Consider the following 65,139-nt stretch of genomic DNA (forward strand, 5'->3'; position numbering starts at 1 on the left):
AAAGATGATTGTGAAAAGAAATATTAGCAAAGACAAAACAAATCTTGAAATATGAAGATTAATAAGGAAATATATTTCAGAGGATTGAAACTTGAGATGGTTTTTCTAGCAGGGGCAAATATCTGATAAAATGCTTATTTAGTAGATAGAAATTGTGTGATAGCAGATGACTCCATGAAATAAATCTAAGACAATAGTGTTCAGCAATGTGATGATTTCTAGGATGGGAAAATTTGTTTTCAAGCCTCAAAATTAAGCAACCAATATACTGAGACTTTGACAATGAAAATCGAGTAAGACTTTTTAGGAAAATAGTATGCTATAATTTAAGGACCACATTGAAGGAAAGGCTTTTTTACCACCATTTTCCCACTGTTCTAAGGACATTCCCTTTAATTTGAGACGAAGAATCATGAACAGGAGAGAAGGAATAAAAATATGGTTCATATCTGTCATGCAAATTACTTCTAACAAGGTACTGTTTGGAATCAAAGTGACAAAAGGCCCACTGGGTCTTTGAAGATTTTGTTTAATAAACCATGAGCCTTAATTTACTTGCCATTACCAAAAACCTTGATGAGGCTGGAGCCATGGCAGAATTTGTATAAGGTGGTATCAAGATCACTATTTCACAGTGGTTTCTCAATGTCAGGAAATACCTCCTCAAAATGACTAAATAACTACAGTGCCAATACACATAACCACAAAAATATATTTTTAAAAAAGTGAGAAATATTCCAGGTCCAAAATCCCTAACAAAAGTGAAGTATTCACAGCAGACTCGTAGAATGGCACATGTCCTAAACAGCACTATGGCCTCAGATGCAGCCCTTAAGGCATTCGGATCTGGCTAAAAAGTCCTTGAGAGATTCTCAGGCATGGAAAGCTAAGACACTGTGGCAAAAAAAAAAGACCTAAATGAAAGATCTCTGTTAGTGAAATCCCAGTGGAAAGAATGGGCCATCAAAGAAGGAGGTACCTTTCTCTGAAGGGAGGAGGTAACTTCCACTTTGACTATGGCCATATCTAAATAAGATCAGAGTTGGTGAACTCAAGAGGTTTCCATAGCCTTGGCAGCTCATGACAAGAGGCCTCAGGTGATTACTGACATCATAAATAAGAGTGTCAATTGTTAAACCAACAACAGGTGTCACTGTGCACTTACTCCCCATGTAGGATCTCCATCCTTAATGTGTTGTGCTATGTGAATTAATGGTGAAACTAATACTAAAACAATTCTCTATACTTTGTGTGTCTGTGTGGGTACAAACTGTTGAAATCTTAGTAAATACTAAGCAGATCTTCTGTATATAAAGATAATTGAAATAAATTGTGATGAAGAATGGGATGGGAGAGGGAGTGGGAGATGGGATGGTTGAGGGTGGGAGGGAGGTTATGGAGAGAAAAAGCCACTATAATCCAAAAGTTGTACTTTGGAAATTTATATTTATTAAATAAAAGTTAAAAAAGAAAGTGAAGTATTCATCCAGCGGAGAAATTTGGTGGGATGCCTTTAGGAGAAAAGCTGAAATCAGGGGGATGTGGTAAAGGATTGTTGGTTTTCTGGAAGGTACATTGATGCTGGTGGGGCCTAGGAAGTAACTCACACAAGTTACCAGCTCATGCACTTATTTAATAGCCAAGAAATACGATGAGGAAGATCCACTGGGAAGAGAATCCAGTGTGAATGCTAGCAAAACTAAAAGCAAAGTAAAGAAAGTTCAAATATATGATGAAAAGAATAAGAGAAAGGAAGCTTCCAGAAAACAGACAGGATCCATCTTTTAGTACAATTTGTAAACAAAATACAACACCATAGAATCATGATGCTAGAAGATTCTTCCTTGCCTGTCCACTAACAACCTACATAAAGCATAAAAGCCACTGTGCTCCAACATGAACGTGGTACAGGCACAGTAGCAATGCACCCACAGAGCAACAGAATAAAAAAGCAACATGAAGAAACAAGAAAGACATTATCACAAAACATGAAAAAAAATCTAGCATTGCAAGGTGATCTGACATAGTAAAACATTAGATTGTGAAAAGACAAAATGGTCAGAACAACTCAAGTAATAGACAAAAATGTAAATACCAAAAAGGAAAATAATTAGAATTCAGTAAAAAAAGAATTAGAGAAGAAAAAAATGACTATAGAAAGGAAAATTAAACTGAAGGTAATACAAGAGTGAAGATAAAGAAAACATATTTGAGGGATCGGTGCTGTGGTGTAGTGGGCAAAGCTGCTGCCTGCAGTGTCAGCATCCCATATGGGCACCAGTTTGAGTCCAGCTGCTCCACTTCTGATCAAGTTCTCTGAGATGGCCTGAGAAAGCAGGAAAACATCGAAAGTCCTTGGGTCCTGCACCCACATGGGAGACCAGGAAGAAGCTCCAGGCTTCTGGCTTTGGATCAGCACAGCTCCAGCCATTGTGGCCATTTGGGGAGTGAACCAGTGGATTGGAGACCTCTCTCTACCTCTCTCACTATCACTCTGCCTTTCAAATAAATAAATCTTTTTTTAAAAAAGAAAACAGATTTGAGAGGATACCAAGGTTGTACATAGAGAAGATAATTTAGCAATGGTGACAACACAGATGCAAGTTGAAACAATGGAACAGAACACATACTGAAAATCTAGAGTTAAAACACTTTAAGTGCAAAATATACTTGATCACCTATGTTTATGCAGTGCAAATGTGTTTAAGATTCAAACATTCAAAACTTAGACATGTTCTTATAAAACATAACATTGAAAACTTAGACATGTTCTTATAAAAGTATTGAATGTGTAAAGCAAAGGAAGATATTATGGTTATCTAGAAAGCTAGGCACTGATGAGGAAAATGAATGGTAATGAGGGGTTTCAAATTATCTGAAATTACAGAAAGAAAATGTAAAACCATAAAACACCTCTTAAACAGATGTGCTTAATGAGAATCTTTTTTAAAATTACACTTCACAAAGACATTTATAATTTTTTAACCAAAACTTTAATCCCAAGGATTCTCACAAAAACATATTACAAATGACAGCATGAAAAAAAAATCTTGCACAGTAACTCAAAGTTCAGCAGCTCTACAATGTACCCTTAAACTGGCAGGACATTGGTATTTTCTGAAATCTCAAATTTCCCAATAAATACTGTTATATAAACAGCTATGTATTCTATATTGCAATTACATAAGGAACTTATCACCTAGGCAAAGGTAAACTTCCTCGAAACTTACTAGATTCTAGACCAACTAAGACAACCTCTGCCCAGAGTTAAGACTAGCTGGGTTTTTCCAAAAACCTCTAATCTATTTTAACGGTGCAGCTTTTTATTTTTACCTGCTGGCTTGCGTCACAGCAGCTCCTAAAGACTGCTTGCTCATCTACAGCTTCATACTATATACCAGCCGAGGGAAAAAGGACATTTTAGTTCAGTTTTTGACAGTGCTGTTTCTACAATATTAAAACGTCACACTTTGTTTAGCTGGGCAGGATTCAGAGGTCATCAGTCTTTGCAAGACTAAAGCTCAAAAGTAAATTCAACCTTGCTTAAGGGAACATTGTAAAGTAACAATTCTTGGTATCACATGCCTCATATGATCCATTTCAAACCATAGAGAATGACAGCTTTTTGTGTGTCACTGTTCCAAGAGACAAATTTGAACAGCTAAAACATCTTAAAAATGCACCAAGCTTATGAAGTCTCAAACAAAACTTGAATTTTCTGTACAAACTCCTGTCAAATGAAGTTATTTCCTGTACACCACTTCTCTTGCAAACGGATCTTCTATTTTCTTTCATTTGACCTAGATCGGCTACGAGACCTAGAGAAGGATCGGGACGGCTTGTGATTTCTCTCCCGAGACAGTGATCTTTCTCTTCTCCTATCTCTAGAAAGGGACCTGCTACGGCTGCGAGAGAAGCTTCTCCTTCTTGGAGATCTGTGGCGAGGTGGAGGACTCCTCCTATGATAATCATCTCGAGGGCAACAACCCCAAGAGGGAGGTGGGCCACGATTTCGACTTCCCTTTTCACCATTCGACAGTTCCACTCTTACACGGCAGGCACACAGCGTTCGTCCATCTAGCTCTCGGGCGGCATCAGCAGCATCCAGGGGGTCTTCAAACTCAACAAAAGTGAAGCCAGGAGGGTTTCTTGCAACCCACACACTTCGGAGTGGTCCATAATAGCCAAAGGCCCGTTCAAATTCGGTCTAGTTGCCATTGTTTCCAAGATTACCTACATACACCTTACAGTCCAATGGACAGGAATCACGATGCATTTCTAAATCTTAGGTTAGAAGCGCGGAGGCTCAACTCCACAAGCTCCCAAGGATCTTCCCGCTCTGCACTACTCCGCTCCGGCCCGGCTCCCGCAGATACTCCCTCTCCTTCGGCGTCCACGAATGGCCGACATTTATAATTTTATTACTTTTTTCTGTACGATAAAAGCCATGTCTTTAACATGGTTTCAAGGACACAATTATACTAATACCCTTATGGATTAGGATTAATTTAAATTTTATTTATTGAAAGAGAGAGAGAGAGAGAGATTGATTTATCTTCCATCTGCTGGTTGACTTACCCAAAATGGCCAGCATTGCTCCAGGTCAAATCCAGGCATGTGGAACTCCACCCAGGGTTCCCACATGTGTGGCAGGAGATCAACCACATGGGCCATCTACTACCTTCCCAGGTACATTGGAATCAGAGAACCTTATTGGCCCTTAGATATGGAGTGCCTGCATTTCCTGCGGTGGTTAACCCAATGTACCACAACAGCAACTCCAGATTATTTTAATTTTACATATGGGTCTTTCATTGATCTTCCAGCTATGGAATTCTACAATAGAAAAGCATTTATCTTTCAGATTATCCAGATCCAAACATGTGTAGCATACTATTAGGGAATTGGATGTCATATTTGTTAAAATTCCAATGCCCTGAAAGCCACTCTAGAAATAATGGTATTTAGGAAAAAGGCCTCATTATTTTAATTTAGGCATAATTTTTATTAAAAGGCATCTGTTTAAAAGATGACTATAGCTGAAGAAAGAACCTAGGCTAAACAACTTTAAGTCTGGAAAAATATTTTTAATTGTATTTAAAGTATGCAGTTTTCATATAATTCATATATACAGATTTTGGAACATATTTTAACTTGATTAATACAGGCAGGCTGTCAGTTATTTATGATGCCATTTCCATGGCTTAAATCCCCAAACACAAGCCACCTCTCTCCTATTCACAACCTTTTCTGCTTTTAGTAGTAACTGTTATCCATAGTTTTCATTTTAAAATAAATGACAAAAGCAGTAGGAATACTCCTTGAAAACATAAACAGGCAATCAGGAAAAGTGGCTTATAAAGCAAAAGCTCAACATGATAGGATAATGAATTTGTGTTCTGTGAAAACTGTTAATTGTAGGATAACAGGTTGTCAGTAAAACAGGATGCTTCGAATGTAAATAGCCACAAAATATTGCTTGTAAATGTTAGATTTGTCTCTATGAAGCTGGTTTTAATGATTATAATGATGATTATAACGGAGATATAAAAAACTGGTTTTTAAGACTTTAAAATAATAATTTCTGTATTAATACAATATTTTTCTATTCAATGAAACATAAACATAGAAAAAATTATGGATATCAATAAAGAAAATGATACAAAATGATTCCAGTTAAGAATACACAACGTCAAGCACTTGCATTGCAGTACTGTTGGTTAAGCTACCACCTGTGATGTTGGCATCCTCTGTGAGAGCTGGTTTGGGTGCCTAATGCCTCACTCCTAATCCAGCTTTCTGATAATGTTATTTCTAGTGCCTCCAGCAGCAGAGGATGGCCCAAGTACATGGGAGACTCAGATGGTGTTCCAGCCCCAGCCATTGTGGTCATTTGGGGCAATAAACCAGAAGTAGAAGATCTGTTAATCTCTAACATTGCTTTTCAAATAAAATATGTTGGCAACAACAACAAAAAAGCAACAACAAACACTGTGAAAAATCATTTGTGGTCTTTTAAAAATACTTATTTATTTCTTTGAAAGTCAGAGTAAGAGAGAGAAAAAGTCTTCTATGCACTAGTTCACTCCCCAGATGGCTACAACTCTCACAGTGGCTCTAATTTGGGTGCAGCGATTGGTTGGGGATCAGCATCCCACACAGGGTCAGGCAGTGGTTTTAATGGTGGCTTTGGCTCAAGCATGGATTCAAAATCTTCTGGCTGGGAAATGTAGACCATGGGCTGTGGTTGATTGGTTAGAATGGTGAGAATTCAATTTTTTCTAAATTCATGGTAAGTCTATTGTAAAATACATACGTACTAAGAATTTTCAAAATTAGTTTGTTCGGTGTGGAGTATATTCAGCAATATTTTTGACATTTTTCTTTAGAAAAAAAGGAAGAGCTAAAGGAATTTTATAAGTTTTGTTACATAAAGGGTTGAAATAGTGAGTGGTTGAAAGTTGAACAGCTGTTTGCCTGATTGGTAAACCAACAAACTATAATTGATATCGAAAGGTTTCTCCTGTAATCTCTTATCCCTGGACTTGTCAAGTGAATTCTTTGCATGTTCAAAGTGGAAACCATTGATTTAGAACTACATTTTTTTCTCCTTGTTTTAATTTGATCCCCACCCTATGGATTTTTTCCTTAGGAAAGTCTTCCTCTCGGGAGATCATGGTGTCACGCAGTGTTTGGTTCTTTTGGTTTTGTTTTTAACTCTTGTCTCCCCTCATATAAAAGTACGATATGAAGCCTTCATTTAATCTCTGCAGTTCATCTCATTTCAAACGTTTATGAAAGAAGCACTTCACTGAAAGTAGTGCTGTAAACATTCTGCCATAGGAATACTTCTGTCTACATGCTTTCTCTTTCAAGAATTGGTCGTCATGCTGTGTGAGCTGTGTCTCTGACGGTGGGTGTCCCATTTTTATCCAGTACTCTTTATTTCATGAAGGAGTCATATCAACGTTCTGAACGCAAGGCTGTGATATGGATCCAGAAGGCTGTTTGAACTTTTGAAACCTTGTGTGGGATTGATGGTGGTGCCAAGGCATGAAAGGCTAGTATGAACGAGGGAAGAAGAGAGCGTGTGCAGAGACTTGGTGGTGCATAATGGATATTTTTTATCTTGGCGAGATGTGTCTCTCAAAACTGTGGCTTTGGTGCAAGAGTGTACAGAGAGCAATGATAGCAAATAATGTATGAATGTTTTTTTTATTTTTTATTTTTTTAAAATTTTTTTAACTTTTATTTAATGAATATAAATTTCCAGTGTACAGCTTATGGATTACAATGGCTTCCCCCTCCCATAACTTCCCTCCCACCCGCAACCCTCTCCTCTCCCGCTCCCTCTCCCCTTCCATTTGCATCAAGATTCATTTTCAATTCTCTTTATATACAGAAGATCAATTTAGTATAAAGATTTCAACAGTTTGCACCCACATAGAAACACAAAGTGAAACATACTGTTGGAGTACTAGTTATAGCATTAAATCACAATGTACAGCACATTAAGGACAGAGATCCCACATGAGGAGCAAGTGCACAGTGGCTCCTGTTGTTGACCCAACAAATTGACACTCTAGTTTATGGTGCCAGTAACCACCCTAGGCTGTCGTCATGAGTTGCCAAGGCTATGGAAGCCTTCCAAGTTTGCCGACTCTGATCATATTTAGACAAGGTCATAAAAGACAGAGTGAGGATAGTAACCAATGATCCTAAGAGTGGCATTTACCAGGTTTGAACAATTATACAGCATTAAGTGGGGAAGAGGACCATCAGTACACACAGGTTGGGAGTAGAGCCCTTGGTGGTAGAGGTTATGATTACAAAGGAATGAGGCCCAAGTGTGCTAGACAGGGTCTAGTACAAAGGACAGAGTCATTATTAGAGGAGCTAAGAAAGGTGCTGTCTAAGCTACAATTAAGTTTTCTGATTGAGAGGCAAATAGAACCTGACAGAAGGGGCTTGATAATAATCTGGTGGGCTTTAGGCCTTGTAAATTAAGAGGCCCAGACCTATCTCTTCACATGGGGGTACATCCTAAGGGAGGTGTGAACCTCCTAGGGGAAGGCACTCTGTTGACTTTCATTACTTGGCTGGCCTGGGAGGAGAGCTGGCCAGATAAAGGCAGGGGGCATCTCTAACAAGAAATTTACAGTTCTGCCTTCAATGTTGCTGACACTACTTGGCCATACCCTCAGCTGCAGTGGTCATTTTGGAAGTTGGGCTGAGTGAAGGGCTTTTCAGCTTAGAGCCAATAAGATCTGTGGCTCTGACCTGGGCATCCTTCGACTCCAGGGCAGGTCCATTTCCAGTGATCCAACTCTTGGCAGAGCTGCCAGGGCTCTTCACAAGCTGACTTCTGCTGAAGCCCAGGCTTATCACATTGAAAGCCACTGCAGTAGACTGGCCTGTTGGGTCTCCTTGAGGGCAGATCACTGTACAGATCAGCCATTACAGGCCTGCCACCCATTGCTTCTGATGCCTAGCTTTCTTTTCCTCCTGGTTTGTGTTAAAGCAGACCAGAGGATGCAAGTCAAGGGAGTGCCCGTGTCCCATCTCTAATCTTCAGTGGCCTGAACTACAAGTCTATAGTCACAGGCATGTTCTGTAGTAGTTTTTCTAAGGTAGACAATGCCCATGAGGAAAATTATATTCTCACTTTAAAACTTTCTTTCCCTTTGGTCTGAAAGGGAGGTTTTTTCTACTTACTGCTTATTTCACTGATGGCGAAGTGAATCTAGCTATGAGATTATTATTTAAGTTCTTATTTTGGCTATGCTATTACAGAAAAATGTTAGCCATCTCTTTTATAAGGTCTAAAGATTAAATTGTGCGTCCTACAGATTCCCTCATAATAGAATTGGTTTCCTACCTTGAAGAGAATAGAGAAATGAAAGAACAAGTTGGGCTTAGAATAGAGAAATGAGGGAGCAAGTCCTAGATCGCTTGCTGACAATAGCAATATCACATGAATACTTAGCAAACAGTTTCAACCATTAGATAACAACTTAAGAAACCATTTACAAGAAGGTCCAATGCCTTCTATAAATTTTAAGAATCATGTATTTGGAAACACCTCTTAAATATCTAACATGGTGTACTTTGTTTAACCAGTAAACTTAAGCACAACCATATAAAATGTTTTTAGTTTCTTTCTACCAACAAGTTTAAAACATATGATACACAGATTCAGGTCACACAAATTAAAATGTATCTTTGATTGATTTTAGCAGCTTAAATTTATGGACAATCTTATCTATAAGCCATTTAAAATAAAACTCTTAATAAAATTTCCTATGTGGACATACAATATGTACACACATATAACATAGCATAGTAGACCAATATAGCAATTTTAATAATAGCTTTTAAAATCTTTAACTCTTTTTGTAGATTGCCAATTGATTTGAATTGCTTTTTGTTTTTAGTAACCTCAGTTAACCATACTTTCTCTCAGTTGGTACTGTTAATACATTATTGGCTTCATCTGTTTACAGAGCCATCCCAAAGTATTGAATACAATAGAAGTGGCTAGAAAAAGTCCATAGGAACCTATAGGAGGACAGCTAAACACAGAACCAACAACGCTTTAGTTTTATAAGCAGCAAATCATATATAACTGTGGATGACAAAAGACTTTAAGTCGCCATGTTTAAAATTATAAACTCATCAGCCAATAAGAGGCACTTGCTTACTTCACAGTATTTTTGAAAGCACCTGTAGGATTTTACTAGTATTTAACCCTTTAGGCCTCTGGGGCTTTCTCATTAAGATAACCATCATGTCTAGTAACACAAGATCATTAGACTTTTTAATTCTCAAACATTTGTATTAATAGCATTTTCCATTATAGAAACTTAAAGTTTGGTACCACATCACATCTTGACAGTACTTCTAATATAATCCAAATAGCCTGATTAGTTGGTGTCTCTATAAGATGAGAGACATAGGTCCTTCGATTTTTTCAATTGGGCCCAAACTGGAAAAACCAAAGTCCAAGATTTACTGGAAATTTTAGAGTCCAGATTGTTTGAAACTTTGATTTTTTGAATGCCTGTCAAGAATGCCTTGAAGGCTCAAAATCAAAATATCTGGTTGAAATAAGATTCCTTAAAATCATGACATAACATAGACCAAATTTGATCATTGTTACAAGGTGATTATTCAAATCTTTGAAAATAAGCACACATTTAAATAACCCATAGATCTTAATAAAAATTCAGCTGTTTTTGAACAATTAGAATTTAACAGACATCAAGAGAACATAATAGATTACTTTAACACATTGCTTTAACAGAGCATCAGAGTTTAATTCTATGTCAAAGAGAAATTGAGCTTCCTGGGATCTTTTGCTGTGAGGTTTCCTTCCTTTACCTTCTTTCATATTGGTGACCATGTTTCTGTATTTCTGTGTGTAAGACATCTTTAAGCATCTTTTGCAGGGCAGGATGAGTGGCAACAAATTCTTTCAGTTTCTGTTTGCTATAAAAAGTCTTAATTTCACCTTCATATTGCATTCAAAAGACATCCATATCTGTTGGAAGACTTTAAGTGAGTTTTGTTCCTAGATAACCCATGTTGGCTGAATGTGTTACGTGAAATGATACTTTTATCCCCTGCCCCTTTGTCAACCGCTGTGAATGCTGTATGGTGTGTGTTTCTCCTGTTACTGATCTGCAAGTGTGGTCATGTGAACTGAAGCTGCTGGGGTGAGAACATGGACTGAGCTTGTGCTGTGCTTTGCAGGAGTACTTGGAAGCAGAGTTCCCCAGTGAGCTCAGGTGTCTCCAAGAAGGGTGGAAGTTCAAATGTCTGTTAGCTACCCATAAGAATGCTGTTTGCTGCAGTTCTGTGTCCTGTGCTTGGACGCTTTTTATAAGAGTTGTCAATGTTGTAAATTCTTAAATAAAACTGATTTAAATAATAAAAAAGAAGTATCCCTTTCATAAACTTAGCTAAAAGTGTCCTAAATCAAATATTAATAAAGGAAATCACATATAAAACATAAAAAATCAGTAGCAAGCAATGCATAATAAAAAAATGCAAGAGTGGTTAAGATTCCTTACAAGTCACCCAGGCAGGTAAAAAACTACAAGAAGAAAATCACATGCTCCCTTTGGTTACTTGTTTAAAAGCATTTAATAAAGTTCAACATGCAATTAAAAAAAAACTGAGAAAAGAGTAACAAACAAAACACAACCACAATGCAGAGAGTTTTGTAACCTAATCAACAGAGAAAGGAACCTACAACAAACACAGCTAATACAGAGTCGTTTAAATCTTTTTCCCTGAGAGTAAACCTAGAAGTCGGCCCAAGCGGTGGGAGAGGGCACTATGACTGGTTGGCGCTGGAGCGGCGGGCCTTGGAGGGCCCTGGCGAGTCTGGGTTTCAATCCAGGGCTGGACTTCCTCCTTCCATGTTTCAAGGCCATGAAGGGCTGTGAAGGGCAGGGAGTTGGCCCAGCAGGAAACCTCGACTTGGTTCTAAGAGCCCTGAGGTTGAAAAGGAGTGACCGGAAGTGATCTTGGGCTGACCAGAGCGAGGCCTGAAGGGGAACAAGCAGGTCCCCGGAGGGAGGGGACTTTCCAGCAGACGGAGCAGGGAAAAGGTGGAAGACGATGTGGGAGCGCCGGGCTTGCTGGGGTGGCTGCTGCTGGGAGCTCTGGATAGCCCAGGGGAGGGAGCGGGGAGTTCGGTGTGGGATAGTTGAGCTGGGAGGACTCGGGCTCCAGAGAGCTGGCCAGGGGGTATTCTTGGCAGTCGGGGCAGCAGAGAGCCAGGAGCCAAGGGTGTGAGCGATTAGTTGTGCAGACAGTGCCAGTGGGGGGTGGGCTCTGCGCTGGGAGCTCTGGGTTTGGAGTTTCCTCGCTGTCTTGGCGCATTGAGTAGAACCACACTCCATGCCTTTGTACAAGAACCGGTGTCTCCTGAGGCGCGGAGGGAGCCAGCATGGCCTGGGCTCTGAAACTGCCTCTGGCCGATGCGGTGATGGAATCCGGACTGGTGCAGGACTTCGATGCTAGCCTGTCCGGGATGGGCCAGGAACTGGGTGCTGGAGCCTATAGCATGGGTGATGTCCTTGCATTGCCCGTTTTGAAGAAAGAAGAGTCAAGTTTGCCTGCTGATAATGAGAATAAAATCCTACCTTTCCAGTATGTGCTTTGTGCTGCCACCTCACCTGCTGTGAAACTCCATGATGAAACCCTGACATATCTCAGTCAAGGACGGTCTTGTAAAATTCGAATGGTAGACAATAGAAAACTTGGAGAACTTCCAGAAATTAATGGAAAATTGGTTAGAGTAAATTCCGCGCAGTGGTCCATGAAAGAAGGCTACAGTACACTGAACATCAGCAGCTGGAGGGCTGGAGTTGGAACCGACCTGGAGACAGATTTGTTGACATAGATATCCCAGTGTCTGTAGGTATAATCGAACTCGGGCTAATCCAAACCAGCTAAACACAGTAGAGTTCCTGCGGGACCCTGCGAAGAGGACATCCGTGTTTATTCAGGTGCACTGTGTCAGCACAGAGTTCACTAAGAGGAAGCATGGTGGAGAAAAGGGTGTGCTTTTCCGAGTACAAATCGACACCTTCAAGGAGAATGAGAATGGGGAATATATGGAGCACTTGCACTCAGCCAGCTGCCAGATCAAAGTCTTCAAGCCCAAAGGTGCAGACAGAAAGCAAAAATCAGATAGGGAAAAAATGGAGAAACGAACACCCCATGAAAATAGAAATACCAGCCTTCCTATGACACGACCATCCTCACAGAGTGTTCTCCATGGCCTGAAATAACATACGTCAATAATTCCCCATCACCTAGCTTCAACAGCTCCCACAGCAGTTTTTCTCTTGGGGAAGGAATTGGTTCACCAAACCACCAGCCAGAGCCACCCCCTCCAGTAGCAGATAACCTCTTGCCAACAACCACACCTCAGGAAGCTCAGCAGTGGTGGCATTGAAACTGGTTTTCTACATTCTCAAGGCTTTTCACAGACTTCCCAGGGGCAGATTTATTGAAACCAGAGGTAATGGGATTCAAATTTGTGGCCCTGCAGATGGAATCAGGGTTTTCAATTCATTAGAAGGCTGGATGGTGGCTGGCACCACAGCTCACTTGGCAAATCCTCCACCTGCGGTGCTGGCACCCCAGGTTCTAATCCCTGTTGGGGCACCGGGTTCTGTTTCCAGTTGCTCCTCTTCCAGTCCAGCTCTCTGCTATGGCCCAGAGAAGGCAGTGGAGGGTGGCCCAAGTGCTTGGGCCCTGCACCCACATGGGAGACCAGGAGGAAGCATCTGGCTCCTGGCTTTGGATCGGCGCTGCGCGCCAGCCGTAACAGCCATTTGGGGGATGAACCATGGAAGGAAGACCTTTCTCTCTGTCTCTCTCTGTCTAACTCCGCCTGTCAAAAAAAAAAAGAAAAAGGCTGGATGGTGCATCCAAGGTTAACCATTTATGTTTGTCAGGAATCACTGCACTTGAGAGAGCAGCAGAAGCATGAGGATGGAGACTCAAATGGTACTTTCTTCATGTACCATGCCGTCTACCTGGAAGAACGACAGCTGTGAATTGACAGAGAAGATTGCTCAACTTTTCAGCATTCCCCCGCACCAGATTAGCCATATTTAGAAGAAGGGCTGATAGGGATCCATGTGCTCATTAGTGAGATGATCAGGAAGAAGCCTGTTTTATTCTGGACACAATGAAAGCAGAAACCAATGATAGTTACCATATCATACTGAGGTGGGGGCATTCTGTGCTCAGAGGCTACCGCTTCCTTCACCTCTTGCAATCTGACTTCTTCGAGATGGGCATGAACTGTGATCTGCAGGCACCTCACCCATCTGTGTATGGAGGAGTCTGGGCCATGGAGGCAGAATCCCAGCCGTCTGTGTTGGCTCAAGCTTTCGTGGTACACACAGACCACTGCCCAGCATGCAGCTCTGCAGCTGTTTCCTAGATACAGTTTCTGGATCCTGTGGCTGAATGTCAGTAGAAACTCCTCATCATTTAGGGTGTTTGTAGGGCATGATGATGAGGAGTACTGTGTGCTGTTGTGTGGAAAGATGTTATATGTAATATGGAGCCATGTAATTTTTACCTAATATCAAAATGTACACCTATATTCCTAAGACTAGGCTCTCAGTCTCCTTTGCATTGAACATGTGAGCATCTCTGCTTTTTGCCACAGTTGGTCTTTGAAAACTTCACTAGTGAGGAGAAATATGGAGATAATTTTTCTTTTGGTTCCCCTGTAGTGTTACGACTAGTAATAATTTTAGCTAACACTCAATGGGCCAGGAAGTGAGAGAAATTCTTCATGGATTGTCTTGGTCAATCCTCTTAATAACCATGTATGTATGTAACTGCAGGTGAGGCCAGGGAGACACGTAGTGGTGCCCTTGTAGGATGTGACAGAACAGGCAGCTAGTATGTAGTGATGCTGAAATCCAAGCCCAAGCACCGTGGCACTCGTTCTTCACCATCCAGCACCGACAATGCCTCCCTTCACAGCTGTGCTCACCTGGGTTTCCTACTGTGGCTCTTCTGATGAATAGGACATAACCTGCATGTGAACCGAGGGGTAGCCACTGGGAGAGGCACACCACACCTACATGATGATGCACAAATTGAGTCTTGCAATACACAGATGCTTTTTTAAGTGTCATCAGTTATCACAATCAGAGAATTTTAGGTTTTGAAAATTTGGGATTATCTATAACCAAAACTCACTGTGCTTGAATGACATTCTCAAAATGATTTCTAATGAGTTAGGTTAATCCCTGCTTTCATGTTCTCTTCTTTGCATCTGCTCTTGGTTTAGAATGTTCTTTTAGGGGCTGGCATTGTGGCACAGTGGGTTAATGCCTTGGCCTGACATGCCGGCATCCCATATGGGTGCCGGTACTAGTCCTGGCTGCTCCTTTTCCAATCCAGCTCTCTGCTGTGGCCTGGGAAAGCAGCAGAAGATGGCCCAAGTCCTTGGGCCCCTGAACCCACATGGGAGACCCAGAAGAAGCTCCTGGATCCTGGATTTGGATCGATGAAGCTCCAGCCATTGCAGTCAATTGGGGAGTGAAACATTGGATGGAAGACCTCTCTCTCTCTCTCTCTCTCTCTCTCTCTGCCTCTCCTCTCTCTGTGTGTAGCACTTTTATTCATGTAGTGTTCTTTTATTCATGTAGTATTCTTTTATTTAAGCTTTATAAGAAATTTATTGCAATCCCATTGACATTTTCATCATATGTTTTCTTCTTCTTAAGAATGATTGTGTGGTGTCTGGGTGTGTTTGCATGTGTATAACTGTATAGCCATTGGTCTTCTGTTTTCACATGAAAAGTATATCCAGAAATCTCTTCACAGAATATGTGGAAGTGAACAAAGTTCAAAGATTCTGTATTAGATTTGGATTTGTGTGTGTGTGATGCATTTGATATTTTTTAAAAGATTTTATTTATTTATTTGACAGGTAGAGTTACAGACAGTGAAAGAGACAGAAAGGTGTTCCCTCCATTGGTTATTCCCCAAATGGCTGCAACAGCCAGAGCTGCACCAATCCAAAGCCAGGAGCCAGGACATTCCTCCTGGTCTCCCATGTGGATGCAGGGGCCCAAGCACTTGAGCCATCCTCCACTGCCTTCCCGGGCCACAGCAGAGAGCTGGACTGGAAGAGGAGCAACTGGACTAAAACTGGCGCCCATAAGAGATGCCAGTGCCACAAGCAAAGGATTAACCCATGTGCCACAGTGCTGGCCCCTTTGACAACATTTAAATGTTTTTTATACAGAAATTTTTGTTCATTAAAATCAACCTGAAACATGAAAAAAAAAAAAAGAGTAAACCTACACCCCAATGCCTGCACTTATCTCTCTTCATCTTTCTACTGCAGGAATAGTCAGTGAAGTTTAACAGCAAAAAAGAAATTCTAAGGTGTTGAAGTCAATTTCTGAGCAGTCACATATGAATATATTGGATGATTATATACAGGGCTAATCCATGAAATATAAAAACAAATACAACTGATAAATGAGATTCATGGAAAGATAGATACACACACACACACACACATACAAGCAATAACAAACAGAAAATAATATTTAAGGACAGTAGGCAAATGAAAAAAATGGCAAAAGAAAGGGAAATGATGAAATTATATGATGTCGTTAAACATTCTTTAAAGCAATATTTAAAAATCACAAATGTCTCAACAGAAAAACATGTCACATATACAATGGAAAAGGAAGGCTCAGATGCCAGTACACAGCCAGTAGACTGTAACTGACCTGAAGCAGGGTCCTGCAACCTCCAGGTAGGATCCTCTGAGTGACAGGGACCAGGGAGCAGGAGGGCGCCCAGCAGGAGGCAGGACCAGGGGTGAAAAGCCCTCCCACTGCAGGCAGGGCGGAGCCCTGGAGAATGAAGTTTCTGTACTGAACCCAGGTCTCCCCCTTATTTTTTCCCATCTTGCACGTCAGCGCTGTGGAGGATGGTGATTGGTTGCATCCTTTGTGACGTAGTACGTGCTCATGGTTATCTGATCTGTCCAATCAGGAGCGGTAGAATAAATGCTACGTAATCGCGCAGGATCTTGACGCCATAATCGTCGTCCAGTTCTGCAGCAGAGAGAGGTCTGAGGAGGAGGCCGAGCTTCTGGGAGGTTCGTCCCCCGTCCTCCGAGGGTCTTTCCCCACAGGATTCCGCACCCCTCAGAAGCCATGAGAAGGTGAGTGCAGGGCGGGCGTGCAGAGATGGGGAAGGCGGGGAGGGCTCTGGAGTCTGTGGCCCCGTCTCGCTGCCGGCCCAGCACTGCCCTCAGCCCCTCTGTCCACAGGGTCGGGGCTGGGCTGGCACCGGACCCCAGGAGTCCTGTCCCTTCCTGGCAGGGACTTGTGGGCCCAGGAGCCCGGGAGTCGTCTCTGGGCAGCTGCGTGGCGGCAGCCTCGCGTCTTCCCGATAGTGAGTGGGGACCAGGTAGTCGCTAGGGAGAAAGCGGGCTGTGTGATGGGGTCTATGCAGGCGAGGGGCTGTTGTTCATGGGGTGCTCAGTTCTTCCCAGGGTGACCTGACTCCCCCAGTTTCCCAAAGATGTCGGAATCAGTGACTCAGTCCTGGACCTTGGCCTCTCAGCATAGCTCTTTCTGGGGTTCTGACCTCACTTTATGTTGCTGACATAAGTGTCATAGACCTGGGAAATTAAAAACAAAACAGGGTATTCGGCTCAAGGTTTTTGTCAAAGTGTTAGAGGGGCAGGAGGCCACTGTAATTTGGTACTTGGAAGTCATCTTAGACCTTACACATTATCTTGACAGGTGATCATCTGCCTTTGAACTCTCAAAATAGACATTTTAGCTAGTCACATTTATGAGTGCCTTAAAAATTGTTTCTGTTCCCTGATAACCTTCCCAATCCCAAAGATACAAGTCTAGATTCCTAAATTATTTATAATTTATAATTTAATATAGGGTACTTTTTCAAGAATATTTGAGTATAATTGAGATATAAAATTTGTATATACTTAGATTCTGTGACCTGATATTTTGATATGTGAGAGGACTTTTAAAATATTATGGAAAATTCATGATATCTTGTAATCCCATTTTTCACAAACTTCTTTGTGAGGGGACTTCAGGTTTGTGGAAAATTCACATTTTTATCATATTTTTAACCTTTTTGTGTCTCCTTGTACATATACGTTATTTAATGATAGGACAATCAACCAATCTTTCAGATTATTTGTTTTTAGAAGAGTACTTAAGATCTTAACAAATTGTGACCATCTAATACTGTATTTATATTCAATATACTGCACTGTGTGTTAGGTCTCAAGGAGTTAATTTATCTCCTAACTGCAAATATGTGTCCTTAAACTACCATCTTATTTCCTTCATTCTCAGCCCCTGGTAACCACTATTCTGTTTTATGCTTCAGTTTGATGTTCTTAGATTCCTCATGTAAGTGACAACATGTGGTATTTATCTTTCTATGCCTTACTTCAAGCATTCTGATATCCACATCCATACATTTGGATCCATGTTGTGACAAAAGAACATATTTTTTAGTATTGAATGTGATTCATGGTGTGTGTGTGTATCATGTTTTCTGTATTCATCTGTTGACTGTGTGGCTATTTTCATATCCTGTTCTTGTCTTCTGAATAATGCTCACATGAACAAATGTACCTTTTTATTTTTTTAAGATTTTATTTATTTAGTTGAGAGGTAGAGTTACAATGAGAGAGAGAAAGAGAGTAAGAGAGAAAGAAAACTCTTCCCTTTATTGATTCACCCCCCCCCAAATGGCCTCTATGGCCAGAGCTGTGTGGATACAAAGCCAGGAGCCAGGTGCTTCCTCCCAGTCTCCCATGCAGGTGCAGGGGCCCAAGCACTTGGGCCATCCTCCTATGGTTTCCCAGACCATAGTAGAGAGCTGGATTGGAAGAGGAGCAGCCGGGACCAGACCGGGACCTATATGGGATGCTGACACAACAGGCAGAGGATTAACCCACTGAGCCAGGGTGCCAACCCCCAGGTTATCTTTTAGATAGTGATTCTAGTTCCTTTGGATGTATTTCCAGTAGTGGGAAAGCTTTGTCTTTTGCTAGTTCCATTTTTAATTTTGTTTGAGACACCACCATAGTGTTTTCCATTTTACATTCCCACAAACAATTCTATATATTTCCTTTCCCCCACATCTGGTTCAATACTAGTTATCATGTTTATTTTTGTATAATAGCCATTTTTACATCTCTGAGGTCATAACCCTTGTGCCCCCCCCTTTTTTTTGGACAGGCAGAGTGGATAGTGAGAGAGAGACAGAGAGAAAGGTCTTCCTTTTTGCCGTTGGTTCACCCTCCAATGGCCGCTGCGGCCGGCGCATCACGCTGATCTGAAGCCAGGAGCCAGGTGCTTCTCCTGGTCTCCCATGCGGGTGCAGGGCCCAAGGACTTGGGCCATCCTCCACTGCCTTCCCGGGCCATAGCAGAGAGCTGGCCTGGAAGAGGGGCAACTGGGATAGAATCTGGCGCCCCAACCAGGACTAGAACCCGGTGTACTGGCGCCACAAGGTGGAGGATTAGCCTGTGAAGCCACGGCGCCGGCCCTTAGTTACTTCCTTTACAAGATGCCTAATATGTTACCTACCTCACAGAACTGTGAGGATTAACAATGGTTTAACACAGGAGCAATGCTTAATACAACACTTTGTAATTGTGTAATATGCACTGAAAAATCTACTGTCATCAATACGAAAGCTTTCTCTCATAGTGACACCTTCCAAAATACATTTTAGTGACACAGAATCTTGGAAATAGCAATGATGATCAAACCTGGTTTATTTATTCCTGCATGTGATAAAAGCAACACTTTCTTTTCTCTTTTGCTTTGTTAGAAAGTTTGACATAAAGTTATTTCTTATTAGTAGTGTATTTTCCTTGTTCATACATGTTGCTCCTGAAGTTGACCCCATTTGGAGAGTATTACTGTACATTAAATCCCTAAGTGGAGCACTTAGGAGGTAACACTTTATCTTAAATTGATGCTAAATACATTTTTAAATTTTTTCATGTAAGAAAAATGAAGTATTTCTTTAAGTGTACATGGAATTACAATATATGGAATTATTATGTAATGTTGCCTCTTTTGCAGAAACTCTCTGGCCTCAAACTCCATGGAGTCTTTTCTGAAGGTGGCGGGGTGCGGTATCTGCACGCCGTGCTGGGCCCCATCCTTGACAGGGTGTTTGAAAAGAAGAAGTACGCGGAGCTGGACCCCAGCAAGGTGGAAGTTAAGGACATAAGGCGCTCCGGAGTGCACCGCCCTCAGATGCTGAGGTGCTGGAGCAGGGTGCACAGACGCTGCGCGCCCACCTGAGGGCGCTGCTGAGCGCACGCTGTCGCTCGGTTCGCGCATGCCCCGCCGTGGCCGCGCCACCTTCCTCCCGCACTTCCTGCGCATGCTGGTGTGTGAGCGCTTCCCCAGCGCCCAGCAGGAGAACCTGCCGCTCCTCGCCGCCACCAGCTTCCTGTGTGTGCGCTTCTTCTCTCCGGCCATCATGTCGCCGAAGCTCTTCCCGCTGCGGGAGCGGCACGCGGACGCCGGTACCGGTCGCACCCTGCTCCTCTGGCCCAGGCCGTTCAGAAAGCGGTCAGCATGGACACGCTGGCGCCCAGGGCCGAGGAGGCGTGGATGGAGCCTCTGCAGCCCGCAGTGCGCCGGGCGTGGGCCGCTGAGGGACCTCATCACCAAGCTCGGGACATGGAGGAGCAGGAGGAGCTGCACCTGCAGCCGGCTCTGAGCTCGCAGGCGCTGCCGCTGAAGGAGGGGCCGCTCTTCCTCCACAGGACCAAGGCCGAGGGCCCCCTGGCCGCCTCCTTCAAGAAGCTCCGCGTCTCCCTCCCCACCGAGGCCCTCAGCCGCGCCCAGACGCCCGGCTACAGGAACAGCGCCCTCGTCAAGCTGGCCCACGTCCAGGCGGCCGAGAAGGGGGAGGAGAAGAGCTTGGGCAGCTCCCGCGTCCTGCGGGTCATCTACACGGAGGACGCGGGCGGCCCCACACCGCCCACCTGCAGTGCAAGTGTGTGAATGAGCTGAGCCATGGCTGTGGGCGCTGCGGAAGTGAGCGCCAACAACCCGGCCTGCTGGGCTCCTGCTACCCCTGCGTCTTCCACGGGTACAGGCGGAGCTGTGGCCACCAGAGGGACAAGTCAGGTTGGGGCTGCGACAGGACGCGGGTGCAGGGGACCCTGCGGCAGTGGAGTGACCCTCTGGACCACGATCTGGAGGCCTAGCTCCTCTCCAGGCGCCTGTGGGAGTGGGTCCTGCGCCACTGGAGAAGTGTCTGGAGCTGTCTGCAATATCCAATAAGAAATATGGAATTAAATGTTAAGTTAATTTTGGTGCAAAAATTTCTTAAATGATAGTTCTTTCATACTAAACATTGTCCATTGAATGGTAAGGTGTTTATGGCCTTAAATATTTTTGAACCAAAATGAGCAGAGTATGTAAAACCTTGTCATGTTTGTTTGTCTTCAGTTTCTTCTATGAAGTCCAAAGTCAGGAATCTCTCTGCCCAGCCATGATGTTTCAAGTGAGTATTCCATGCTTTGTCAGATTTTGGGAGTTCTATGATCATAAGCACAGTCTAATATAAATGCATTTTCATTAATTACCAAATTCTTCATATTGTTTATAATAACTCCTCGTCCATCAGTAGCCCCAGACAGGCATTAATCTAAAGGCCATTCTTTTGGATATGCTAATGTGTGTGCAGTTTGCTTCTGATTTCCTCTCTTTCTTAAAATATTTTGACTTTCATTATTATTGTGGTCTTTTGTTTCTTAATTGATGTGTATTGCCAAATAGTATGCCATTATAAAAGATATACTGCACATTATTTTTCTTACACATTAGTATTTGGGTTGCTTTCATATTTGGCTTTCATAAGTATTGCTCCAGTGAGCCTTTATTGGAATGTGGATTTTGTATCTTTTAGTGGCATACCTGGGAGATAAACTACTGAGGCGATAAACAGTCCCATGTAGGACACGCTGATAAACTGCTGAATTATTGTCCATAGTGGCTGCACTAGAAGTGTATGAGGGTTCCATGCTCTCCATGTCCCTGGCAACATTTATCTATGGCTGAATCAGTCACTTTACTGTATATGAATTGATCTATTTCCCAAGATTTGTTTGCATTCCCAATGACTTATTGTAATCATATTTTTGCTGTATTAAAATTTAAATGTCTTACTGAAATCACTGTTTTGTTTTAAAAATTGTGTGTTCTTATATCTTTTTCTAGTATAAAATGCAGTTTTTTAAATTTCTTAGAAATATTTTCACTTTGACGCTACATTGAATGCTAATGCTAATTGTATTTTCATGATGTTCATTGCTACTGTACAGAAATATGATTGATGCTTATATCTTTATTTCATATTCTGAACATCACTGAGTTTTACTTAGGGATTTTAGTCTTTTGCTTGCAAATGTCTTTTGCTTGCAAATGTGTCTTAGATGTTACAAGTCATGTTTGCTCTTTTGTATGCCATCTGGAGTTTTTTTCTTTTGTGTGTGTGATTTCTTTAGCACAATGTTCCATTACATTGTTGAATAGAAGTGTTAAAATATCTATCCCTTATTCATATTTTGTAGGAATTTAGTATAGATTTTCCATAGGTGCCCTAATGTTTTCCATTTTACATTCCCACAAACAGTTTTATATATTTTCTTTCCTCCACATCTGGTTCAGTACTTGTTACCATTTTTATTTTTCTATAATAGCCACTTTTACATATGTGAAGTCATAACTGTTATGGTCTTGATTAGCAATGCTGAGACTCCCTGAAGTAAAACAGCAGATGGGGTGTGTTAGTATATGATCTTGCTAAAGTAAATAGAATTAAAGTTATTTTAAAATATTTTTAAATATTTCTTTCATTTGAAAGGCAGTTACACAGAGAGGAAAGAGAGACAGAGGTCTTCCATCCACTGCTTCACTCCCCAAGTAGCTCAATGGCCAAGGCATGGCCAAGCCAATGCCAGCAGCCAGGAGTCAATCTGGGTCTCCCATGTTGGTTTCAGTGGCTCAAGTACTTGGGCCTCTTCCACTGCTTTCCCATGCCATGAACAGGGAGATTGACTGGAAGTGGAGCAGCCAGAACTTAAACCAGGGCCTATATGGGATTCTGGTTCTGTTAGCTAGTGTATACATATCAGAACCCTTCTGTAATTAATTTAATTTAAACTATGTTTTGAAATTTTGCAGATTTAAATATTAATTTCATATATATTATGCATAAATAGCCCTCTAAAATTTAAAGATTTTATACTATTTAAATATATTTAATATTTAAATTATACTTTAAAACATATTGTACATGAATAACACTGAACAATTATATGTGGTGGCTAGAAAAGTAAAGATACCTTTTTCTTTTGATGATAAAATAAAATATAGCAAGAATGTTTTCTGAGGCTTAGAAATACTATAAAAATGGACATTTTAGAAATTGAATATATTCATCAATCTTAACCTACTGCAGACTAATACAGCATGTCATTGTCCTGATCACTGTTGACAAGTGTGACACAATGATAAATATGTTTGTATTTTAAGATAGAAAAATTGCAGTGTGAAAACCATAGTTTGAATGATGAAAAATGCTTCATTTTCTTTGATAGTTAGCATGAATTGAACTTGCATGATTGGACCCAGCACTCTTCAGCATGCAGTGGGAGCTGGGCACCCTGCTGCCCATGCCTCAGGGACCCCGCAGGGCTGGGGCTGTGCCATGCCTGGTCGCATGAGCACAGATCCAACCTGGAGCCCTTGCTCTGGCCCCACCCATCCAGGCCAAGGAAGCCATGGCCCCTGCTGAGACGGAGGAGGGGAGTCTGGACAACTTCGTTGCCAAAAGGGACAAGAAGAAAGAGGAGGAGCAGAGCAGCCTGCGGGGAGCACCACCGGTGTGGAGGGCAGCCCTGGCAGGAGCAGCAGAGCAGTGGAATCAGCAGCGGGGTGGGTGAGGGTGCTGGGCTGGGAGACAGCAGCACCTTGGGTGCAGGGGCTGCCACCAAGGCCGTGACAAAAGATGAAGACAAATGGAAAGAGTTTGAGCAAAAAGAGGTGGATTATAGTGGCCTCCGAGTTCAGGCAATGCAGATAAGTGAAAAGGAAGATGATGATAATGAGAGAAGATCCAGGTGATAACTGGGAAGAAGGTGGAGGTGGCGGTGGTGGTATAGAAGAATCTTCAGGTCCATGGAATAAAACCGCTCCAGCACAAGCATGTCCTGCTCCAGTAATTGTTACAGAAACTCCAGAACCAGCGATGATAGTGATGTCTGTATAGGCCGCCTGGAGCCGGGCTAACCACAACCAGGAAGACGCCACAAGGGCCACCAGAGATACACAGTAACACACAGTTCCCGTCCCTGCAGTCCACTGCCAACCATGTAGATAGCCGGAAGGATAAAGAGCTAATGAGCAGTTAGAATTTCTCTCTCGCTCACTCACTCTCTCACTGCCTTTCAAATAAATAAAGCTTTTAAAAAAGAAATTGATGAGGCCAGAGCCATGGCTTAACAGGCTAATCCTCCACCTTGCGGTGCTGGCACACCAGGTTCTAGTCCCAGTCGGGGCACTGGATTCTATCCCAGTTGCCCCTCTTCTGGGCCAGCTCTCTGCTATGGCCTGGGAAGGCAGTGGAGGATGGCCCAAGTGCTTGGGCCCTGCACCCGCATGGGAGACCAGGAGAAGCACCTGGCTCCTGGCTTCAGATCAGCAAGATGCGCTGGCAGCGGTGGCCATTGGAGGGTGAACCAACGGCAAAAAGGAAGACCTTTCTCTCTGTCTGTCTCTCTCTCACTATCCACTCTGCCTGTCAAAAAAAAAATTGATGAGATTTTGTTGGGTGTTGCTTAGAATCTATAGATCACTTTATTTTTTAAAAAACATTTATTTCTTTATTTGAAAGAGTTACACAGAAAGAAGGTGAGGCAGAGAGAGATCTTCCATCTGCTTGTTCACTCTCCAGTTGGCAGCAAAAGCCAGGAGTTTCTTCCAGGTTTCCTATGTGGGTGCAAGGGCCCAAAGGTTTGGGCCATCTTCCATTGCTTTCCCAGGCCACAGCAGAGAGCTAGATCAGAAGTGCAGCAGCTGGGACTCAAACCAGCACCCACATGGGATGCCGGCTCTGCAGGCAGTGGTTTTACCACTATGCCACACCTTTGGCCCCTCTATAGATTATTTTAAAAAGAATTTGCAATCCTTAAATATCAAGGCTCTAAACTGTGAGCATGATAAAATCTCTTAATTTTCCTGAACTATCTTTCAGCAACATCTTAGTTTTCAGTATACAGATGATTCCCATATTAAATTTATCCATAAGTACATATAATTCTGATATATCTATTGGTCTGGTCATAGGCTTTTAGTATACAATTTCCCTTGTTCACTCTGTTAATGTGTTGAATTACATTGTGCATTTTCTTAATCCTAAACCAATGTTGGATTCCTGAGATAAGCCCCACTTGGTCATTGGTTCTTACTTTTCTTTATAAAATATTGGAGATCACCACTATCCCAGGGTGTTCTCTTTGGATTATTCGCTTTCATCCTTACCTTTGCTCACCTCATGCCAATAACTGCTATGACTTTACTTTTATGAGCAGGGATTAGTTTTATGTATAGTTTCATATAAATGGAGTAATATATTACATAGCTTTTTCTGTCTGATTTCCTTATTTTTCAGATTTTTCCATGTTCATTTACAAATACTTTATTGTTACTCCTTAGTATATTCCCAGAACTTAGACTCTTTCCAGTTTTTGGTTATTATCAACAAAACTGCTATGCACTTGTGTTAAGACTTTCTGTAATTTTTTAACTTTCTCTGGAATACATACTAGGGAATATAATTGGTAGATGGATTTTACAGGTTTGGATTTACATTTTTAGAAACTACCAGATCCTTTTCCAAAAAGTGTGAACTGTTTTAACCTCTCACCAACATTGTGAGATAGTTTGGGCTGTCTCATACCTTTGACAACCTTTTACATTGTTAGTTTACCCATTTTGTTTTGTTTAATGTTCTTGTGTGTTTTTTTTCATATTTAACAATCTTTCATTCAAATGTAAAATCCAATACAAGCCATTTGTAGGGTTTGGGATCTGTTGTTCCTTAAAAACAAGAATGGGGAAATGCAGCAAAATGACCTTTCCACTTTTTAAAAACACTCAAAGAATAGATCATGGGGCGGTGAAAGAGCCACTTAATCAAATCCAGTTTCTCCCTCTGCCGATAGCCCTACACTCATTCCAGTCTTAATTACATGTCCCTGCATGAAAAGACTCTCCATTCAGTGTTGCTTTCATAGCCATTTAAAAACACTCAGCACCAAAGCCTGCTTCCTGTAACACCAGACAACGCAGGAAGCTCCTCCAGTGTCCCTGTCTTCTCTGTAAACAAGGAGCAGGGATGTGTAGAAAGCAGAGCTGAGCCTGCACTGACAGTCCCCAGACACCGCGGGTGCCATTCCAAGGCCTAGATGCTCTCAGGCTTGCAGTGAACCATTTGAGCCTCAGCTTCCGGCCCCGCGAGCTCGGGGGCCGTTCTTTGCAGGGAGGCCCTGGGGGCCCTCGGGGACCCCAAGGTCCTGGAGCTCCTGAAGCAGTATTCCACGGACCCGTGACCGAGGTGGCCGAGACAGGCCAGCTGGCCGTGGGCGTCTGCAGTGGCCCCAGCGCGGCGCGGAGCCTGTGGCCGGGCCCTACCTCTTGGTGGACCCCGCGCTGCCCGCCGAGGAGCGCGACTTGGGGGCTGCGAGAGGCGCTGCTGCACGAGGCCTGGCCATTCTTGGACCCCTGCCGCGCCCGGTTTGCCCTGCGCAGCGCCGGCGGCGAGGAGGCCGCGCCCTGTCCACCACGAGGTGGGCTACGTGCCGGGCCAGCTGCAGCATGAGCGGCCACCCTGGCGCGCCGGGCCGAGAGCCCCACGGTGCGGCAGGAGTGCACCGCGGCCCTGGGCGCCATCGCCCAGCCCGCCCGCCTGGCGGCGCTGCGGGCCCAAACGGAGCGCGCGGTGCGGGAGAGCTGCGGGGCGGCCCTGGACATGTTCCAGAGGAGCGCTGGCTGGAGCGGCTGCGGGCGGGCGTGTCCTAGGCCAGCCCTGCCCCCGGGGTCGGGCTCGGAATCTGGAGAACACTGTGCTGGGGTCACAGCGCCTGGGAGCAGTTCCAGGAGCCCGGCATTACCCGCAGGATCACTCCAGCCATGCCAGAGAATGAGCTCCACACCTGTTCGCCGGAGATTGGACTTGATCTGGGGCTGTGAACCCCATTTCCTGGCTCCTAGGTTGTCTCGGGACCCCGGCATCAGGTATTCCAGGACGCGTGCATTTCTGAGTCCCTCCCCTGGGGGAAGCAGCAGCCGGGCTCCGTGTGAGGGGTGGTTAACGGGGGGTGGTTAACGGGGGCTCCCGCGCGTGTGCGTGGGGAGCCTGCGGGCAGACTCCACACATTTCTGAGTCTGCGCCCTCGGTTGCGCATGGCTGGGCCCGACTTGGAAGCGCGTGGGGCGGCCCCTGGTTCTGCTGTAGCCGCGCGTAGTCCCATATATAGAGTTGGCCTCCACTGTCCCTGAGTCTCTCTCCGTGCACCCCAGGGGCAGGGCAGGCGGCCACGATGTGGACACACGAGTGTCGTCGGCCGCCCGCAAGGGGTAAGCGGGGCCTCACCCTGGGCCCCTCCCAAAGTCCGCACGTGGCCTGGCCCAGTGGTGCGGGGGTCCCGGCGGTGGACAAATGCCCTCTGCCCACCTGGGAGAGGGGCTGCGAGACGCGCGAAGCCTCGGTGAGATCTCCCCAGTCGCAGCAGGTGCATGGACCTGGAGCCGAATGCACGCGGGGCAGCTGGCGTGGGGTGTGCGTGTGTGTGCACGAGTGCTAACAATGGAAATAATAATTATATGTTAATGAAAATCCTGATCCATAGTTACGTTTAAGCGAGTTATTCCAGTGTCTATGAATACTGTGGAGTGCAGAGGTTCCAGACACGGATCTGCGCTGGGCACACAGGTAACCCGGTCGGCATCCTTGTTGGTCTCTGTCACTGCTGCTGAATCTGCTGTGATGGACACGCGGACACCTGTCCTCCCCACGAAGGCGGCCACATATGGCCGATGGCGGCACAGGGATTCTGGCCACAGGGATTTCCCGATCCGCAGGAGCCTGGGCAGCAGGGGTGCGCACGGAGTGGCCGGGGTGCGACTGCTGCGGGAGGCATCACAGTGCCTGCTGCTCCAGGCGGCGTGGGAGCGAGGCTGTGCCCAGAGCTTCTGAGACCCCTTCGGCTGCCCGTGGGACCGCCGCCCTGCCCGTGGCTGCCAGGTAGCACGGGTGGAAAGGAGCCGGCAGGACCCCGACAAGGCCAAGGCCGGGCTTCTAACCCGCAGGAGGTGTGATCCTCACCTCCCCTCCCCCCCCCCCCCCGCTGCGAGCCACAGTGGCCAGATGACTTCCACCTGGGTGCAGGGCGCCCCCTGGCGACCGCTTTTATATCCTGCAGGGCAACCTGGAGGCCGGGCCTGAAGGTTCGAGAAGGGACGGGACATGGCTGGGGGCGGCTAGGGCTGGGCACCTGTCGGAGGGTTAGAGCTGACATTCATTTGTTGGGTGCAGGATAGGGTGTCGGGTGAGTGATAGAGTCCTGAGGTTAAAGTAGTAAAAGGAACCTTGAGTGTCCTGATGGTGACCATTCAGGAATTTCCTTCTTTGTTCTCTGTGCTTGTCCCCTCCCCCTTCCAGGATCACAAGTGTGAAATGACCCATTTGCCCTCTGCCTGAGCTGGGTCATCTCCTTCTCCAGAATTACAGAGAAGCTCAGAAGTCGCTCAGCTTGGGGCTGAGCTCAGTGTGGACATCCCGTGTCTGTGCAGCTAGCATCACCTCTCCCCCCAAAAAACCCACCCTCCACCTGGGCCAGAACCCTCCCCTTCCCACCCTTGGCTGCCTGCCCTTCCTCCCCTGCATCACCAGTGCCCCCCTCACACGGGGTCAGTCCTGGTCTCCAGTATCCTACACCTTATCTACAACACCCCCCCCCCCCAGAGCAACCCCTAGAGCCCTTAGGCTGATACCTGTGCCTGCTTCCCTCTAGTGAGGGGCAGAGGCACAGGTGAGCCGCTTTGTGTCCTCTGAATGCCCCCAGGGCCCCTGGGGTTCCCTGCACAAATATCCGGACGGTTGATGAGGAACAGAAAGGCTCTCCTAACCCACCCACCCCAGCGCACCCTCCTCTCTGCACTCCACCCCCAGCGCTGCGTCTGATTGGTGGTCGGTTCTTAGCGCCTCCTCCACTCCACCCAGCTCAGCCCCGCCAGGGGAGTCCCCACCACCTCTGTCCTTGCACGGGGTTATCCTGTGTCAGATCCTGGCCCCGAGAACCTGGGTCCTTATGGAACCCCTGACAGTCACTCGGCCAAAGGACAAATTCTGATTTCCCCTCTGCGCCATCTTTCCCGCTGTAGTTTCATCCTCCAGAGCCACGGAAGACAGAGCCTGCGGGTAACGCTCGCCGCCCTCCCCCATCCCTCCTCACGTTCCATCCAGGTCAAGACCTTCAAGGATCACGACATTGTGTCCCACACTGCATTAAACCGTCGCCGGCCTGGCCTGAGCACCGCCAAACGCTTCCTGGTTCCTGGCTGTCTTTTTTATAGTATTCGTTTTATGATTGGTTGGTGCCCTTGCTCGCTGTCCAATCAGAGTCTGCCTCCCAGGAGTCCCCACCCCACTACTAGGGCTATAAAAGGGGCTCTGCTCTCTCCGCCATTTTCTCCGCGAAGCCCGGCTTTCTGCTCTTCTGTCCGGGGTTGCGCGGTTGCCTGACGGGCGTCCAGGGCTCCAGCCCTGATCCCCGGACAAGTGGCCAGCGGCAGCGGGGGACGCAGGCAGGAAGGGCGGGCCCGCGGGTCGTGCGCCAGGTGAGGGCGCAGGTTCGGCCCGGGCCGGAGAACTTTCCCGCGTCCGCGCGGCGCCGTCCTCGCCGGCTCCTCAGGCCTGGCGAGTCTTGGTGTCCGCGGCCGGAGCGGCGCCGTCGGGGCCCTGAGGCCGTCCCGGAGCGGGCAGCCGGGAAGGGAGAGCGAGGACCCCGGGCGTGCGTGCGTCGTGACGGCGTCTGCGTGGCTCCTCTGGGAACAGCCCCAGCCGGGCAGGGCTCCTGTGGAGACGCCGCCTGGCGGCCTTGGTCTCTGAGGAGGGAGCGGAGCAGCCGCGCAGACCCTCGTGGCCCGGGGTTTGGGCAGTCCCCCAGGGCGTGCGCACTGAGGGTGCCTGGTGTGGTCAGGTGGACCCCGGAGGAAGCACCTATATGGCGGTGGGGGGGGTCTCGCTCTTCTGTTGAGTTGGGGTCACGATGCCCGCCCCGTGCTGGGAATCCTCCTGCTGTCCTGGGCTCTCCTTGCGGTGTGCAGTAGGTTAATCCTCTGCCTGAAGCACCAGCATCACATATGGGCGCTGGTTCTAGTCCTGGCTGCTCCTCTTCCAATCCAGCTCTGTGCTGTGGCCTGGGAAAGCAGTAGACAATGGCCCAAGTCTTTGGGCCCCTGCACCCATATGGGAGACCAGGAAGAAGCACCTGGCTCCTGGCTTTGGATCGGCAGCTCTGTTCGTTGCAGCCATTAGGGGAGTGAACCATGGATGGAAGACCTTTCTCTCTGTTCCTCTCACTGTCTGTAACTCTACCTCTCAAAAATAAATAAATAAATAAAATATTTTAAAAAAATATGCATCCTAAAATGATTTGAAAATTGGCTGATAGTAGGGAAGGTGATGGAGAATGAGTTATTTATTCGTATGAATCAAAGAGGGATATTATTGATATGATATATAAATTTTCCTTGAGGTGTTGTGATTAATAGGCCGAGTTCAGTGTTAATTCACCGGTTAGTCTCTGTTAGGATGGTAGTAAGTTTGGACCATGAGAATGATGACAATGTATACAGCCACCTGATTAAATTAATGATTGGCCCTGAGGTTGAGTGAGTTAGGTTTGCTGGGGTTCATCATGCTGCTGCTAGAGGTGAAATTGTTTTGTAGTCCTTGGGCAAAGAGTGAAGTTTGCCTGTGATAGTTTGCAAGACAAAATAATATTGATGTTATTAGGCCATGGGCCAGTGTTAGAGCTGTAGATCTTGTAAATTTTCATGATGTTTCAATAAGAACTCTCACAATTACCAATGTTAATGTGGCTCACTAATGAAAAAGTGATTAGTGAATCTAGATGTGTTTGACAGAGCGAGATGGAGCTTGTTATGATTTTCCTCATAGGGATCTTCAAAAGTGAATAGGCTCTGTAGTCATTATAAGTGATCTAAGATTGTAGTGACTCATATTATGCCATAGCCTCCTAGAATATTGACCTGGCAATAGAGGCCTCTACATGGGCTTCTGGTAATCATAGTTGAAGATCATATAGGGACACTTTTGCTTCTTACCATCAATGTTAATTGGGTGGCTAGGGCTAATGCTTAATAAATAGGTAAATACTTTCAAAAACTGTCAAAGGAATAAATGAGACAGATGCATCTTGAGGGAGGAAATGGCTAATGATGCTTTTATTTTAGGGCAGAGGCCAGTAATTACTGCTTCTGCTTGAGGCGTGAAAGCTAGTGCTAATAAGTAATTGAGTTGTGTGTGAGCATGTACAAGGTAACTGTCCTAGTCAATTTTTTGAATCACAGAATATGAGATTAATTCTAGAGACCTGGCTTGTCTTTCAGTGTTGTGGATAGTTATTTAAGAATGAGTTGTACCCATCACTGTTGAAGGTAGATGAATTGATTGTTGGCTGGGCAGATGGGAGATGGGAATAAAATGTTAGGGGATAAGATGATAATTACAGTGTGTAATCTTGTTATTGTAGGGATAACAAAAAAGGTGAATAATCTTTTATTCATTTTGTTTCTTATGGAATTTAATCTTTGGTGATTCAATATATTTTGATGTAGGTTTGTGGGTAAAGTGTATCTAGAGAATTTTAGTTGGATAAATAAATACTGTTAATTTGAGATCATACTAATTCATTACATTGGTGTGTCTAACTGTGGCATTTCATTACAGAAATATTTTGCATTCAATATTAAATTGATGTTACTTAGATTCATAAAGATGTAACACAGATATTTGTCAGTTTTTGAAGTGTTTTCGTGGTCCTGGTTTGCAGACATGGAGATATGGACCCACACATGTCAGAGCATTGTCATAGTATAGACCAAGTGGAGTAGATGTGAAGGTTGCTTCATGCAAGCATCTTGGGATGGAATTTGTTTTTAGATCAAATGGTGTGTCAGCTTATGGGTGTAAGCCATCTTCAGATGAAAGTAATATATGGATTGGTATTTATATAGGTATGACAGTTCTATTATCTACTGTATGAAATAATTATTCTCCTGGTTTCAAATCTTTTATGCATTATATAAAGAGCCCATGGTTAAGTCCTCGCATCTGTATATTCAGAGCTTCAGTATTGTTGGTGTCTTGTATCTTTATGGTTAAGAGGGGTTGTTAATTTCATCTATTCTATGTATATAATTTGTAATATGAATGGGCAATTAATATTTGAATAATAAAATATAAATAACAAAACACAATTAAATCTGCTTCTTGGGCATCTGTAGTTCTTTTTATGGGTTAATTTGGTTGTTAACATAGGTGGAATAATGTAAGGAATTCAAGAGCTAGTTAAGAATAAAATTATTAGGGTGTAGTTGTTTTTCTATAATGGATGATGTAGCATCTTAGAATGGTAGTTGAAATGGATATGCCATAGGATATAAAAGATTTAAATCTATAAATAAGCCATGACAATGTTATGTAATATTTTTATTTATATTTTCACAAGGAAGGGTTATAAGATACTCTGGTTGTTCCTTTGTGGTTTTTTTTTTTTGAATTTTGTTTTTAAAATATTTTATTTATTTGAGGGCAGAGTTATAGATAGAGGGAGAGACAGAGAAAAAATGTCTTCCATCTGCTTGTTCACTCTCCAAATGGCCAAGTTGGAGTTGCACTAGTCCAAAGCGAGGTGCCAGGAACCTCTTCTGGGTGTTCAGTGCAGGTGAAAGATTCCAAGACCCGGGTCATCTTTCACTGCCTTCCCAGGCCATAGCTTAGAGCTGGATCAGAAGTGGAACAGCTGGGACTCAAAATGGTGCCCATATGGGATGCTGGAACTGCAGGCGGTGACTTTTCCCACTTGCCACAGTGCCAGTCCTTTCTTTTTTTTAAAGATTTATTTTATTTATTTGAAACACAGAGTTACAGAGAGAAGTAGAGACTGAGGGAACGAGAAGTCTCCCATCCTTTGGTTCACTCATCAAATGGCCACAATGACTGGAGCTGAGCTGATCCAAATTCCAGAGCCAGGAGCTTCTTCTGGGTCTCCCATGTGGGTACAGGGGCCTAAGGACTTGAGTCATCCTCTTTTGCCTTCCCAGATGCATTAAAGAGAGTTGGATTGGAAGTAGAGAAACTGGGACTCAAACCAGTGCCCATATGGTATGCCAGTTCTTCAGGCCAGGGCTTTAAGCTGCTGTGCCACAATGCCAGTCCCAGGAGGATTATAACTATAAATAATAGTGATCATACCAATAGTGGTGCTTGGTATTTGGATATAGTAAGTGATTTAATGTTAACTGTTATGATGAAATTAGTGGCTCCAAAAGTTGATAAGGCACTTCCAGGTGAAGTGCAAAAATAGTAAATCTGCCAAAGGTCTGACATGTGCTAGATTATTGGCTTCAGGTAGCTAAACTGTCTATCCTGTTCCCACACAAGCTTCTACTAAAAAAAAACATGTAGTAATGAAAATGATGGGAGTAATGAAACAAAGCAGATTATTTACTTGAGGAAATGTTATATCTGGGGCTCTGGGCATTGTAAATTTGGACAGTGTGGGTGTATTTGATTGAGTCAAGTGTGAAGACATGACATAGATGGCATTTAGTGTTTATCTTTTCATATGCTTTGTAGTGAAATAAGGTGTATTTTGCCACATGTATATGTTCTTTGAAAGTAGTTTTGGCTTGTGGTGGTCTTGTACATCCTATGTGACTTTGGAGATATGCAATCCTCAGTACTGGTTTGTGGTTATGTGTGTAGATTATAAGTGGAAATGCATGGTCATACTTATTGAGTGTCTGTTCTGCATTGACCAATGTGTCTATCCTTTTGAGAATACTATGTGGGCTTTATTAGTCAATCAAAAGTGTTAACATGAAAGGCACTTAATTCCTATTTCTTGAAATTGCTTCAGTTACTTCAGTGTCTTTGCTTGTCCACATGTGACTTTTTAAAAAATAAATGTGCATACCATTTTTAAATCTGAGGAAATTATGTAACTTGCTTTTTCCATTTAATAGTTCATCACCCATGATTTCCTCATTAAAACACAAATGAACTAAAGATCCAGAGTATTGTGTTTATGGACATACTGGAATTTATTTAAGGTGCCTTCTCTCACTGAATACCTGAAGTCCTCACCTCTCAGATTTTATTATAGTAGGTTTATGCTGAAACTAGTATTTTTTAAACATTTCTCTAAAGAAACACAGAAATCGCGTTTGTTTCTAGGGCACCACATAATGGGCAGACAGCATCCTTTGCTTACATGCATTCACAAGATGATCCTCATAGCATTGGCTATTTTAATGCTGCTTGTGTATTATGTTTAAACTTCATGTGGTCATGGTAATCTGCCATTTCCTTTTTGTCCTCTAGGCTTTGTTTTACTCCTGAATACCCTTCTCCAGTCCAGAATGCCACGATCCTGCTGGTGCTGGGGGTCCTAGGGTTTCAATGTGGGAGGCCTAAGATACATGATTTCTAGTTGTTTCTCAGTGAGTCAGTGAGCCAGTCCTCCAGGTAGCTACATTGGCCTCTCTAGGACAAAGGAATTCTAGGCAGAGCCAGCTCTGTAATCAGGCATTTTGTTCAGAATCTGAGGCTTTCCTTGGCTTTTGTAATTCCCTATATATCCTCCTTGAAGTCCCATACTGGAAGGGTTGTCCATCCTGGTGCCATGTTGTATAATTTCTATGTGTACTGTCTCCATGGTGAAGTGAGAACACAATGTGAGGGAATGTTCTTAGGGCAGAGGTCCCTCCCTGCCAGACCCATTGGCACTTGAGATTCTAAACTCTTTGGTTTAACCAAAAGATGACTTTCCTCCTAGTGGACATTTTTGGGATGAGCAGTCAGCTCCCCAGTGAGCTACATTTGCCATATGTTGTTCAATGACATGTCCCTGGGCTTGGTGTTGCCAGGCTCCCATGGACATGTCAGTGAAGGGATTTCCTGGGTTTATATGCCCTCAAGATTTCCTATACTGGAGTGGACAGCCAAATGGGCACTAGACCAAGGAAGTAATGTGTGTATGTGTGTGTTTGTGTGTGTCAGTTTGTGTGTGCTTTACTGTGTTGTATATCTAAGTTATTTGTATATATTCACGTTCTTGTTCTATTCATGCATGTGGAATCCGATATTTTCCTATTTTACTTATTCCTGTGGTATACATGTTTGTATGCATTTGTGTTTATATACATTTAAAGAAATAATAGTGCTAATGTATTCTTTTCTCCTAGGGAGTTGAAGCACCCTAGATGCAAGAATACAACTATACAGGTAAAGGAACCATTTCCTATGTTTATAGTGTGGTACAAATAGAGAGTTAGGTATGTATCTTTAGGAGTTTGTTCCATGTTTATGTACATTTTAAAGTGTATATTTCTCCAAGAACACTATTTTAGCTATGAATAGCATACAGAACAGAAGCTGCCAATCATGGGCCAGAAGTGTGGAACCCTGGCTAGGTTGAGGTCATAGGATCCCTTGGCTGACCATCTCCTGTCCTGTAATGGAAGCTATGGGGGCCATAAACATCCAAGGAGACCCTTGGAAATCCTAAGGTTTTGTCAGGGCTCTATGACATGGCAGACCTGTGCCACCAGCCATATGTCACCAGAGTTCAGGCCTACAAGGGCTAGCTCCAAGTCAGAACATAGCTCTCTGTGTGGGGGAATTCTCCACAGAGAGGCCTAACTTTAGTTCTGTTGGACTCTGAGTCACTCAGGCTCACAGCTGAATCAAAGGATATGTTCTTCTTTGGTGGAAAGAGTGGCCATCTCCCCAATAAGATTCAGATTCCTGTTGTCAAGGCTATTTTGGTGGAAAGGCCCTGGTGATTGGTATGCACTAAGGGCCCCTGGAATTGGCAGTGAAGGGTCTCCAGGTGTCTTATGCTCCAAGCTTGCCAGTGAGGTTTAGAGGACCCAATGCCTCCTGGACAAATAGTCTATATACATTATACATGTGTCTATGTTTGTCAGATTGTGTTCCCCAGTGTTTTGTGTGTAGTTATTTGTATTTGTACATTGTCTTGTTATGTGGATTTAAGATTCTTGGATTCCTTTTTCTGTTTCTCATTTTGGAGACATATATGTTTGCATGTATTTTTGAATGTCTACAGTTCTAGAAATATTGGCAGTAGTAAATTTTTCCCATCTGCAATGCCATATCATCCCATACAGCTCCACAATTAAAGGAACAATTGACTGTTTTGTAGACAAATATGAATATATACGCAATTATGTATGCTTCCACAGAGGTTTGTTCAATACGTATACACATTTACAGGTGTGTCTATAATGTGGATTTGTATAGTTTTAACTTTTGTTGTGGACATGATGTGAGTTTCCACCTGTCAATGTTGAAGTAAGGAAAGGGTAATGAACAGGGGACTAAGGTTGACCCATGGCCTTGGTCCTGACTCCTGTCTTTGTCCATGGGCAATTTATATGTGCACACACCTCCAACAGTTTTGCCAAGTGTCTTGGACTAGGATTGGTGGACCCTAAATTAGACACTCTCCTTATGCTTTCCACCAGGGCTTTCAGGCCAGACATCCAGCCTCTGACCTGGTGAAGAGTATATTTCATGTGAAGTATTGTCAGAAAGGGGCGGTAAGCAGCCGTGGATCCTGAGTGCCTTTTCAAAGGTGGGAGAGGCATACAGCATGTGGACTCCAGGTGTTTCCAAGACAGTCAGTGAGTTGGCCCTATAGTTCTTCTGGGCAGTCTTTCTAGGACATGCTGCTTTGACTAGAGCTGGCTTTCCCAGAGTGTGTAGCCCTCAGGCCTGTGCTGAGCTCTGAGAAGTCCTCAAGGAACCCCATTTTGGTTGCCCTGTGTTAGGACCATCCCTCCAGCCTTGTGCCCTCTTACCTGGTGCCTAGGTATACTACATACAAGATAATCTCACCAGAAGCACTGAATGAGTGGGCAAATTGGGAACAGAGGCAAGCCTTCACCTACCCTTGTTGACCCCAAAGCATTTGAGTACCATGAGTTTTTCAAACTGGGGTATTCCTTCTAAAAAAGAGTGGCCGTGGTTTCTTAGGAAAGAGAAGCCAATTCTCCACTGATGTTGATGCACCGACATGCCCATGGTGATTGGTGACATCCCTGGTGAATGGAAATATCAGCAAAGGGTCTTTCTGGGTGTTTCTGACCCCCATGCTTTCCAGAACAGAACAGGAGGGCTCAATGGCCCCTATGGGAAGAGCTTGAGTGTGTCTGTGTCTGATTTTGAATGAACTCCTTGAGGGCTGTGTATATTAGTTGTGTATGTCCACCGTATTGTGAAAATCATGTACCTGGGTATTATGGATTGGTTTCTATCGGGATTTATTTCTAGGATACATATGTTTTTATGTATTTGTGGTGTACACATTTGTAAATTAAAGGTAGTCCTGACTTCCTCCTTCCTTTGAGAGGGAAACATCCTGGAAGGAAAGATAGTGCTTTACAAGTAAGAAACAACTTTATCTTTTTTCTCTTTTAAAAAAGGTTTATGTATTTGAAAGGCAGTGCTACAGAGAAGGAGAGGTAGAGGTAGAGGGTATAGGGTAGAGGGTAGAGGTAGATCTTTATCTGCTGTTTTACTCCCCAGGTGGCTGCAACAGCCAGGGCTGGGTCAGGTAGAATCCAGGAGCCAGAAGTTTCATCCAGGTCTCCTATGAGGGTGCAGGGGCCCACCCACTTGGGAGCAGGCAAAGTAACAGGGAGCTGCATTAGAAGTGGAGCAGGCAGGACTTGAACCAGCGCCCATATGGGATGCCAGCCCTATAGGTGGCAACAGTACCCACTACACCAGAGCGCAGCCCCACAACATTATTTATCAAAGCATAGAGGTATTTATGAAGTTATATACATGCTTTAAATATTCATTCAGTATTTTCACACATTTCCTTAAATACATCAAGGGAGGAATGTGTCCAGGAGGATTACTTTTGCTATATATCCCTTGCAGGACTGAAATTCCCATTGATGAACCAGTAGTCATCCAGAAATCTTGTTGAAATGAGGTCCAGGGGCTCATGGCTGATCTAGATGCTCAATCTGTCCCTATCTCCTGATCTTAGATTATGCATAGATAGTTCACATCCTTGTGCCCTCCAACAAGGGAGATAACCCACTCACCAACAGAAGATCCTCTATTAGACCCATTCTTGTGCTTCTACCTTTTTTTCATGCTTTAACCTCAGCCTCTGATGTGGGGATTTGTTGTCTCCCACGTGTCCCTTTAGAATAGCCAATAAACCAGCCAAAGGTCCATAATACCCCTCCAAGCATATGTGAGGCTTAACATGAGTGGTTTTCAGCTATTTTCCAAGGAAGTTACTTCTCTGGACTGCTGCTCACTGTGTCTAAGACTGTAGGTCCTGTTCCATCCAGTTTTATCATCACTTCTGGACCTGATGCCTCAGAACTATCTGTATCACACACAAGTGCATCAGGAGGCCAGCCCAGTGCCTCCACTGCATGCCATGCCTGTGTTTCTGAAGTCACAGTTATACACCATGTCATCCATGAATCTTGCCAACTGGTGCCTGGAATGTTTGGGGTCAGTTCACCCCTACATGCTTGCAGGGTAACAGAAGCTTGCAAGCCTGTATGGTATCAATCTTGTCTTTTGCTAACAAGGGATGCCATGTGTGTGTATATGTGTAGGGAGTCAGGGTTAAGATGCAGCTCTGAGGGTCAATGTTGTGGCATCATAGGATATGTTGCCACCACCAACACTGGTATCTCATATGGCCACCAGTTTATGACCTGCTGCTCCACCTCTGATCCAGCACCTTGCTAATGCACCTGGGAAACCAGTGGAAGATGGCTCAAGTGCCTGGGCCCCTACACCCATCTGGGAGATCCAGATGAAGCTCCTGGCTTCTATCTTTCCCAGTCCCAGTCCCAGTCCCAGCTATTGTGGCCATTTGGAGAGTGAACCAGCAGTGGATGGCCTCTCTCTCTCTCTCTCTCTCTCTCTCTCTCTCTCTCTCTCTCTCTCTGCCTTTCCAGTAAATAAATAAATCTTGAAAATAATTATGCAACTGTGGACCTGGCTCAACCATTCCACCATGGAATATACATAGATAGTGAGCAGTAGAATATCCCCAGGCTACAGGAAGCCAGAAGATCATTCATGAACTCCTGGTATGTGAGTATAAGATCAATATTGTATTGCCCAAGTCACCCAGTCTGTAGTTTCTCTCTCTCTCTCTCTCTCTCTCTCTCTCTCTCTCTCTCTGTGTGTGTGTGTGTGTGTGTGTGTGTTTGTACATCTTTAATTGCTCAAGAACTGGATTCATGATATTTTATGCATGCCAGGTTTTTATTCCGGCACATGAAATTTTTTACATCAGCACAGAAATTTCAAAGAATATTTTTGTTTTGAGAGTTTATTTCCAAGATAATACATTTAAAGACAACAAAGGAAAAATCAATAAGGGTGATCCTGGGCAATTCTGTTTCAAACACATGAGTTCATGGTAAGCCTGATGTATATGCTTGAATTTGGCGAAAGTTATTTATGCTGGAGTTGTGGGCCTAGGTGAACCTGAACTTACATGTACCTGTTTAATAGTCTAAGGGATTCAGATGCATATCAATCACTAATTAACTAAAAAAATTGGTGTCTGAAATCAAATTTTTCTGAAATCAGATTGATGTTAAAGAAAAGTGGAAATTTTTGGTTCTAAACTCAAATGACACAAATTTAAATAAGGAAAAAAACTCCTAAATTTTATGATTCAAAGAAATCAAAAGAATCTAAAACTTAATAATCCCATGAATGAAATGGTGACCCATAAAAAAAGCTAACCAGTCACACTGAGAAAATAATTCTATAGACATGATTGAAAATAACTTCACAATCTCAGAGATTCCAATACTGACCCTCCATATAATGGGAATAAAGGGACATTTTCCCTTATATATCAGGCCTGTCTATAAAGTACAAATAATGAGCTTATATTGAAAGAGGGGTTTTCAGAGGGGAAATGCACATGAAATAATCATAAAATAACAGAGCCAAGAAATTAGGTGTCATATTTTTCAGCTTGTAGAATAACATCTTTGAGAAACTATTTGAGGTAAGACAATTCTGAATCTTATTCCTCATTCAGAATTACAAAAATCAAATTTTCTATTAAAAGAAACAAAACCAAAATCTTGGTGGCAACATGCCCATCCTCATAGAAAAGTACTAGAGGGAAGAATCAAATAAAAAGAGAGAAAGGACTCTCTGATGCATGAAAATACTTCCATCTTTGTGTAATTTGTTTTCAGGTAGTTTTCAGGATGAGGGAAAAATCATTCAGACAATGATACCAAGGATGGAAAGACATCATTAATAAGAATTAGGGAAACTCAGAAATGAATGAATGGAATTCAGGAAAGAGGAAGGAAAACAGGAAAAATTAACATCACCCATGAAATGCAAACCAGAAGAAGCATAGAGACAGATGGTGCCTTTCAAGAAACAGGAGCTTGATTTCAGAAGATGAGAGAGGAATAGCAGAAGTTGAATACAAGTATATGTATGAATGAGATTCCTGGAAGAGGAAAACCAATGCAATGATCTAATGCTAATAATTTGAATTCAATTATTTCAGAAAATGACAATATGGTCTCAAAGTCCTTCTTCACAGAATATTGGGTCATACTTTGAGTGATTGAAGCCATTTTGATTGTAGTAAAATCTAGGAATTGTGTGAAAAGTATTCAGGCATCTAGAATACAGAGATGAGTAACATAGAAGGGAATGAAAATGATCCAGCTCTTCTAGGTTAGGAAGGAAAAGAATATATTTAAGATGCTCAAGAAGAAAAGGACAATCCAGGAACTGTGTGCCATGCAAGCTGACATGAGCTAAAAAATACATTGGAATCCAAGTCTTTGTGTGAGATCTTGACCTGAGATGGACCCCATGATCCCTTCCAGAGGAAGGAACTGATGTGAGACAAAATGCCTAGAAAGTCATTACTGTAAGGACAGATTAAAATAGCTAACCTAGCAGTGACTTTCATCAGTGAAGATCAAACAAGATTCCTCTTGAGGCATTGGTGGTGGTGTTATTCACTAGGGTGACTGCTCTCTGATCATTTTAAGTTCTACATTTGCTAAAGGTGTTTTCTTATAATGGATTTTCTTTGACATAAAAGCATGTGAAAATCACTAGTACTGGGTGACAAGAATTTAATGTCAAATCTAGCAGAGGACTGGTGAGGAGAGATGTTTCTGAAGTTGTCTCCTCCTGAATGGTTCAAGTTTCCCATGGCTTGGGAAACTCCAGCTCCTCTGCGTCCCAGTACTCCACACCAAAATCATCCGAGGAGCTAAAAATGTCTGCAAAGATGACATGGGTGCAGGGATCAGTGGGAGGGACAAGGATGATGTAGGGGTAGGGACAACAGGATGGGTGTGCAGTACTCAAAAGCCCTTGGAGGTAACCCTAGGTCCTGATCTCCACAACAGTCAGGACTATGTTGCACTGAGGCCCATTTTTTGGGGGTATGGATGTCCTATAATTATGAATTCCCATTGAGCATTCACCTGGGCATCCTTCAGGGGACTGGTCACTTTGGCAGTGAACCTGATGTACAGGAAAGGCTAGGTCTTTGGGCCCCTGGGATTAAAAATCCAAGGCCCACCCCCCTGGGTCTTGTGAGGAGCAGGAGGTCTTATGACACAGAATGGGAGTCCTGACCCTGCCTTTTCAGTCCTTACCCCACAGGTCCAGGGCCTGCAACCTGCATGTTAATTATGGACAACTGCACAGAGCTCTTTGGTTTCCTTCCCTAATCTTGCAGAAGTTCTTTCTATCCTCTATGTAGAAGTCATCTTGGAGATTTTATTGGCAAAGAATTATTTTGTGGCATTAAAACCCAACCATTATTGCTTTAGTATATTTCAGCATGGAAAAAGTGATGGATAACATTTCTTTTGAAAGGGTTGTATAGCCAGTGTGTATTTGTAATTGAAGTATAAAATCAGTGCAAATGAGCACTCTGGGGACTTGTTGCCCTGCTCCTGCCACTCTTCAAAGTGAGCTTTGCCTTAATTGTTGACAACTAATTTGCCAGGAAGATAGAAGACTTTATAACCACAAAAATCAAACAATCAGCATGTTAAAAAGCCTCTGTCTTCAGCCTCTGAGAAAGGAGGCTGAGGGCCCCAAAAGGACTGGACAAATCCCACAGCTCTTGCATTCTGTGTGAGCTCTTATGTGATGTCAGGATGGGCTGGGTAGCCACAAAGATACAAAGGTGGGTGCAGTGGGCTCTCTTCCTGGTGTGAGAAGGCACTCAAGGTTTCCACTTTCTGTCTTGCCTCTTCCTAATCATCCTGAGTTGGATGTGGTCAGGGGCAACCCCCTGTGTCTCCCCACACCAGTGAGGCTCCTTGTTGACTTCAGGATGGGCAGGTAGGGATGCATCTTGTAGAGGGAGATGTTCAACAGCTATGGTGGCTCTTCCCAGAAACAACACAACTAACAGCCCCCTCCAGAGTCATTTGCCTGCCAATCCTGCTAGCACCTCCAGCCTTCCCTTCAGATGAAAGCAAAACTCCTCCTAGCAGCTCTAGGAGCTTCCATGGAATGGGGATGTGCTCCATGGGACCACCTCAGGGTACATTCTTCACTCACCTGTGTGGATCCTGAAAATCCACTCATCTCCACTCTCCAGGTCAGGCTCGATGGCAGCCTCCCCACTTCCGGGCTCCATTTTGTTGGCATCCCTGAGGTGTCACAGAGAATGTGAAGCAATGGAGTCTATGCCCTTATTTCCCTGACCTCCATCTACCTGCTCCAGACTCACAGTTCCTGTGCTGCTTTGTCTAGCTCCTCCATGTCCTGAAGGCTTTGACTGTAGTTAACATCAAGGGAACATGTGGACAGCTGGAAGGAGACCAGAATGAGTTTCCTGAAGCAGGCATTGCAGGAAAAGACCTGTCTGACCTGTCTTGGTGGACATTAAGGACAGGTTCAGACTTCCCTGGAGTCATCCCTCCCACCAAGATTGGGACCCAGCTTGCCTGTCCCCAGGCCAGTTCCCTGTGTGGGCCAGCCAGGTTGCTCAGCACCATTTCATAGGGCAGTCTGGGGGCAGGAGTGATGACAAGGCTGATCAAATGAGAGAGGGGGGCTATAGAGAGATTGGATCAGCATCCACACTGCTATTATATCAATTGCCTGGATGACACCAGGTCCTTCAGGATGAGAATCATCAACTCTGTTGATGAGGGAATGAGGGAGAAGCAGGAATAGGAGCTTTTGAGCAAGAAAGACAAAGAATCAGAAAGTGATGAATGTGGAACTCACTTACCCCCAGATCGCTGCTCCCAAGAGAAAGTTCGGATGCTGCTTTGTAGCCTTCTGATTGCACAGGAGCAGGGAGTGATGAGGTCGCCAGAGAGAAGGAAAGGGAAGAGTTAGACTTGAGGTGAGGACTTGGACCCCTGCTGCTGATTGGATGATGTAGGCCAACCTTGGGACCCTCTTGGAGCTCCATCTCAACACCCCTGTTGCAGGGCTTGGGTAGCTTCACCTTTGTAATGAGAGGATCTCTGAACTTTGACCTCTTATTTCAGCCCTCAGATTCCCATAAAAGTGGCTAGGAAGTGTCACCTTGTTCCTCCCTTAGGTAGCCATGGTCCCTGTGTCAACCTGTGTAACACATTGTTTTCCATCTTTCATGTTTCCCTTCCTCAATTTTGTCTCATAATTATTGTCCATTCCCTTTGTCCTGGTCAACCTCCACCAATCTTATTATTGTCTATGATGGGAGCTTTGGAGCCCAAGATAATGATATACTGCCACCTGAGACTGGCATTGTGGTACAGCAGGTTAAAGCACCACCTGTGGTGACTGCCCCATAGGATCACTGGTTGGTGTCCCTGGTTCTCCACTTCTGATCCAGTTCCCTGCTAATATGCCTTGGAAAGCAGTATAAGATGGCCCATGCTTGGGACCCTGCCCGCTGTTTGGGAGACTCTGATGGAGTTTCAGGATCCTGGTTTGGCCTGGCCCAACCTGGTCATTGAGGTCATGTAGGGACTGAAACATTGGATGGAAGATCTATTTTTGCCTCCAGGTCTGTAATTCTGCCTTTCAAATAAACAAATCTTTTAAAAATTTATTACTGGCCAGTGCCATGGCTCACTAGGCAAATCCTCCACCTAGCAGCGCCAGCACACCGAGTTCTAGTACTGGTCAGGGCGCTGGATCATGTCCCAGTTGCCCTTTTCTAGGCCAGCTCTCTGTCGTGGCCAAGGAGTGCAGTGGAGGATGGCCCAAGTGCTTGGGCCCTGTACCCCATGGGAGACCAGGAGAAGCACCTGGCTCCTGCCTTCAGATCAGCGTGGTGCATTGGCCGCAGCGCGCTGGCTATGGTGGCCATTGGAGGGTGAACCAATGGCAAAAGAAGATCTTTATCTCTCTCTCTCTCTCTCTCTCTCTCTCACTCACTGTCCACTCTGCCTGTCAAAAAAATCTATTACCATGCACAGCAATATACCTATAGACCACTGTTTATATGGGGAGTGAGTGCCATGGTCTCCTATTGGGCCCTGGGAAGGTAAAGAACACCCATACCATATATCTGGGTTAACCTTGTGGAGTTTGGAAATATTTAATCTTCAGTGCAATACCATGTTACCTGACCCATTTGAAAAGATGCCCCAATAAGGAGTGGAAGTTTAATTTATTCAAATTCTGGTAGTCTGCCAAGGAAGCAACAGAGACTCCATAGCAGGTGTATTCTTGGCCATATCTATCAATGGGACTTTCTAGAGTTTTCACTGAGCAGTGGATGGAATGGGAAGTAGGATGCCTGGCATGCCTGAGGACAAGGAATCTGCTGGGTATGACTAGAAGGTGAACAAGGCAGCTTGGTGTGTTTGGAGCAGTGCATCTGAGGGGAAAAGTGACACACAGCCCTGGTGCTGAGAGAACATCCACTGAGACCAGTACATTCCAAGGGATGAGGTCAGCAGAACCATGAGGGCCAGTGTGTACTTCCAGTCCAGAATTCCCTAAGATACATCCTCTGGGAAGCCTGTACAGCTATGCAGTATCTCCAGTAGCAGTTGGATAATGGTCTGTCACAAAGCCTACTCCAGACTTGGGTGAGATGGAGAAGCCAAGATGAACTCAGACTAATGCTTTGCCCTCACAATTCTAAGTTGCAGGGGCCTCCCCAGTCAACTCAGAGGAAGTATTATTTAACTTGGCCAACCCTGGGAGTGAGAGGGACTGGGATTGTAAACTGGAAGTAGGCAGTGAGGAAGAGCACACAAGAATTGTTCTATCTACTGGCTGTACAGAGGGGGAGGGTCCACTACTCACTGTTACCTGGCACTTGCTACAAGGACTGTGTGAGTACAGGCCAGTGTGTGTGAGAGATGGTGTCCCACTGTATTCCATGGCCTTCTGCCTTATGCCAAGTGAGTTGATGCAACAAAGAGCCCTTCCTCAGACACAATGGCAACATCTTTGTCTTTGGCCTGCTAACCTTGATAAGAAAGAAATTTGTTTCTAATTCATTAGAGAATCTTAGGTATTATGTTGCAACCTAAAATGGACTAACATAATAGTCAACACACAACTCAAACATCTCTTGTACTCTATATGCAGGCAGTGCTATCCTATCACAATGCAGGGGGTTTGATCTTTGCAATGGTAAAGCCAGGGATGGTCAGTATTAGAGCAAGTGTGAACATTTAAATAGTCAAGCGAGAAATGATTGTTAAAAATTCAGCTTGCTCCAATCTCATGGGCATAAAATGTCTTCCTACTCCACAATTAATATAAAAATAACAAATCAGATGTCTACATACAATGCCTTTTTCCCTCTTGAGTTAATATGTCCTCTTAGGAGCCCAAAGCAGCAGATAATCCAATTGTTCCCCTAATTTGACTCTCTGGGATTTGTGGGTATTGCTTCTACCTGAAGAGGCTTCATCTTCACTGTTGGAATCAGAAATGCTCTGCAAGACCCAATCTTAAGAGACACAAACACAGACAATAAATGTTTACAGAGCAGTCTTTCCTATTCCTCCCCTCAACCTGAGCACATCCTGGATTGCTCAACATGAACCTGCCCCTTCCTCTGTGCTCTCAGACCTTTCCTTGGCTCTGTGGACCTGACCTTCAGGCAGACATTGACCACAGCTTCAAGCCTTCCAGTGAGGGAGAGGAGCTGAAGGCACCACCTCTCAACATCTCACTTTCCCTAATACACTGAATGATGATACTTCCAGCCTGCATCTGAAAACCCCAAATCCCAGCTGTGATGTGCATGCTCTGAGTTGTATGAGCTGGAGAATGGGCCTGTCCCAGGCTAAGAGAGAACATTCTGTGAGCAGCTGGAACAAATTGTGCAGGAAGAACACTTTTTTCAGTAGCTCATTCTGGTTGCACCTGACTTGGGTCAGAGTCTGGGCGGGTAATCAGCCTGGTTCATAGTCCAACAGTATCTGCAAAGTGAGCAGTAAAACTTTCCATCCCTGTGCTTGATCACATACCAGGGATATATTCCTCAGTCTACATATGGGTCCCTAGCAGGACAGCCAAGAGCCCAGGACATCTGATGGCAATCTCTGAGGAAGACAGACCAGCCCTGGCCAGGCTTCCTGTACACAAGATTAGAAGAACACAGGTGGACTTTGGCCCTGGGAACTCTAGGACTTTCCAGTGCTTCTAAATTACAGAGGAGCAGCAAGGGCGCATGAACCTCATCACTGTGCTGAGCTTGCCCTGTGCTGGTGCCCATGCCCTCCCCACCTGTCCTCTTACTGCAGTGTGCTGCAGCTGTGATGGCCCTGAGGTGGGATGGCCCCTCCAGATTCTATGCTTCTGCATGGACAATAATTGTGAGGTGATTTCCAAAATCCTGTTCCCTGTTCATGCCCCAAAGGATCAGACCTGGGATCCTCTTTTTATCTGGCCTGAACCTGAAATCCATCTCTGCTGAGTCATGCCCTGCCCTTCTGGGGCAGAGAAGTGAAGACATGCCTCCTATTATCTTACCCTCAGCAGGTTCTCTGTGTGTCTTTTCCATCATGAAATGAAGATGGAAGACACTGACATTGGAAGGACCTCCTCTTACCAGGCCATTAAGAAGACATCTGGACAGTGCTCAAGCTAGCATCAAGGATGTATCCTGCTCATTTTCATTCAGAGTGGGGAAATCCTCTTTCTTCTATTTTCCCAAGTGATGCTGCTGAACTGATTCTCCTGGTCATTAAATCATGGGATCCCTGCTGCCTGCTATGGCATGAATGTCCTAGTATCTTCCTTCTGCCTCTAAACTTGCCCTCTGCCAGGGACCATCCATGGCTGTGCTCTGCTCTTTCTCATAGAGCACATGGGGAAGCTTCCTCCAAAGCATCATAGACTCACTGTTGGCCACAGTGATTTTTTTTTCTTTTTAGCCCTCCCAGCAGTGTGACCTTTCAGAACCATGGGGGCACAGTGATCTAGAGATGAAAGATTATAAGTAAATATTGTTGGGGTAGATAATCTGTGGGTTACACTAGTAAATGTTTGTCAGAGAAGCAGTCTCAGTACTTTGTGGGAAACATCTTGACAGTTCGAGACCATCTAATTCTATGAAAATTCAATGCTGTTCCCCAGAAGGCATCCTCCCAAAGGAATCCCACAGTATCCTTTGTTTCCTTTTGTGTTCATATGGATCTCACACCACAAACTTGAATTCTTTCCTTGGAAATGCCTTCTGAAGAAATCTGGAACCAATTTCCACTGGGAGGCTCAGAAGGAATATTGTGGGGTCCTTCAGACCCAGGACTGAGTTGACATTTTCCCACCTTGCAGTGCACAGCCACCCAAGGGCCCTCCGAAAAAAAAGCCAAGAGTCCCCTTTGGCAGTCAAATCTGAACCCCAACTCATTTGTCTCTGCATTTTGCCACATTTCTTACATAGCACACAGATACCATGGTTAGGCTAATGGATGACATCTTAGCAGCATGAATTGAAGGGCAATGTTAGATCTCAGAATTCCTCCACATCTATCTGACGGCTCCTCTTTACCATATTTCTACCAGAACTGTGGGTTGTACAGATAAATTCAGAGGACATCTTTCCCAGAGAAGACTCATGAACAGGAGAGTGTGAAGAGGGAAATATGCTGAACGAGCTAGTGACACAAGGCAAGAGGCCTCCTGAGGAGTGAGATTATGGCCTCATGGTGCTGCTGATATATTCCCTGTGCTTCTGAAACATTGTTTTGTCCTTATACAGCTAGGTGAACATTGCTCTGGGTTTGCTAGGATGTTTTCCTAGATACTCTGATGTGAATGACCAAGATCTATTAGGCATATAAGGAACAGCACCCAGTGAAGTGTAAACTTCCACTCTTGTTTATATACATGTTCCTGTAACCATGCAGCAATACCTATATGATTGCTATGTTATTGAGATTTTGATAGTGACTTCAGAGGAACATAACTAGTGTAATACACACAAATTGCCAAAGTCATACACTCAGAATTATGTCATATGGATACATACATAGAAAATTACCACTCCCATGCACAAGCCAGTATCTTCCTGGGACACCAGTAAATGATCATTACCATTCATCAGGAAATTACCAGACTCCAGTCCTCTTTTATATCAGGAATTGGGCATCAAGTACCCTTCCACACTAAAGCCCCCAAAATAGTCCCATCTATGCTATCATCAGGACTATTCATACTACAATGAGTAAGTGATTCAAGAATACATACCACTTGCTGTTCTTATTGAGAACACCTGTAATTAGAAAATGGCACCATGAGGATCAGGTCAATCTGTTTGCCATTTGCACATTTCTTTAATTCCCTTGGTAACATTGGGAAACCATGTATAAGAGAGTGGCCATATAGAGGGAATCCAAAGGCATGAGCAGAGCAGTGATACTCATGGAAACAGACATGAGCTCTTCATGGGGGATGTGTCTCTCCAGTCTACTTTGTTTGGAAATTATAAATTTTTTTGAAGGATGAGTAAATCCTGCTGAGAGAAGCTTGCTATGGTCCAGCCCTGGCAGTAATTTTTTTCACTGTGTCCAGAGTCAGCTTTCTATTTGTGTAAACTCTCCTTTTCAGTTACCCTCACTGGGCACAGGGTATATCATGGACCCTCTCCAAATTCAGATTTTGCTCCTCTTTATATGATTGAGAAAGAAAGAAGCCAAGGAAGAAGGATTTCTATTTTAGTGGAAGGCAAGTGACCTTACCTCAGTATACACTGGAGTTTCTTTATCCTTCGTGTCACCAGGAAGCTCCTCCCATGCATCCTCAAGGGGCACTAAAAGGACATATGGTGACTGTCAGTCTATTGGTGCATCAGGGAGCATTGGTGGACATGGGCATGGGGTGATGGTTAAGGAGAAGGAAAAGAATGTGAAAGACATGAGAAACAGAGCCTTAAGCTTTTGAGCTCAAGGCAGCTTTATTCATTGAAACTATTTGGGGTAAATATCACCATCGTTTCTGTATTTCAATAAGAGTCCTAGGATGACTCCTGCCCATTGAGAAGCCAAGCTAAATTGCTACTGTTGGTCCCCCAAGGTCACTTCTACTCAGGGATCAACATCTGTTTATTTTATTTGAGTATGTCATTCCTCTATGAGCTTCAGAACTTAATTAAAAGCAACCTTTAGTGGGAGAAGGACTCAGTTGTAGGCAAAGCATCATGTTCATTTATTGCCAATCCCTAGGTATCAGCACAAGTCAATAAAGAAGATTTTCAAATGCTGAAATTCTACCATTTAAAAATGAGCACCAGTCATTATGTTGAAACTTTTCTCCTGACCTCATTGTTTTTATTACTATACTGGTATATCTTTATGGATTGTAGCATAAGAATTCATTGTATGCAGACAGTGTGTGATGATCAAATCATGTTGACATTTTCCAACTCTCCCTCTATATGCATGCCATGGAAATGTAACCTACCCTTCAGATACTCGTGGGGCAAGGGTTGAATGAGCTCACTTACATAATGTGCAGAGGGTGATCAGGTTCTTTTTGTTTTTTTTTTTTTTTAGAATTGAACCTTCAGTTGTGCATTTGGGAACACATTTTCCATGGAAATATGTACACATATACACAGGCAAGCACTTTAAAAGACATACACACTCACTCATAAAAACCTCACCATAATGATGCATGGATACCCACTCCATCTGAATGGCATGGACACTTCCAGGGCCTGTCTTAGATGGCCTGTAGCTATGTGCTAGTCTATCTGTGTCTTTCACCACACCCCCCAATCTTTTTAATCCACCAGGAAGCTGGAATCAGGTTGGATGTCCAGAAGAATATAGGCAGGAAGATCCCACTTTCTCATCGCTTCAGTTGTTCTTCAGCAACCGAGGCATTCTAGAATACTTACAATTTTCACTGGATCTTGAGTCCACCTGCAGTCAGAGAAAGGAAGTCACTATAAGAGCAGATACAGTTTGCACAGGTCTCTTCTGGTGCTGACTTTGGGAAACTTGATGGTATACCGTACATAAGGCAGTTGCCCCCAAATAAAGCATAGATGACACTAGTGTGCAAGACATGAGCTTTTCACAGAAAATAAGCCCCGATGCTGCCAGTTCCCTGCTCATGTACCTGGAAAGGCAGTGGAGGATGGCCCAAGTATTTGAATCCACACCAACCTGTGGGAGACCCAGATGGATTTCCTGGCTCCTGGCTTCCACATGGTCCAGCCCTGGCTATTATAGCCATTTAGGCAGTTAACCAGAGGTTTTAAGATCTTTCTCTGTCTCTCTTTCAAATAAAGAATAATTCTTTAAATAAGTGAAAAATTTAATATATGCAAAACATCTATTGTGGAAAATGCCTGATACCATATAACTTGTAACTGTTGCTGTCAATTAATGAAGACTCTCTTGAGTCATGTCTCACTTTATAATAGACATGCAATGGACATTCCCCCAACAAATAAATTGTGGAAGGCATCTGCAGTATATGTGTTCAGATTTTTATATTTGAAAAAAAAAACATTGACTGGGCCCATTGCTGTGTCACAGTGAACTGAACTGCTGCCTGCACTGCCAACAGCCCATATTGAAGTACCAGTTTGAGTCCTAGTGGCTGGATTTCCAATATGATGCCATGCTATTGTGCCTGGGAAGGCAGAGGAGAATGGCCCAAATACTTGGGCCCATGTAACCCCTGTGGGAGGTCTGGATAGAGCACTGGACTCCTGACTTTGGGCTGGATCATCCTGCCCTTTACAAGCATCTGGGGAGTGAACTACTAGATGGAAGATCTTTCCCTCCCTTCCCTCTCTCAGTCTAACTCTGCCTTTCAAATAAATAAGAATAGTGATTGTATACAAATGACATTTCTGACCAAAACCCACAGTCATACCTTGCCAAGAGATGTGGCCTCCTCATCTGCTCCATCTCTCCTTATCTCTTCCACCAGGTGCTCAGGGGCCGCTAAGAGAACCACAGGATAACTGTCAGGTGTTGTGGATGTGTTAGGCATGGAGACTTGATTGCTGTGGACATGAGAGTAGGTTATGTGGGGGTGTTGGTGAGCAGTGAACAACATCAAGAGTTCTGTACCGCACTAAGTAACAGAGCAAGAAAAAGACAAGCCAGCCCTGTACCCACAAGTAGCAGGAAGGCCACCTGATGTGGGCTTGGAACTGCACATGTGCCAATGCTGGGCCATCTGCCTTAGTGAATGAAAAATCCCAAGAAGAAGAGCAGAAGATAAATGAGAAGGGGAATTTTGGCTTTCTTACCACTAGCAACCAAATGATTATGAAACAGTCAGTTTAGCAATAGGCAAATGTTATAGTGCACTGATTCCTTGATGATGTCTCATCATTGCTCCTGACCATTTTGTAGGCCATTGAAATCCCCATTTCTAGATGTGTTTCAAGATCATTCACCTCCATGAATCTACATAAGCAGTACTACATTTGCCATTATCCGTTCAGGTATTTTTAAATTGCTGTTGGCAAGTAGACCTTTATTATTGTATATCATTTCAGTGCCATGAATTACTTGGCTGTGGTGTGTAAGCACAACACCAGTGTACTCCAACAGTTGTCATAATATCCAATCTAATCTCTGCATCTATAAAAGAAGAAATGTAACTCCCCCTCTTTCCATCACCAACTAATCTGTACTTACAGCCCCTTTGAATTTGCCTATTGTATACATGGCATTGTAATGGAAACATGCAGTGTTTGTCTTTCTGTGTCCACCTTATTTCAGTAAGTGTCATGTGTTACCATGTCCATCCATGGTGTGGTATAAAGCTTTAATTCCTTTTTACATATTATAACAATTCCACTGTTTACATATACCACATTGTCATTACTCCTCCATTTGCTTGTAAATACTGGGAAATAATCCAATTTTTTTGTTTCTACTCTCTGCTTGCTGTGAACACTGAGGTACAGAGATACCTGCTTCATCTTCTACTATCTACTTTTTGGTGATACGCAATTGTGTTATAGAAAGGGAGAGACAAACCTCAAAAAGGCACAACTTAGATGTATCATGCTGCCACCCTGAAATTTCTGCCTGCAGATGACAGATGCAGAGAAGCACAGCTGAAATCAGCATAGTTGAAGCAGGGGTCATTGGAGCCTGTTGCTCACAGAAACACATAAATGGGAATGTGGATGGCTGAGTGCACCTACTTGAGAACAATTCCAGTGGGGCTCCAATCTCACAGGGGTCACCACACTTCCATATGTTTGTGCTGCACAAGTCCACCAGATTCTCATGGTGAAGCTCAATTGAAAATCATGAAAATGCCCATTTGGAAATACTCAGGTGGAATAGTGACCATTGTGAAATATACCCAGGGTGTCCTTCATAACAAAGTCACATCTTCCAAAGGAAACCATCAGAACCTTACAAGACCAGTAAAGCAGGCATCCAGACAACTCTAGTCCCTGCTAGTTTTACTAAAGTATACAGGGAGAGTAGGAGGCTAGGGAATAGTTTGACAGAGAAAAGTTCAAGGATTCCGGTTGACTTAAAAATGAGTTGAAGCATTGTTGCCATTGAATTCTCTACAATGTTGCAGTGGGTTCGTTTCTGAGAGGAGCAGCATGGTGGGGGCAAGAGGCGCAGAGTCAACACACAGACCCCAGGAGTCCGATGAGAGCAGGCTTGAGGCGAGCAGCCTGCAGACTCGTTTATTACAGTTGATACAACAGCTTATATAGCCAAGACCAGCCAATCTGGTCAAGGGGCGGTCTATACCCCAACCAATCACAGCCTGTTGCCAGGCAGTTTCCAGAGCCATCCAATCACAGCCTGTCGCCAGGCAGTTTCCAGAGCCATCCAATCACAGCCTGTCGCCAGGCAGTTTCAAAGCCATTCCTGACTAACTGACGCTCGCTTGCCAGTGGCCACCTTGGCATGGCCTTCTCATTCCACTACATTTCCCCCTTTTCGGCTAGCTCAGTCGGTAGAGCATGAGACTCTTAATCTCAGGGTCGTGGGTTCGAGCCCCACGTTGGGCACCAGATGTTGCCGTTGAATTCTCTACAATGTTGCAGTGGGTTCGTTTCTGAGAGGAGCAGCATGGTGGGGGCAAGAGGTGCGGAGTCAACACACAGACCCCGGGAGTCCGGTGAGAGCAGGCTTGAGGCGAGCAGCCTGCAGACTCGTTTATTACAGTTGATACAACAGCTTATATAGCCAAGACCAGCCAATCTGGTCAAGGGGCGGTCTATACCCCAACCAATCACAGCCTGTTGCCAGGCAGTTTCCAGAGCCATCCAATCACAGCCTGTCGCCAGGCAGTTTCAAATCCATCCAATCACAGCCTGTCGCCAGGCAGTTTCCAGAGCCATCCAATCACAGCCTGTCACCAGGCAGTTTCAAAGCCATTCCTGACTAACTGACGCTCGCTTGCCAGTGGCCACCTTGGCATGGCCTTCTCATTCCACTACAAAGCATATGTTGATACAAACTTTTCTTTCTCAAATTCTTCACTTCCAGTTCAACAGGGTCTCCACAAATAACAGTAAATTAAAATGGGGATAGTGATGAGTCAGGTTATAATTAGGAGTATGAATGAAAATATAGAGGCCATTGGAAAAGTAACAGAACAAGAGAAATGGAGGACACAGACACCTCAGGCTGCTAGAACCATGAGAACCAACCTTAGTGTAAACTTGGGAGTTGAGTCAATAATAGCACACCATTGGCCCAACCAACCAAAAAAAGGAGAGAGAAGATGCAACTCAATAAAATTAGAGATGAAAAAGGGAATGTAACAACAGACATGGCAGAAATAAAAAGACTCATCAGAAATTACTATAAAGTGTTGTATGCCAACAAACTGGGAAATTATCAGAAATGGGTAGATTCCTGGACACATACAACCTACCTAAATTGAACTATTAAGACATAAAAGCTAAACAGACACATAACCAAGTCAGAGATGGAATCAGTAATAAAGAATCTCCCAACAAAGAAAAGCCTGTGACTGGATAGATTCACTGTTGAATTCTACCAGACATTTAAAGAAGAGCTAACTCCAATTCTTCTCAAACTATTCAAAACAATTGAAAGAGAGGGAATCCTACCAAATACTTTCTATGAAGCCAGCATCACCTTAATTCCTAAACCTGAAAAAGATGCAGCTGAGAAAGAGAATTACAGACCAATTTCACTGAGGAACATAGATGTAAATTTCCTCAATAAAATCCTGGCAATAGAATTCAACAACACATCAGAAAGATCATCCACACAGACCAACTGGGATTTATCGCTGGCACGCAGGGATGGTTCAACGTTAGCAAATCAATCAATGTGATACACCACATTAACAAACTGCAGAAGAAAAACCATCTCTGCATCTCAATAGATGCAGAGAAAGTATTTGATAAAATATAACACCCTCTCATGATGAAAACTCTAAGCAAATTGGGTACAGAAGGGACATTCCTCAACACAATCAAGGCAATTTATGAAAAACCCATGGCCAGCATTATATTGAATGAGGAAAAGTTGGAAACATTTCTACTGGATCTGTTACCAGACATGGATGCCTACTCTCACCACTGCTATGTAATATAGTACTGGGAGCTTTAGCCAGAGCGATTAGACAAGAAAAAGAAATTAAAGGGATACAAATTGGGAAGGAAGAACTCAAACTGTACCTCTTTGCAGATGACATGACTATTTAGGGGATCCAAAGAACTCCACTAAGAGACTATTGTAACTCATAGAAGAGTTTGGCAAAGTAGCTGGATATAAAATCAATGCACAAAAATCAACACCCTTTGTTAAACACAGACAATGCCACGGCTGAGAAAGAACTTCTAAGATCAATCACATTCACAATAGCCACAAAAAATCAAAGTCCTTGGAATAAACTTAACCAAGGATATCAAGATGTCTATGATAAGAATTAAAAAACTTAAAGGTATAAAAGAGGATATAAAAAAATGGAAAAGTCTTCCATGTTCATGGATTGGAAGAATCAATATCTAAATGTCCATTCTCCCAAAAGCAATTTATACATTCAATGCAATACCAATCAAAATACCAAAGACATTCTTCTCATATCTGGAAAAATTATGCTGAAATTCATATGGAGGCACAGGAGACCTGGAATAGCTAAAGCAAGCTTGGACAACAGAAACAAAGCTGGAGGCATCACAATACCAGATTTCAGGACATACTACAGGGCAGTTGTTGTCAAAACAGCATGGTACTGGTACAAAAACAGATGGAGAGACCAATGGAACAAGATAGAAACACCAGAAATCAATCCAAACATCTACAACCAACTTATATTTGATCAAGGATCCAAAAACAATCCCTGGAGTAAGGACAGTTTATTCAATAAATGGTGCTGGGAAAACTGGTTTTCCACATGCAGAAGTATGAAGCAAGACCCCTACCTTACACCTTACACAAAAATCCTCTCAACATGGATAAAAGATCTAAGTCTATGACTTAACACCATCAACTTTTTAGAGAACGTTGGAGAATCCTGCAAGATATAGGCGTAGGCAAAGACTTCTTGGAAAGCACCCAGAGGCACAGGCAGTCAAAGCAAAAGAGGAAATCCAAATGGCCAACAGGCACATGAAAAATGTTCAGCATCACTAGCCATCAGAGAAATGCAAATCAGCACCACAATGAAGTTTCACCTCATTCTGGTTAGAATGGCTTACATACAGAAATCAAGTAACAACAGATGCTGGTGAGGATGTGGGAGAAAAGGCACACTTATCCACTGTTGGTGGGAATGCAAACTGGTAAAGCTACTATGGAAGTCTGTCTGGAGATTCCTCAGAAACCTGAATATAGCCCTACCAGATGATCCAGCCATACTACTCCTTGGAATTTACACAAAGGAAATTAAATTGGCAAATAAAAGAGCTCTCTGCCCCTAAGTGTTTATTGCAGCTCAATTCACAATAGCTAAGACATGGAATCAACCAAAATGTCCATCAACAGAAGACTGGATAAAGAATTATGGGATATGTACTCTATAGATTACTACACAGCAGTTAAAATGAAATATGGTCATTAGCAACAAAATGGAGGAATCTGGAAAACATCATGCTGAGTGAAATTAGCCAGTACCAAAGGGACAAATTTCATATATTCTCCCTGATCTGTGACAGCTAACTGGGCACCTGAAATGAAACCTGTAGAAGTGAAGTGGACACTATGAGAAACAGTGACTTGATCAGCCCTTGTCCTGACTCTTGAGGAACAGCTTAGTATTTTATTTTTAGTATTTTCTTGTTCTACTTAATACCATTGGTTGAACTCTTTAATTAACACACAGTTATTCTTAGGTGTTTAACTGAAAATTAATCCCTGTTAAAAATAAGAGTGGGAATAAGAGAGGGAGGAAATATACAGTTCCGCACACACTCACTCAGTCTTACCCCTAATGGTAGAGCTAGAAACTTGCCATGGGGCTCCAAATACCATTATTTTGGCATATACCAATGCCATTTTATTAGTAAAGTGATCAATTAAGTTCATAACTGTTCATAAAGATAGTATTATTAAGTGTCAAATGGATCACATAAAGAAGACCAAGTGCTAATAATAATTGATAGAATTAAAAAGGAGAGAATGGCCCAACATAGGAAGCAAGATGCACAGCAGACTTATAGAATGGCAGTTGTCCTAAACAGCTCTCTGGACTCAGAATCAGCCCTTACGGCATTTGAATCTGGCTAAAATGCCCATGAGAGTATTTCAGGCATGGAAAGCCAAGACACTGTGGCAAAAAAAAAAAATGACGTAAATGAAAGATCTCTGTGAGTGAGATCCCAGCAGAAAGAATGGGCCCTCAAAGAAGGAGGTACCTTTCTCTGAAGGGAGGAGAGAATTTCCACATTGATTATGGCCTTGTCTAAATAAGGTCAGAGTTTGTGAATTCAAGAGGCTTCCATAGCCTTGGCTGCTCATGACAAGAGCCTCGGGTGATTACTGACATCATGAATATTAGTGTCAATTGCTAATAACAGGAGTCACTGTGCACTTACTCCCTATGTAGGATCTCTGTCCTTAATGAGTTGTATTATGAATTAATGGCAAAACTAGTCTTCAAAAAGTACTTCATATTTTGTTGTGTCTGTGTGGGTGCAAACTGTTGAGATCTTTACTTAGTATATACTAAGTTGATCTGCTGTATATAAAAATAATTAAAAATGAATATTAATGAAGAATGGGATGGAAGAAGTAGTAGGAGATGGGATGGTTTGTGGGTAGGAGGGTTCTTATGAGGGGAAAACCATTATAATCCAAAAGTTGTACTTTCAAACTTATATTTATTAAATAAAAGTTTTCATTAAAAAGTAACATTTCTTTATTGGTTCAGTCTCCATTAAAAATGTACCTTACTAATGGAACTGTCATAAGAAAAAGGAAAGTGGGAGTCAAGTGTGAAAACTTTCTGTTCAGGTTTCATATTTTATCTGCAACTGTTAATATTATGACTTAATATTAGTATGAAATCTGGTGGCATTCTCAGTGAAGTGTCCATTTCAGACCGTGGTGCACAATCAGGCAAACATGTGAACAGTTGACTGAGATGTTACTAACAGTGACCCCAAGTGTAGTGTTAACATGTCTTTCCACTGTAGTGATCACCATGCTGATTGTGTTGACCAATTTTAATGTTGCAAACATGGAATGAAAGACACAGATAGCATTGCTTTTAAGAGTTTTGTCTTAACTATGAGACCCTGAATAAAGTGGAATCCTGATTGTTGAATGAGCTTACTGATTGAATTTGCACAGTACCTTCAACTGACTCCATTGTTGGGGATACAGTATTCTTTGGCAAGACACGGATTTTTCTGACCTTCTGTATGGAATGGGCAGTCGATGTTCTTGACCTTTGACTTCCTTTTTGTCTAAAACACTTTAGACAAGATCCTGGAACAGTATGACAATACAGACAGCTGTTGACATCCCAATGGTGGGAGACCACAGAGAAGTGTTTAATCATTGCAGTTCCTGATTTTCATCCCAGTTTTCACATTCAATCATGCAGAACCATCTTCTAAATCACAGTTGGATGTTAGGCAGATCTTGCACTTTGATGAACATTTCCTACCCAACAGTTTGCTAGTGTAGCTAAATACCTTTGTTGAGATGAGAGAACAGGCACTTGTGCTTGATGATTCAGATCTTAGAGAGAAGCTGCTTGTACCTGAGAAGTTGCAGAGTCCTCCCACCCCCACTCCACCCCACAACCAGCATGTGTCTAAGTTCCCTGTTTTGAGATGTGGAAATATTTATATGGCCCGTGTTGTGTTGTGTTTGAGCTCAAGTGATTAAGAACAAATGAATCTACATCAAGCCTGATTGTCTGAAATTCTTCAACTTTCACATGCCTGGAAGCACAAGCTGACCACCTGGTAGTGATTGAATGCAGGGAGGATAACTGACCACAGAGGAGAGGAAAAAAATTATTCTCCTTCCTTTTGATATGTAGGAAGCTTTACAGCTCATGGACAATCTTGGTCAATCTTATGTTCCTCACATAGCCCCAAGCTATAGGCAGATCAGAGCCCCTTTCATGTGATTTACTATGAAGCAAATTGAAAATTAGGCATTGTCTGTGAGTTGTCCACATTCATAACACTGACAAGTCATGGATCTGGGACAATCTCATCATTGGTTCCCTAAAGGATAGAGGACCATGAATATCTCCACTAGAACCCTGGACTAAGAACTCTAAGTGGCTTTCTGACATCTTCCAGGGCAGGATTTGCTCGGGAACAGTCTTACTCAGGGCAAAGTCCTGGAGACAAGAGAAATCATGACTCAGATGCCTTCCTGACTTACAATAGGTTTCTATTTTAAGTTTCTAACAGGTTTCTATTCCTGACTTAAAATATGACACTTTCCTCCAGGACATCCTCTCTGAGGGTCTGGAGAAACCCAAACTTATGCCCATCATGGCCCAGCATCTTCACACTATTACTAGCTCAGCCTTCTCCATGGCCAGATGTCCCCACAGGTCCAGTGGTGTATTTGGTTTTAAAGCTGGGTCAAAACTCAGGACATCCCAGAGACACTGCCATGTGAGGGTGAGCCAAGCATTGACTTCTCTGCTGTGGCCAATGCTGCATGAACACTGAACAGAAATTCACCCAAAATGGGGCATTCCATTGTTGTGGTGCTGGGGGATGGGGAATTTGTGATCAGATTGTTGAAGGGAATTCATGTGGCTCTCTCGGTACTGAACTGGTTAATACTGGGGAGGTTCATTAGAACATAAGGCCAACCCCTCTTCCTGTGTCTCTTCTGTGTGACTCTGCTTGCTCTTCTAATTTTCCATGATGATAGGACACAATATGGACACTTGATATGGGTATCAGATCTTTGAAACCTGGGCTTGAGAATACTGAGCTTATGGGTCTTCTTTCTTTATAGTTTACCCTGTCTCATGTGTATTTTTTAATGTCACAAAAAACCTACTACTCATCCTTCATAGAAAGTGGCTGAGCAGTCTAAAATCTCTTTCTGATAAAAAGACAGTGTCTGTACCAACTCTGTGTGCCCACCTTCATGCCCATGACTTCCCTCACCAAAACCCAGTCCCTAGGAACTCTTCTCCTCTCACTAGACCCTTCAGGGACAGCATATACAGTTCCCTCTCCCACTGGTGAGGCTCATCCATCATCATACTTGCCCCATACAACCTGTGATTCAGGACCCTCTTCTCTCTGTCTTCAGATGTCTATCCCAGTGACCAACAGCACTGTCCCTCCTTCCTGTGTTCCTGACAACCCCCAAACAACGGGTTTCATGTGCTTATTCACCCCATGGAAACCCTCCCTGAAATCTCACTCTCTTTCCAATGTGACAAAAATTATTTGGATTCAAACTGTTCTTACAGTCTTGGTCTCAGATGGTGAACTCTACAGACAGAAGAGATTGGCTTCAAAGTTCCTTTTTGTGTGATGTCTATGTGTTTGGTCTTAATTTTACCTGACCTGCTGACAGTAGTGTGAGTTTCTTTCATTCATTCTCTGAATAAGTAGTGAACAAACTCAGCATTAGGAATACTGTATTTTTCAAAATTTAGGAAATATTTTGAAACAACAAACTTAATAGCAGCATCAAAAGTAGAAATTGAGTAATACAAATGACAAATGCGTTTAGAAATCTGTAGACAGCCTGGAATGGGGGAAATGAAAGTTCATGAGGAAAGTGTATTAAGCAAAAGTTAAGTGGCCCATTGGAAAAAACATCATTGTGAAAGTCAGTGTGAACCTACCTGCTGGACAGCAGTTGAGATTTCCCATCTTGGACCACTCTGGATATAACGATACGCACGTTACCACTGCACTCAAGTTTGAACCTTTCAGCACAAGCGAGTGACAGTTGGAATGGCAGGATGATGTCATTCACCATGTTACCATGGTGACAAGACACCATGAAATTTTTAAAGTGAGACATACCAGACTTTAGGTGATGCTGTGCTGCTGTCTACATAAATATTTTTGTGTCCAAGCATGTCATTTTAGAGTCCAAGTTTTGTTTCCTAAACTGACTCCAAGACAGACATGTTATCATTCTCTTCCTGTGAAGGAAGTTGAATGACTTAAAGGACCATTACAGTTGATGGTTAACAGTTTTAACGTGAGGCACATGTACTGAATCATGTCATCTGCAAACATGGCTATTTTGATTTTCTCTTTTATGGGTTGTGAAGCTCATTGTTTCTTTAATTCTGTAATTGCTCATGCTAATACTTTAAACACTATATCAAGTAAGAGTGGTAAAAATTGGCCATCCTATTCTTGTTCTAGATCTGACAGAAAATGCTTTCAAGTTTTATGAATTCAGTATGATACTTGTTTTGTCATATGCATATATGTATACACACTTGTAGCTGTATCATTTTGAGAAATTCTCCTTGCATAACTAATTTTTGAGAGTTTTTATAAAGAATGAATGCTGAATCATAGCATATGATTTTTCTGCATCTATTGAAATGATCATATGGTGTTAGTTCTTCATTCTGTGTCTGATCTTTTTGATGTAGCATTGGACTCAGTTTGCTAACATTTTGTTGAGAATTTCTATTTCTGTGTATATCAGGAAAATTAGTCTAAGTTTACTTTTCATGTTATGTCTTTGTTTGGTTTTGGTATCAGAGTAACACTGGCCTCATAAAAAGAATTTGGCAGAATACTCTGCCTTGAAAACAGTAATTTCATGGCTGGTGCAGTAGGCTGAGCTGGTCCATGTCCAGCTGCACTTCTTTTTTTTATTTTTGACAGGCAGAGTGGACAGTGAGAGAGAGACAGAGAGAAAGGTCTTCCTTTTGCTGTTGGTTCACCCTCCAATGGCCGCCGCGGTAGCGCGCTGGCGCACCGCGCTGTTCCGATGGCAGGAGCCAGGTGCTTATCCTGGTCTCCCATGGGTTGCAGAGCCCAAGCACTTGGGCCATCCTCCACTGCACTCCCTGGCCACAGCAGAGAGCTGGCCTGGAAGAGGGGCAACCGGGAGAGGATCGGTGCCCCAACCGGGACTAGAACCCGGTGTGCCGGTGCCGCAAGGTGGAGGATTAGCCTGTTGAGCCACGGCGCCGGCCCAGCTGCACTTCTTCTGACTAAGCTCTCTGCTTATGGGCTGGGAAAGCCACTGATGATGGCCCAAGTGCTCAGACCCCTGCACCCACATGGGAGACCCTGAGGACGCTCAGGTTCCTGCCTTTGGAACCAGCAGACGGAATACCGTTCTCTGTCTTTTCTTCTCTCTGTAATGCTACCTCTCAAATAAATAAATCTTTTTTAAAAAATCCTAAAAAACTGAGCCTGAACAGTAATCCCTTTGATTTTGATTCAACATCATATATTTTGTGTATCTTAAGGAGAAAAATTTATATATATATAAATATATATAATATATAAACGTATATATAATATATATAAATATATATATATATATATATATATATATATATATATATATATATATATATATATAAAGATTTGTTTATTTGAAAGGCATGGCTATGAACAGAGAGGGAGAGGCAGAGAGAGAGAGAGAGAGAATGAGAATATTCTATCCATTGAGTAATGCCACCAGAAAATGAACCAGCGGATTCAAGACCAATTCTCCCACCTTCCCTTCCTTTCTCTCTTTTTTTCTCTCTCTCTCTTTCTCCTGAGATTTAAAACAGTTTTGAGATCCATAGAGTACGTGGAGAAATGGTAGTCATAATAGGAATATTTACTTTTCTGTTATTAGATGCTAATTTAAATTAGGTAGTTCTACTTACAATTGTCTTTATAATTAGTCCTTTTTCCATTTAGTTACAGAATCATGAATGAATTTTTCTCATAAATTTTATTGTATTATTCTTGTGTATGTGTAATGTTATGTACTCACTAATTTGATGAGTTAATGTCTTAAATTTCAATTTTATTAAATTTGCTGTATCATTTTCCATTCTCTTCCTTTGAGTCATTTTTGATGTTTAGTATGGCCACTGACAGAAGTGATGATATAAGGACACACAAGTTTGGCACATCATCCTTGTGTAATGCACAAAATAAAGTTTTGGTCATTAAAGTATCAGAAATAATGCCTTTTATTTACTAAGAATAAGGAAGTGCAAATGTTTAGTGATTTTAGGTGCTTAAGGAGTAAATATATTCTGTTCCTACAGGACTAAGAGTCTTTTACTTTTATTCTTTCGTTGGAACCAATATTTTAAATATATTGAGTAAAATGCTCATAAAAATGATGGCTTTATTGAGGACTTACATTGTACTACATACTACACTAAGCACTTTAGATACATTTATGTCCTTTATTCTTCCTAATTCCATTTTGTCATATAAACTACTAGTTGTCTTAATTTTAGGGAAATTGAAGAAAACCTATTTTTAAAATTTTATTAGAGAGGCAGTCAGAGAAAGCCCCTTTCCACTGGTTCACTCTCAAAATGCCCACAGAAGCCAGAGACCAGGAACTCCATCCAGGTCTCCCACATGGGTGGCAAGTATATAACCACTTCAGCCATCACCTGTTGTGTCCCAGGGTGTGCACCAACACAAAATTGTAAGTGAGAATGGACCTAGGACCCAAACCCACCACTTTTTTATGAGATGCAGATATCCCAACCTATGTCTCAACTGCTAGGCCAAATGTTCTCCTCAAGCATGTGTTTAGATCCATGTTGCCTGTGCCTTAGCTTTTAATCATGATGGTCCTGCATCCTGTTTTTTTTTAAACTGAATGTGACAGTTTATCATTTCAGTAATGTTTTTGCTTGGGGGTGCGGAAAAATCTTTAAAGTTGAACCAGGGATCATTTAAAACATTTTTATGCTCCTTAAATCTTAAACCACTGTATGTGTATGTGTATGTATCTGTTCTTGTGTACATCTGTACATCTATCCATCCATTGTCCATCTGTTTATCTGTCCTGGACATATTTGTATTATATTTCAGAATTTTCCACTTTTCATTTGTCATTGATTTCTTATTTTCTTAGGATCAGAAATGATAGTTTGTAAGATTTCAGTCTTTGAAATATATTGATATTGGGGGCCGGTGCTGTGGCCTGGAGTGCCTGCATTCCATATGGGCACCGATTCGAGTCCTGGCTCCTCTGCTTCTGACTCAGCTCTCTGCTGTGGCCTGGGGAGGCAGTGGAGGATGCCCCAGGCCCTTGGGCCCCTGCACACACGTGGGAGACCTAGAGGAGTCCCCTGGCTCCTGGCTTCAGATCGGCACAGCTCTGGCCATTGCAACCAATTGGGGAGTGAACCTTCGGGTGGAAGACTCTCTCTCTCTCTCTGCTTCTCCTCTCCCTGTGTAACTCTGACTTTTAAATAAATAAATAAATCTTTTAAAAAAAGAAATAAATTGATACTGACTGTGCCCATACCACCCTGAATGCTGCTCCCAATCTTGTCTGAAATATATAGACACTTACTTTGTGGTCTAACATATGGTCTGTACTGCAGAATATCCTATATTCAATTGATTTATTTCCATATTCTTATTTTGTTTGCTGATGTTTTCTTTCTTTTATTTTTGACAGGCAGAGTTAGACAGAGAGAGAGAGAGAGAGAGAGACAGAGAGACAGAGAGAAAGTTCTTCCTTCCATTGCTTCACCTCCCAAATGGCTGCCACAGCCAGCACTCTGGGGCTGGTGCGCCACGCTGATTTGAAGTCAGGAGCCAAGTGCTTCCTCCTGGTTTCCCGTGTGGGAGCAGGGCCTATTGCTGGTGTTTTCTATATACAGGGGGACTTGAAAAGTTTCTGGAAAAAGTGAATTAAAAGATAATTCCATTGTAGTGCAAAAATGTTTAAATCCATCCATAGTTCTTCACATAGTATGAAGTTCTTGAAGACCCTGTATTCACACAGATCTGATCATTTATAGTGTTGGGCAGAGTTGTTGAAGAGTATAGTAGTCCGTTTGTTAGTAACTTCCCAAACTATTTTTGAAAATACTGATTGTCATACATAGTGACTGAGGTCATTATTTCTTGTGTTTAACAGAGATATTCTTGAATGTCAGGAGCTATTAAGAGCAACAGCAATCACAACAATAAAACTCTAGTACTGGAAAACCAAGTGGCACCATGTCTTTGTAGACTGTGCTGCCAGAGTCCTTAAACATTTGCTCAGGCTTGCACTCCTTTCTGCTGGGGAAGCTGTCTTCTCTGTTTCTTTCGATCATGCCTATTCCTCTGAAAGGCACATGGCCTTCTGCCTT

General features: G+C 43.3%; 4 pseudogenes; 3 read left to right on the top strand and 1 right to left on the bottom strand.

The window, feature by feature from the left end:
* Positions 1–3,380: 3,380 nt before the first annotated feature.
* On the bottom strand, positions 3,381–4,334 carry LOC133776943 (serine/arginine-rich splicing factor 3-like; annotated as a pseudogene).
* A 7,622-nt stretch (positions 4,335–11,956) lies between these two features.
* LOC133746971 (alpha-globin transcription factor CP2-like) lies at positions 11,957–13,969 on the top strand (annotated as a pseudogene).
* Positions 13,970–16,757: 2,788 nt separating this feature from the next.
* On the top strand, positions 16,758–23,195 carry LOC133746972 (ras GTPase-activating protein 4-like; annotated as a pseudogene).
* A 179-nt stretch (positions 23,196–23,374) lies between these two features.
* Positions 23,375–24,004, top strand: LOC133746973 (protein CDV3 homolog; annotated as a pseudogene).
* The last annotated feature ends 41,135 nt before the right edge of the window (positions 24,005–65,139 follow it).

The sequence above is a fragment of the Lepus europaeus genome, chromosome 18, assembly GCF_033115175.1.
Source record: "Lepus europaeus isolate LE1 chromosome 18, mLepTim1.pri, whole genome shotgun sequence".
Taxonomy (NCBI): domain Eukaryota; kingdom Metazoa; phylum Chordata; class Mammalia; order Lagomorpha; family Leporidae; genus Lepus; species Lepus europaeus.